A 72089-nucleotide genomic window follows, 5' to 3' on the forward strand; every position below is an offset into this window, starting at 1 on the left:
CACTATCGTTGCATAAAATGGCTGCCGATCAGGTATTGATATTGATGAAATGAAGAAAAAAAAGTTTGTTTTCAGCAGTAGTTGGCTCAGGGCAGGCTTAAAAAAATTGTGCACTGCACCCACAAAACACTTTTTCTGTAGATCGCTGAGTACATAAACCAGTTCTTGATAAGATCACTCCCTGATCTCTCCCTCACAGCAGCTGCAGCCTCTCCCTACACTAATCCGAGCAGAGTGACGGGCAGTGATATGTGACTCCAGCTTAAAGGGCTTCTGTCAGCCCACTAAACCGTTTTTTTTTTTTTGGTTTACTAATAATCCCTATACTGCGAGCTCTGCATACATAAGTTAAATAATAATTTTGGTTCAGTAGAATTTGATAAAAAGCTATTTTTATAATATGTAAATTACCTTGCTACCAGCAAGTAGGGCGGCTACTTGCTGGTAGCAGCCGCATCCTCCGATCCTAATGACGCCCCCTCCGCATTGTGATTGACAGGGCCAGGGAACGGAATCGTTCTCTGCTGGCCCTGCCTGTTTTCATTCAATATCTGGCGCCTGCGCCGCGGCCGTACCTATCTTCAATCTGCGCAGGCGCACTGAGAGGCGGCCGCTCGCTCCTCAATGCGCCTGCGCCGGGTGTAGATGTGACGTCATCGGCGCAGGCGCATTAAGGATGGAGCGGCCGAGTGAGTGTCCGCCTCTCAGTGCGCCTGCGCAGATTGAAGATAGGTACGACCGCGGCGCAGGCGCCAGATATTGAATGCTAACAGGCAGGGCCAGCAGAGAACGATTCCGTTCCCTGGTCCTGTCAATCACAATGCGGAGGGGGCGTCATTAGGATCGGAGGATGCGGCTGCTACCAGCAAGTAGCCGCCCTACTTGCTGGTAGCAAGGTAATTTACATATTATAAAAATAGCTTTTTATCAAATTCTACTGAACCAAAATTATTATTTAACTTATGTATGCAGAGCTCGCAGTATAGGGATTATTAGTAAACAAAAAAAACAGAAACGGTTTCGTGGGCTGACAGAAGCCCTTTAAATAGAGGCTGGGTCACATGCTGCAGTTGGCCAATCACAGCCATGCCAATAGTAGGCATGGCTGTGATGGCCTTTTGGGGCAAGTAGTATGACGCTTGTTGATTGGCTGCTTTGCAGCCTTTCAAAAAGCGCTATAAAAAGCGCCGAACACCGAACCCGAACTTTTACGTAAATGTTCGGGTTCGGGTCCGGGTGCCGAAAAACCTAAAGTTCGGTACGAACCCAAACTTTACAGTTCGGGTTCGCTCAACTCTAATCATGATGTGACATATGACCACGATGTGAACATTTGTGTGTTTATATACATACAGTATATACATGGGTACTACAACAATGTGAATATTATTTTTTAGAAACAACCCTGTCATTTAATTTTCATATATTTTTTTTGTTCTTATATCAATATTAATCTCTATATACAACATAATTGACCAGTTTTAACATTAAGTATGCTCATTTAGCGCTAGTTTCTACATTAGAATTTCTAAAAGTGTAATATTGAATATTCAAGTTGAATATATGCTTTATGCAGCGTTTGGGAGCCTTGGCAAAGAGACACGTGACCGCAGACATAGCGATCATGTGGGGTATCACGTGACCCGACTGCTGTTGTAAAGTTCCCCGCCTCCAGCGTCCTTATCACCAGGCAACAGGACACATGACCGAAGGAAGTCACATGACAGTCACCAGTCATGTGACAGCCTACAGACATCGGATCACATGACCAGAATCAGTCACATGACGGCCTCTGATTGTCAGCCTCCAGGCAACGGGTCACATGACCAGAATTAGACACATGACAGCCACCAGTCACGTGTGTGGCCTCTGATTGGCCGGATCATTGTGTTCTATTTTTAGTAACTATAGAGCTAGTCACATGTTCAGGAGTAGCGCGATCATGTGACTCTGTATACCTTGAGTTTACTTATTATATAAATAATGTGTTAAGCATCATTAATAACAAAATGCATCTTTGAGCTCTAAAAACGACCATTGTAACAACACATTTATTTTTGTTTATATATGAATATGCCTTTCAGGTGTTGATTCTGTATGCTAACGATACAGAACCTGTGGGTGGTCCCATAAGGCTGAAACAACCAACAGATGAGTTTTTTTGGCGGTTTCTTACTGTTTATAAACCCCAATCTGTACTACATGTATTATCATTTATACTAACCTGATGAAGGGGACCAAAGCCTCCCCGAAATGCATAGTTTTTATTTTATGCACATTTTAATGAAATAAAGACGACCTTACTAAATTCAAGACTTTCTATATCGGGTTTTTAAGTGCCAGATCAGGAACTTTGTCTTTCCCCATACTGGTATTAGGCCAGGTTAATTAATAATATATTCCAATGCTGGCCTGTAGGTGGCAGCACTGCGTTGAAATATACTGAATCCTATATTCTGTAATGGATAAATGTCCAATACAGAATACAAGTGGTAATCTAATGATTGCATGTTCTACTCACCTAGGGTGGCTTAAAAAAAGTTTTTAAAAAAATAAAAAATAAGTAAAAAAAAGTTTTTAAAATATAAATATTTACTATAAAAATTCCTTCAAATGAAAAAATAAATAAATAAACATCATGGGCATTGCCACATCAGAAAGCGCCTGTCTTATTACAATATACATGTTGTTATCCCAGAAGGCAAATGGCCTAGTGGAAGCAAAAAAGCAATAATGGGGTTCAGCATTTTTTCATTACTTCTCCTCTCCCATAAAAAGTTTGAAAAGGTGATCACAAAGTCATGCACACTCCAAAATGATATCAATAAAAACTTAATTATCATCCCACAAAAAATGAGCGCTCATATAGCTCTATAGACAAAGTTATGGGGGTTAGTATATTTTGATTAACAAAAAAAAATTCCGCAAGTTTTTTTTTTCAGTTATTAAATATAAAAAATATATATATAAATGTACTAACCCAGAGAATAAAGGGCACAGGTTGGTGTTACCACATAGAGAGTGCTATAAAATCAAAACCAATAATATCTCTTTAGGTTCCTCTGAGCAATCACTCAGAATTCACTTATAACAAGGGGATGGTCTTATTTGCCAAAATCATAAATATGTAAATTAGCCTCATTGACTTTGAATTTAAATAAAGAGTAGGAAGTCCACTGAGCAGACTCAGCACACACATATCCTGAGAAGAGGTCCTCTGTAACGCCTCACCAGACATGAAGACTCTCCTGTGGTTATTCAGCGCTTTATTGTCACTCCAATGTGGGTCTTATTGTAGTATCAGTAGGACAATCTCTTTCTGAAGATTTTGAGATTTAACTTTTATTTCTGTATATTTACAGTGGCCACATCACAGATTTCAATGGTGGAGTCTGGTACTGGGATTGTGAAGCCATCAGAGACTCTGGACATGACCTGTAAAGTGACCGGGGCCTCCCTCACTGACAGCACTAACATGCATTGTGTAGCGTGGGTCCGACAACCTGAAGGGAAAGGACTGGACTGGTTGGGTTTAATATGTTATGAGAATAGCAAATATTATGCCCAGTCTCTTCAGGGACGTCTAACTCTAACAAGAGACACAAATAAAGGAGAAGTTTATCTTCAACTCACTGGAGTGAAACCTGAAGAATCTGGGAAATATTATTGTGCTAGATACACAGTGTAACAGATGGACTGAGGACATGTACAGAAACTGATTTTTAGAAATTAACAAAATTGTGTAATGAAATGTTTGTTTATTACCTTCTGTCCTGTTTACATTTAACCCTTTGGATACCGGAGTTTTTTAGTTTTTGCGTTTTCATTTCTCTTCCCTGTCTTCCTGGAGCCATAACTTTTTTTTATTTTTCCGTTCACATATCCATATTAGGGCTTGTTTTTTGTGGAACAAGTTGCCTTTTCTAATGCCACCATTTAATATGGCATAGAATGCAGCGGGAAAAAATTTGAAATAGGGTGGAATTGGAAAAAAACAAAACACAATTTCTTCACAGTTTTACGGGTTTTGTCCCTATGGCATTCCCTTTGTGACAAAACAGACCTGTGCCCTTTATTCTCTGGGGAAGTATGATTACAATGATACCACATGTATATGGGTTATGTCTAAATACTGTAAAAATAAATTAAAACTTTGAAATAAAATACTTTTTTTTTTTTACATCACCATATTCTGATCCCCATAACGTTTTTATAGTTATGTCTACTGAGCTGTGTAAGGGCTAATTTTTTTGTGAGATGATCTGTGGTTTTTATTGACACTATTTTGGAGTGTGTGTTACTTTTTGATCAAATTTTATTAAATTTTTGGGGGTAAGAGAAGCGGCTATTTTGATACTTTTTCCTGTTGCGCGATTTGCCATATTGAAATAATATGTGCGATCTTTAGAGGCCATGATCACACTTGATCACGGCATCTAAAGGCTGTAATGACTGCAATCAGCATTATTGCCAGTCGCTGTAATTAGCCGTGGGCCTCTGCTGTTTGAAACATGTCACCTGCTGCACACACGAGCGGGAGCAGTGGCATAACTAGAGTGTTATGGGCCCCAGTGCAAACTTTGGATCGGGCATCGGGCTCCCCCCATTTTTACAAAGAAGCAGCAGATTTTCTTACTAAGGGCTCTTTCCATGCGGCTAGTCCGCTGCGTGAATGAGGGCCAAGCCCCATTCTGTACAGCAGAGTCACGGAGCAGTAACATGATTGATAATGCTCTCTGCCTCTCTGTGACCTTTTTAATACAAAATCAGTGAGATAAAGTTGTCACCATGATTTTGTAGCAAAACGATCATAGAGAGGCAAAGAGCATTATCAATTATGTCACTGCTCTGTGTCTCTGCTGTACGGAACGGGGCTTGGCACTCAGTCACACAGTGGATTATCCACACGGGATCCGCTCGTGTTAAAGAGCCCTAAGCCCAATGCATGGCTACACTCACCCAGTCCTAATAAAATCTGGTCCTACCTCATCCAGGGTGTCGCTGGTGTCAGCGTGATGTCCGCTGGACCCAGAACAAGGTCCCTGTGGTGTTAGAGAAAAAAAAGAATAATCACATAAGGAAGGGATGGTGACTGCCCCTATGAAACTACCAGCAGGGGGCGCTGTGCTGGCCTGTAAGACTGAGCCATGCCAATGTATAGCAGGGTAATCTAGGACATTTCCCCTAAGTGCTACCACACAGTACTAATGCCCACATTGTGGCCCCTCACAGTACTAATGCCCACCTTGTGGCCTTTCACAGTAATTAAGCCCACCTTGGGGTCCCTTCACAAAAGTTATGTCCTTCTTGTGGCCCCTCACAGCAGTTATGCCCACCTTTGTTCCTGTCACAGTAGTTATGCCCATATATGTGCCCCTCACAGTAGTTATGCCAAATATGTACCCCCTAACAGTAGATATGCCAAATATGTGCCCCCTCACTGTATTTATGCCAGATATGTGCCCCCTCACAGTAGTTATGCCCAGATATGTGGCCCTCACAGTGGATATGCCCAGATATGTGCGCGCTCACAGTGGTTATGTCCAGATATGTGCCCGCTCACAGTAGTTATGCCCAGATATGTGCCCCTCACAGTGGATATGGCCATATATGTGCCCCCTCACAGAAGTTATGCCAGATTATGTGCCCCTCACAGTAGTTATGACCAGACATGTGCACCCCTACAGTGGTTATGCCAGATTATGTGAACCCCCTCACAGTAGTTATGCCAGATTATGTGCCCTCTCATAGTTATGCCTTTATATGTGCCCCCTCACAGTAGTTATGCCAGATATGTGCCTCCCTACAGTGGTTATGCCAGATTATGTGCCCCTCACATTAGATATGCCCACATACAGTACAGACCAAAAGTTTGGACACACCTTCTCATTCAAAGAGTTTTCTTTATTTTCATGACTATGAAAATTGTAGATTCACACTGAAGGCATCAAAACTATGAATTAACACATGTGTAATTATATACATAACAAACAAGTGTGAAACAACTGAAAATATGTCATATTCTAGGTTCTTCAAAGTAGCCACCTTTTGCTTTGATTACTGCTTTGCACACTCTTGGCATTCTCTTGATGAGCTTCAAGAGGTAGTCCCCTGAAATGGTTTTCACTTCACAGGTGTGCCCTGTCAGGTTTAATAAGTGGGATTTCTTGCCTTATGAATGGGGTCGGGACCATCAGTGGCGTTGAGGAGAAGTCAGGTGGATACACAGCTGATAGTCCTACTGAATAGACTGTTAGAATTCTTATTATGGCAAGAAAAAAGCAGCTAAGTAAAGAAAAACGAGTGGCCATCATTACTTTAAGAAATGAAGGTCAGTCAGCCGAAAAATTGGGAAAACTTTGAAAGTAAGGGCTACTTGACCATGAAGGAGAGTGATGGGGTGCTGCGCCAGATGACCTGGCCTCCACAGTCACTGGACCTGAACCCAATCGAGATGGTTTGGGGTGAGCTGGACTGCAGAGTGAAGGCAAAAGGGCCAACAAGTGCTAAGCATCTCTGGGAACTCCTTCAAGACTGTTGGAAGACCATTTCAGGGGACTACATCTTGAAGCTCATCAAGAGAATGCCAAGAGTGTGCAAAGCAGTAATCAAAGCAAAAGGTGGCTACTTTGAAGAACCTAGAATATGACATATTTTCAGTTGTTTCACACTTGTTTGTTATGTATATAATTCCACATGTGTTAATTCATAGTTTTGATGCCTTCATAGTCATGAAAATAAAGAAAACTCTTTGAATGAGAAGGTGTGTCCAAACTTTTGGTCTGTACTGTATGTGCCCCTCACAGTGGTTATGCCAGATTATGTGCCCCCCCTCACAGTAGTTGATATATGCGCCCCCTCATAGTTATGCCTTTATATGTGCCCCCTCACAGTAGTTATGGCAGATTAGGTGCCCCCTCAGTAGAGATGCCCACTTTTGTGCCCATCAACCCCCCCCCCTTCCCCTTTGCCCCCAGTCTGCAGTGTTAGGAAAAGAAAAAAAAAACACATACTTACCCTCTTCCCTGATGTTGCGCTGCCACACTCACATCACACTTCTGGCTGTACTGAAGGCAGTTTCCCAGGCCTTCAGAGCTCCTCCCACAACCAGCAGCGCGATGTGCGGCCAGCAGAGGGAGCGCTAGAGCTCCTGCTTCACTGATGATCTGGAGACAGCCCGACAAGAACTGTGACAAGAACAAGTGACAAGAACTGCCGGGCCGAGTGTATGTGAGTGAATGCACGCCTCCCCCCTCTTCCTTCTTCCCCCCTCTGCGCAAACCTCCCCCACCTTGCCTCATATTAAACATGTAATGGAGCGCCCTGACGGGGCCCGGCATTGTCACTGTACTTCATGCTGGGGCCCGTCACAGCGCTTCATTATATGTTACTACAGCGGGCCACCTCCCCCTGCCGGGCCCAGTCGCAGCCGCACCCCCTGCGACCGCGATCGTTACGCCCCAGAGCGGGAGCCATGTTTACGCATTGCTACAGCGCCGTACATGTACGGGTTGGTAGCGAAAGGGTTAAAGGAGTTTTCTGAAACCTAAAAATAATTTCGAAGCATTGTTTAAACATAAACACACCACTCACCTGGTCAGGAATGATATGTGACAGCAATTCCTTGCTGCTCCTGCACATGTCACAGCAGAAAGTTTCAGCAGTGTTATGTCTGGAGATAGCATGTTACACTGCCGGTCGGTCTGGCAGGGAACAGAGGTACAGGGGGTAAGCCCCGGTTCTGGGAATGGGACACTTTGACTAGGTGAACCAGGTTTTTTTGGGGGTTTTTTCTGAGCCTATTCCCAGCTATATCAAATTTTTTTAGGTCTGGTACAAACCATTTGAGAAACAAGTGGGCACAGATCATGGAGGAATATATAAAGGTAGTTGCTTTATTGCTTTGCTTTTATTCTTTGAATTTTTGTAACATCTAATGTTGATCTGTAATTATTAATAATCATTATTCTAATTTGTGTATATGATTTTATTGTAAAATATGGTATAAAACCAATGATTACATTGATCACACATGCACCATACCTGGTGATATATTAAAACATATGTATAATATAAAAATAATGTAACCTTTTGCTCCCTATCTGTAACCCAACGTATAAAAGTGCCGGGTTACATCGTGATTTGCCAGTGGCCAGTGCCGCTACAGATCGCTGTGACTGTGCTGTCACAGGGAGAACTCCCGAAGTCAGCAGGAGCGGTCAGGCTGTGATAGAGCATGCAGCACCCTGCTACAATGATCTTTCAAAGTGTTAAATGTAAAAGCCGGCAAAGAGCACCACCTGCTGGTTCCAAAATTAACTGTCAGCCTGCTGGCTGTGAATCAACCCCTTTCTGCCCTGACTGTGGCAGGAATAGGTTAATTCACAAAAAATTTAAAAGTAAAATATAAATAAATATGATATAAAATGTTTAAAAATTTATAGCAATAGTTACTAGTATTAGCAATAGTATAAAAGACTACGTACACACCCATGCAAACTCCTTTTTCGTTCATAAAGAAATAAAAAATAAAAATATGTATTATATTTATATAAATTTATTATTGTTAGCAATAGCTATGAGGCAACAGGTCACATGACCGAAGGTAGTCACATGACAGTCACCAGTCATGTGACAGCCTACAGACAACAGTTCACATGACCAGAATCAGTCACATGACAGCCTCTGATTGGCAGCCTCCAGGCAACGGGTCACATTACCAGAATTAGACACATGACAGCCCCCAGTCACGTGTGTGGCCTCTGATTGGCCGGATCATTGTGTTCTATTTTTAGTTACTATACAGCTAGTCACATGTTTGTGAGTAGCGCGATTATGTGACTCAGTATACCTTGAGTTTACTCATTATATAAATAATGTGTTAAGCATCATTAATAACAAAATGCATCTATGAGCTCTAAAAACGACCATTGTAACAACAGCAGCACTGCACTGTCTGAGTGTGAGCTCCAGGGAGACAGTCACCCTACCTCCCACCTCTGCAGCTGAGAGAAGTTTATTTTAAACTCCATTTTTTCAATCCCTGTCAGCACAGGAGTGAGAGGGGTCGTGGCCTAACCAGATCTGGGCGTGGCTTAGCGGGACCTAGAAGTTGATTTTTAACTTAATTTTTTCAATCTCTGTCTGCTGAGTGGGAAGGGGTGTGGCCTAACCAGATCGGGGGCATGTCCTTTTGAACAGCTCACTCTAAGACAGCAGCACTGTGCTGTCTGAGTGTAAGCTGCAGGGAGAAAGTCACCCTCCCTCCCACCTCTGCAGCTGACAGAAGTTGATTTTTTACCTTCATTTTTTCAATCCCCGTCAGCTCAGGAGTGGAATGGGCGTGGCCTAACTAATTCAAGGGCATGGCTTAGTGGGACCTAGGAGAATGGTTTTAAGTTCATCTTTTGAGGGTGGACACATTGTGGCAGGGGGCGTGTCTGGGCTCCTTCCTGCAAGAGTGACGCCCCTGTGGGCACTTACTGGCTCATTTGCATATCAAATAAACTGGATTTTCAGAGGATGAAAACATCTATTGCTGGAACAAAGGCACATCTTGAAATAAGGTACTAAGTGCTATTAGGCCATGGCTTTACTTCAATAGCGATTATCCTGGTGACAGATTTCCTTTAAAGGGAACCTGTCACCTCAAAAACGCATATAAAACTGCCAGCATTACACTATAGTAGCCCCCAGTCTGTTCATAATTATATGTTTGATCCGGTAGTCTGATTCTCAATAGCTTAAAAAAACTATATTTTAAGCGCCATCAGCGCTATCTTGCCGGTGAGCTTCAAGGCAAGGGGGCAGCGGCTTTCTTGCTTCAAGTCAAGGTAAGCACGACCACTAACCGTCCCCTCTCTTGTTTGATTGACAGCCAGAAGTCTTGCGCATACGAGGTGCGCTCCTTGGTAAGGCGCAATCTCGTCTCCGGCTGCCGCTGTTAGCCGGCTTTCAGCGGCGCACCGCACATACATGAGACTTCTGCGATCCAGGCCGCACTTCAGGCAGTCAATCAAACAAGAGAGGGGACGGTTAGGGGGCGTGCTTACCTTGACTCAGTGACGTAGCGCCAATGGAGGCAGACCATGCAGCTGCTATTGGGCTCAAGGGGGAAGGGGGCCTGGCAGTAGAGTAAAGGTTTCGCCCCTAATTACACCATCTGGGCTTGCATCTCGAGTCCCTATTACTGGATGGGGCCCGCCTTATGGCTTCCGGGTACCCTTCCTGCCGGTCCTAATGAGTGTTCTTTCTTCTCTACTCTCTGCTGGGTTGGCCAATGAGCATAAGCAGTGCTAGCAGAGCCTGCTGTTTGTTGGCTGGCCTAGCACCCAGCAATAACATTTTAGTTACTTGAATTTATCTGCGAGCATGGGGCAAATAACTGAGGCAGTAGCTGTGCTCTAATGATGACGCACTCTAGCCTAGGCCATCCAGGCACCAGACAGCTCCTCCACAAGTAAGTGCAGAGCCTGCACTTGATCTTTAGCTAAATGTATCCCCTGCTCTACATCAGCCCCTCATTTCAAACTGCGGGCCAGTGAGTGATGACTTCACCGTGACCCGTGACACTACAAGGACTAACAGCCCTGGTCTGCTTGCTGAAGTCTCTACTGCCATCTGACAGTCCTTAAAATTCTGCACCATTTCCTATATTTCATGACGTGTGCCCCCTTGAATGCAAAGTCTTTTGTGCTGTCCACACAGCGGTCCTGTCCATAAGATGGCCGCTGATGTCACCAGGCAAATCACCTCCATATGATGTCTCCTCCATTCAAACGTACAGCACCTGCACTAAACTTTCAACAGTACAAGTGCAGATGGCTGGTGCAGTGTAGTTGAATGGAGGAGACCTCACATGCAGGCGATTTGCTTGATCACATGACCCTCCATCAGCAGCCACTTTATGGACAAGACCTCTGTGTGGACAGCACAAAAGACTTGGCAAACAAGGGGGCATGCCTTAATAAATATCGAAAATGGTGCAGAATTTCAACAAAGACTATATTAGTAAGTGCCGTATAATCATCTTACATACATATTGGTCAACAGTAATCAGAAAGTGGGCAACCCCTTTAACCCCTTCCCGACTGCAATCCGTTTATATACGTGCTATTTGCACATGCCCCGTGCAGCTACCACGTGTATAGACGTCATGGCAGCTCTTTATTCCAAGTGCTGCAAAACGCTTGGTTTAAAGCTTCTGTCCCTGCCCTGCTACTGTCACGGACAGTATACTGTGCAGTAATGCCGGCAAGGGTCCAATCAGAGTGGTCCCTTGCCGGCAATCGATCCGATTGGTTAGTCTGTGCAGACTAATCAATCGGATCGCGGCAGTGAAAAAAATTGCCTGTTCCATGCTCTGATCTGCGCTCTGCAGATCAGAGCCTGAAATCAGGTAGTGTCCTTGTGCCCCCCGATCTGTGCCCCCTTCCTGTGCGCCTCCAAGCCCCCCTTGTCCCCGCCTGCCCCTGATGCAGTTCCCCCCGTCCACATCCATATTGATGAAGCTTGCCCCTGATGCGGTCCGCCCTCTCCCCGCCCCATACATTCATCCTCCCCCCATTTGTGCCGCCTCAATGCAGGCCGTACCTTCCCCCTCCCCCTTTCCAGCGCTGCCCCTAGCCCTCTGCCCCAGACCCGTTGCGGTCCCCCTGCTGTGTTAAATGGCGGCGGCTCTATTCCTGAGCCGCCGCCATCAGCAGCGAGTGTCAGCTCTATGCTGACACTCTGCTGTAACCCCTTAGATGCAGCGGTAGCGGCATCCATGGGGTTAATAGAGGGAGGGGGCTCCCTCTCTCAACCATCGGGGCTGCCGCACTGTGATGGCAGCGCCCGATGGTTGCCATGGCATTCGGACGCTTTGCAAAGCCGTCCGCTGTTGCCACCTACAGGACATCTGATAGTATTCCTTCACTGTGCAATGGCAAGCTATTCTCTCAGATTGTTCCTTGAAACTCATGGAACTGATAGTACAGCATGAACAGGACGCTTTATCCAGTCTCAGAGAAGAAATTAAAAAAGCTCAAGACTTACTATCAGTACATTCCAGCATGCCAGTTTTTGTCGACCTCGACAACCAACTCAAGGACAATCTTAATAAAGTGGAAGAGGACTTAATGCTGTTCAAACAGAATAAGTTCAACAGGGACCTGTTGGATTACAACAATGATGCAGTATACACATGGGCAGAGATCCGTGGGAATACGCCTCGCTCTATCTTGCGAAGATCCCGCTCCAGGCACAGACGAATGTCTAAAGTCTCTTTTAGTTCAGCTTAACGGGATTCAGTGAAATCTTCACCTGAATATGAGAATCCACCTGATGACAAACAGGGCAGCTCAGAGCATTTTCCACGACCAACTGGCCAGCATGGCAGACAGTCAAAAAACGAAGGGCAGGCAAGCGGCACAGGAAAACATTGCTGCTACCCGTCCCGCCAGAAGAAATAAAAGTGGACATTCAGATTCTCAACCAGGGCCGGACTGGGACAAAAAATAGGCCCGGGCATTTTTGACTGAGCAGCCCAATCACATGACCCCCAACAGGCCCCACCCCCTTGCAGTCTAGGGGCGGAGTTAAAACAGGAAGCACAATTGAGAGGCAGGGCCCGCCACCAGTAAGATAGGAAGGCTTCGGTCAACACACAAGCTTCTTTGGGGGTCCCCAGGTGACATTAGGGGGTCTTAGTACGATCCGGCCACCTAATCCAGCAGAAAATGCAAGGAATCGACTGGACACAAAGCACAGCATGCAGCGGTTTATATCCTGCTGATTCTCTGCATTTTTCCCAGATTGTGGCCGGATCTCTGTCGTACCCCATTATAGTTAATGAGGCCGGCGGGCATTCTGTCTGCATCCAGCAGTGCCGGATCCAGTGAATTCTCAGCTGGAACAGCCTGCCAGAATCACTAACGCAGATGTGAAGGTAGCCTAATACAGCGCCCCATACCTCTTATATCCAGTGACGTCTCCTCTGATGTAGATGTTCTCTTTCTTCATCTTCTCCATTCAGACCAGACCGCCATGATAATTTCTTTCAGCCATCTCACGTCTCTGCAGAGTTTGGCAGACATCTTAGTTTCCGACTTTTCCATCATCCTCCAATTCACATCCCATCATGCACCCCCAATACTGAGAAGCTGTGCTCCCCAAAACTATACTGCAAAAAGAACTGTGCTAAGCTGATGCTGTGCCAGGGTGCCCCCAAAGTAATGGTGCTCCCAAAGTCCCAACAATAGTAATTATTTCTTTGCCAGAGTGCATTTAGTAATAGTGCTCCTACAGTGCCCCCAACAGTAATTGAATCCCACAAGTAATAATGCTCCCATAGTCCCACCATAATGCCCCGATAGTAATAATTCTCTTTATAATGTGTGACAGTAGAACCCCCCCTCCCCTTATAATGTGCACCAGTACAAAAAATGCCCCGTTGTGTGGCAGTAAAAAAAAGAAATACCTCCTCTTAGTGCCCCCAGTAGAGCCAATGTCCCCAGAGAGCCCTCATGTGTTCCAATGACCCGTACTGTGTGCCACTACAAAAGACACTTAGTGCCACCAGTTGAGCTTAGGTGCCCATAGTGACCTTACAATTTGTGCCAGTATAAAATACTCCCATATAGTCCCCCCAGAAGATGCCCCCATAGTGCTCCTTCCCCGTCTCCATAATGCCCTCCATAATGTTGCACTATAAAATGCCCCTATAGACTGCCCCACATAGATACCCCCATAATGCTCTTTTCCTCCCTTCCCCATAGTGGCATCAAAATGGGTGCCAGTATTAAATGCCCCTATATAATGCCCTCATAGTGCTCTTGTCCCCCACTTCTTTATAGTGCCCACCTATAATGCGTGCCAGTATACAGGGCCCCCAGTAGATGCCCCCATAGTGCAGTCATACATGCACTCTCCACGTACATGGACACAGTCATACACGCACTCTCCACATACATGGACGCAGTCATACACGCACTCTCCACAAAAATGGACGCAGTCAGACACGCACTCTCCACATACATGGACGCAGTCATACACGCACTCTCTACATACATGGACGCAATCATACACGCACTCTCCACATACATGGACGCAGTCATACACACACTCTCCACATACATGGAGGCAGTCATACACGCACTCTCCACATACATGGAGGCAGTCATACATGCACTCTCCACATACATGGACGCAGTCATACACGCACTCTCTACATACATGGATGCAATCATACACGCACTCTCCACATACATGGACGCAGTCATACACACACTCTCCACATACATGGACGCAGTCATACACGCACTCTCCACATACATGGACGCAGTCATAGACGCACTCTCCACATACATGGAAGCAGTCATACACACACTCTCCACATACATGGACGCAGTCATACACGCACTCTCCACATACATGGACGCAGTCATACACGCACTCTCCACATACATGGACGCAGTCATACACGCACTCTCCACATACATGGACGCAGTCATACACGCACTCTCTACATACATGGACACAGTCATACACGCACTCTCCAGATACATGGACGCAGTCATACACGCACTCTCCACATACATGGACGCAGTCATAGACGCACTCTCCACATACATGGAAGCAGTCATACACACACTCTCCACATACATGGACGCAGTCATACACGCACTCTCCACATACATGGACGCAGTCATACACGCACTCTCCACATACATGGACGCAGTCATACACGCACTCTCCACATACATGGACGCAGTCATACACGCACTCTCTACATACATGGACACAGTCATACACGCACTCTCCAGATACATGGACGCAGTCATACACGCACTCTCCACAAAAATGGACGCAGTCATACATGCACTCTCCACATATATGGACGCAGTCATACACGCACTCTCCAGATACATGGACGCAGTCATACACGCACTCTCCACATACATGGACGCAGTCATACACGCACTCTCCACATACATGGACGCAGTCATACACGCACTCTCCACATACATGAACGCAGTCATACACGTACTCTCTACATACATGAACGCAGTCTCCACATACATGGATGCAGTCATACACACTCTCTCCACATACATGGATGCACTCTCCACATACATGGACGCAGTCATACACACACTCTCCACATACATGGATGCACTTTCCACATACATGGACGCAGTCATACACACACTCTCCACATACATGGATGCACTCTCCACATACATAGACGCAGTCATACACGCACTCTCCACATACATGGACGCAGTCATACACGCACTATCCACATACATGGACGCAGTCATACACACACTCTCCACATACATGGATGCACTCTCCACATACATAGACGCAGTCATACACGCAATCTCCACATACATGGACGCACTCATACATGCGCTCACCATATACATAGATGCACTCATACACATACTCTCCACATACATGGATGCACTCATGCACACAGTCACCACATACATGGACGCACACATATACAATACATATATATATATAGACACCCAGCTTTCCTGCTGTGCCTCTCCCCCATACTCTAATGCCTCTGCACTTGTGCCATGCAGGATAGCAGGGAAGCTGGATGACATTTCATGATATAATTCACCCAGCTTTCCTACTGTACTGCAGGTCACATGTGCAGAGTCTGGGAAAGCTGAATATAACCCCAGTTCCCCTGCTACTCACATCACTGGTGCAGTTGTGACAATCCAACTGATGTTCAGCATGGTGGGCAGGAAAGTTCAGGCTGCAAGAATCGTGGGTATAAAAGGGGGCGGGGCTATTATAGCTCCGCCCACATCAGGCCGTCCTGATGCTGGTCACCACTGTCCATGATAAGAACTAAGGAGGGGAGAGGCGGAGCAATGTCACTGATGTCAGGAGGTCAGTGACAGAGTGCAAGTGGTGCAGGAGAAGTCAGCTGCTCTGAAAGAGGCCGGGGTGACGAAGTACAGTGACTGCTCTCGGCCCCGAAGCAGCTGCTTCCCTGATAGTTACTGGGAAGCGCTCATCTCCACCTCCTGCCCAGCTGATTGTGTTCAGCCCGGCCCACCAGGCGGCCCGGCCCACCGGGCAAATGCCCGTCTGCCCTATGGCCAGTCCGGCCCTGTTCTCAACATGTCGGCGTCTATTCTATCATCTGATCAGGTCGGTGTTTTGAAGAAGGGCTTATCATTCTCCCCCACCCATCACTTTGACCTGTATCTTACCATCTTGGACGTTAACAGATTTGCCCGCAATCTCACCCTGAAAAAGCATTTTCAGGATGAACTGATGAATGACGACCCCGATCTGACTGCTACACCCTCTCTGTTATTAACATCTAAATCAAATGTATATAAAGGGTTAATGAATGTACCTTCTGTTGTTACAGTTGCATATGATACACCTAATGATCTGGAGAGTGGGACTTGCAGTGTACCTGTAAGCCGTGTACCGGGGTGGGCTCCCCAGAATACAATGAAGTCACAGACAAGGAAAGCGACACTGACACCAGCTTACTATGCAAGAACAGAAACTTTACTTAGACGAGTTATAACATAAGAACAATACAAACATGCATAGAAAACGCTATATCCCCGGACCCACAGTCAATGTCCCTGCCCACTGGACAGGCCTAGCCGATGGCGGACACAGCAGAGCCTGCAAGTCGTTCTGTGCCGCTACAGAGGACACCCCTAGCCGATGGCAAAGGCAGCAGAGCCTGCAAGTCAATAACTGCGCTGCAGTCCAGTACAGTACAGCCTAGCAAAACGATCTAATCCTAACTAACTACCTAATGCTAGGCCTAGGCTAGTCTCTGTATCTTCAGGCGCCACACAATGTAACAATCAGTAACCAGGTGTACTGACCTGTGTCCGTTCTGGGGCCGAGGATGCAGCCTACCAGGGATGGCCACCAACCTCTTAGCAACCGTGCGGCCTTGCTTGATGATGAGGCCTTCTGTCCACACACTGAACTGGTCTTCCTGGGACAACCTCTCTTTCAGAAGAGCTGGATTCAGTCAGGGTATAACAGCTACTCTCCTTCTTCTGAGTATCCATTAACTGCCAGACATCTGCAAGCCAGGATGGAATCGGATTCAGTCCCTCACAGCACAATCCTTCCACCACCATGCCAGATCAACACACTTCCTGGTTCACTCACAGGCAGCAGAATGAGTCATCAGCATGAGTCATCATCTGTTTTGCATATTCAAATCTCAGAGTGTGCTGGCTGTAGCTGCAAAACAGTTGCCTCTAGTGCCTGGAATGCCAAATGACAGTTTAAGTACATACATTATGCAGAAATAGCTATTTCACAATCTCACATGCCACCCCACTAGAAGTTGTCGCCCTCGGCAACTCTCCCCATACAAACTCATCCTGAGCATAGCGCTGTGGAGGCACACCAGCATTGGGCCCCGCTGACCTTCTCAGATTGGGGGGTTTCAGAATAACTGGGGACATTAGGCATATTTGACAAGAGAGGAGCTATTGATTGCTCAGCATTGCATCTTCGTGGCAAACCTGCCACGGCCGGAACCTCTGTGGACACTTGAGCAGGGACGACCCACCATTCCTCCTCTTCCTCGTCTGAGGGACTTTCCTCCATATGCTGAGCATGAGGAGGCACCCCCGCTACGCACACCGGCTCATCAAAATTGCAACGTCTTAACATATTACGGTGTAAGTTCCGTGAGGGTCCCCCTGTCCCTACTGGCTCTACCTCATAGACCAGAATAGCGGGGTCTACCCTTCTCTTCACCGTGTATGGAACTGCCTCCCACCGTCCATCCAACTTTCCTGACGGCCGTTTGGCTTTGACCATCACCCGATCACCAGGGACTTACCCATCTTTCTGCACTGGTCTTGGGTTAGGGTGCACCACCTGTCCCAGGCGCTCCCCCACAACCTTGTGTACCGATCTCAGTCGGCGGCAGTGCTCCTGCACCCATGCGGTGGTACTTCTCGGTGGGGGCTCTATTGGGTTAGGCATGAGCATATGTGGAGAGTATCCGGTGGTACTGTGTACTCTGTTATTATAGGCCCACATCAACTCAGGTAGGTATGCGGGCCACTGGGCTTTTTGACTGTCTTCCAGAGTCCGCAGCATCTGAAGCAAGGTGCGATTGAAGCGTTCGCACGCCCCGTTTCCTTGTGGGTGATATGGAGTGGTTCGGGAGCGTTTAATCCAATACAGTTGGTACAGTTCATTCATTAGAGTACCCTGAAAGCATGTTCCCTGGTCAGAAGATATCCTCCGTGGACACCCGAACACCTGTATAAAGTGTTTACAGACCGCTTCGGCGGCCGACTCTGCGGTTTGGTATCTGGTGGGCACAGCCACCGCATACTTGGTAAAGTGATCTGTCATAACTAGACAGTACGAGTGTCCCGAGGTAGAATATTCGATCTGTACATAATCGACCACCAGAAGTTCTAGGGGCGCTGAGGTGCGGATGGTCTGCACAGGAGCCCGCTGTTCAGTACTCTTACTCAACCCACAGGATTGACACTTAAGACATGGCGCAGCCACCATGTCGGCCAGATCTGGACAGTACACCAGCCGTTGGAGCCACTTGAATGTTTTGTCGCTCCCGAAATGAGCTCCCTTTTCATGAGCTTCTCTGGCGGCCTCCGGTCCCAACGACATGGGAATGACAATCTGTTGCCGGTACTGCAGCCCTGACTGTAAGTATATGATCCGGCACATATTACTGGGTAATTGTCAACTTGTCCCACTGCCTTAACAACTTCTGACCCTCTGGGGTCAGGAGGGCTCGTTTTTCTGGCCGAGGCCAGATCTTGCTCCGAACCCATTCTTTCACCTTCCACAAATCCCGGCAGCTATCCTGGACTCTCTCCCAATCAGTCTATGATTTCCCCAGACGCCACCCCACTTGAATGTGCCACAAACCCGGGAACAGAGGTAAGCGACCAAGGTCAGGAGTTTCATTATCCTCTAACTCCTCATCGGCTCTCTGAGTCGACTGTCCTACTGGACTCGAGAGAGTGCATCGGCGTTGCCGTTCTCCCTACCGGACCAGAACTTGATGCGGTATTGGTACTTAGAGAGGCGGGCCAACCCTCTTTGCTCGAGTACGCTGAGCTTGGCATTCTCCAGGTGTGCCAACGGGTTGTTGTCCGTCATCACGGTCACTTTTGCACCAGTCAGGTATTCTGCAAACCTTTCGGTCATGGCCCACACCAGTGCCAGTAGTTTCAGTTTAAAGGAGCTATAGTTATCAGGGTTGCGTTCTGACTATCTTAGGGACCGGCTCCCATAGGCGATGACTCTCTCCCGTCCATCCTGGACTTGGGACAAGACGGCCCCCAGACCATGTAGGCTTCCATCAGTATACAGCAGGAATGGGGTATCAAACCGTGTGTAAGCCAGGATCGGGGCATTGGTCAGCGCCTCTTTCACCGCTTCAAAGGCCTCTTGTTGCCGGGGCCCCCAGTTGACGGGGCGTTTCTTCGGGCCCCAAGCCGTGCCTCTTAGCAACTCGTTTAACGGGCCCACCAGATGAGCGAATTTGGGCATAAACCTCCTGTAGTAGCCGGCCAGTCCCACGAACGCCCGTACCTCCCGTAACGTACTTGGCCGGGGCCACTTCTGAACGGCCTCCACCTTGCTGAGGGCCGGTTTTACCCCCTCCTGGGTGACCACATGTCCTAAGTACTCTATCTGCTGTCGGAACAGCTGGCATTTCTTTGGCTTGATCTTGAGCCCATGGTCTCGTAGCCGTCCCAAGACTTGTCGCAGCTTCTCGAGGTGATCTTCAAAGAAGGGCCCGAACACTACTATGTCATCCAGGTATATCAATACTGATTCGAAGTTGAGGTCCCCCAGACAGTGTTCCATCAATCGCTGGAATGTCCCCGGAGCATTGGAGAGGCCGAAGGGCATCCAGTTGAACTCGTAGAGTCCCATAGAGTAGAATGAAGGCCGTCTTGGCTTTGTCCTTCTTGGCCACCGGCACCTGCCAGTACCCACTAGCCAAGTCAAGAGTTGAGAAGAACTTAGCTTGGCTTAGGGCTGATAATGACTCTTCAATCTGCGGAAGGGGGTAGGCATCCCGGACGGTCTGAGCATTCAGCTTCCGATAATCCACGCAGAACCGGAGACTCCCATCTTTCTTCCGCACCAAGACTACCGGAGCAGCCCACAGACTTTGACTTTCCTGGATTACCCGTTTCTCCAACATGCTGGCCATCATATCTTTCACCTCCTGATACATCTTAGGTGAGATTTGCCGGTAGCGTTCCCTGATCGGCGCAGCATCGCCGGTTGGGATTTCATGCTCGATGGCAGTAGCACACCCAAAGTCCTCATCATGTCTTGAGAAGGCCTCCTGAAATTCCCAGAGGGTGTCTTCCAGCAGCTTTTGTTCCCCCTGGGTCAGGGTTCTGCAGTCCATCCCCATACGGGCCATGATCACTCGACCATTCCACTCTGCTGTCGGGGGTTTACCTTGAATGGACCTCCACAGCATAGGTCCAGGCTGATCTCTTATCCGGCTGCATCGCCGAGTGATACCCCCTTCGGACACATAAACTTTGGCCAGCAGGGTGTTTGCAGGGACGGTTAACTCGCAGTCCTCAACATTTCAGCAGCGTATAGGCACACATCCGTCTTTCACAACGGCAAGGGCCTGGGCTACCAGTGGGCGAATCTGCGTTTCTTCTTGATAAGCGGGCTCGATCAGGACCTCCAGTCCATTCAGTCGTCGTCCAGCCCCCACTGGCAGCATCAATATTCGCTCCTGTCGAGGTGGGATCTTCAACGGAGTCCTCCGGAGCACCTTCACGTCTCCAATGGCCCGTCCGGACAGGTTACTCTTTTGCAGGCTACAGCTCCTCACCATTTGTTGTAAGACCTTCTGGGTAGGCCGGTGTGCGGTGGCCCGTTGCCAGTACTTCGGCCCTTCCTTGGCATAGAGTTGATGATCTAGGTCTCTCAGTATATTCATGCCCAGGGTCACGTCCATTCCTTTCCGGGACGAATGGTCCACCAGCACGACCCCTTTCTTGCCGATGTCTTGCCCAAACAGTCGGACCCGCATCCAGACTATCCCTCGAACATTCATCTCTCTATTATCGGCAGCCATCAGCCTGATGACGCTCCCATCTTTGGGCTCCATCATATGCCTGAAGTGCGTCTCAAAGAACTCCAAAGGCATTAGAGTGCACTCTGACCCTGTATCAACTAGGCAGCAAACCTTTCGGCCTTCCACCTCGGCTTCTAATACGGGGCTGCTGGCATACAGATCACGTTCTTCACGCAGAGGGCTTAACCTCTGGTGCACCGCCGCAGGACGCCCAGCTACTGCAGCGTTCGGAAGTTTAACGTCGGCTCTGACGCTACCTGTTCTGGGCACTCTCTAGCCATATGGCCGTATTTTCGGCAAACCCAACAGAGGGGCCCTCTTCTGCCCGGCCCCCTCACCGGGGTTGTTCCGGGTGGAGTGAAACGAGGTTCTACCTTCATCTGGGACACTTCCACCCGCAGGGCCTGGACCACATCCTTTAAGGATTCTGATTCTAAATAAACGCTGTAGAATGTCATATCGGCCATTGTTCGGGTCATCTCTTGTAATTTATCTTGTAGGAATTTATTGGAGAGCCCCACTATGAACTGATCTCGTAGAAACCGTTCCACCTCCCGGAAGGTGCCCATAGCCTCAGGGTCTCATCGTTATATCTCATTCAGTGTCTCCTGTAGAGCATTGGAATATTGCATCAGGGTCTCGCCCTCTCGCTGGGGTCGGTTAAAGAAGTGAATCCGTAACTGTACCACTTTGGCTCGCCCCCCCCCATGGGCTCTCTCTAGCAGGGACAATATCTTCTCTAGGGTATCTCTCTCAGAGTCAGGCCATACCATCACTGTCCGCCTGACGTCGCCCTCTAGGGCTCCCAATGCAACCTCGGCCCGCAGTTCGGGGGTCAGGTTACACATTTAAACCGCACTTCGCACCCTTTCAGTCCAGTCCTGCAATGTCACGTTGTTACCGTCATACTTTGGCAGATGACGCAGCAGTGACCCTACAGGGATGTATCCTACTGGGGTAGCCATATTGTTGGGGACAAGCTGAACTTGCGCCTGTGCACCCTGGGCTGGGTCCTGATCCGGCACCACTGGCGCCGGGGGACGATCTCCCGCCGCGTTCCCGTCCATAACGGTCGCTGTATCCTGCCAACTACGCCAAGTTGTAAGCCGTGTACCGGGGTGGGCTCCCCAGAATACAGCGAAGTCACAGACAAGGAAAGCGACACTGACACCAGCATACTATGCAAGAACAGAAACTTTACTTAGACGAGTAATAACATAAGAACAATACAAACATGCATAGAAAACGCTATATCCCCGGACCCACAGTCAATGTCCCTGCCCACTGGACACAGTGTCTCTGCCCACTAGCCGATGGCGGACACAGCAGAGCCTGCAAAAATACTATAGTTCTTAGAACATTCAGACACTAAAACATAATTATTTTATTTCAAATATGCTATTATTGTGTTAAAGTGAAATAAATAAAAAAAAGTGTACATATTAGGTATCGCCGCATCCGTAATAACCTACTTGAGAAAAATATCACATGACCTAACCCCTCAGGTGAACACCGTAAAAAGAAAATATAAATAAGTGGCAAGAAAGAAATTTTTGTCACCTTACATCACAAAAAGTGCAACAGCAAGCGATCAAGAAGGCTTATGACCCCCAAAATAGTACCAATCAAACCGTCACCTCATCCCGCAAAAAATAATACCCTATTTAAGACTTACCTTTACCCACTTAAAAGAGGCAACCTTGTCGTGGTAAGTGGGCCTCCTAATAGTGCATAGCAATTTATTTATAATAGTGCTGTATAGTGTATGTTTTATCATGCTGAAATTTAGAACAGTTGATTATATCAAAAGCATAGTAATGAGGATGTGCGATTTAGATTCTCTCTCACATATTGTATACCCTATTTAAGACAATCGCCCAAAAAATAAAAAAGCTATGGCTCTCAGACTATGGAGACACGAAAACATCATTTTTTTTAGTTTCAGAAATGCTATTATTGTGTAAAACTTAAATAAATAAGAAAAAGTATACATATTAGGTATTGTGAAGTCCATAGCGATCTGCTCTATAAAACTGTCACATGAGCTAACTCCTTAGATAAATGCTGTAAAAATAGATAAATAAAAACTGTTCCAAAACAGCCAATTTTTTGGTCAACTTGCCCCATAAAGTGTAATAATGAATGATCAAAAAATCCTATGTACCCAAAAATGGTACCAATAAAAACTTCAACACTTTCTGCAAAAAACGAGCCCCTGCACAAGACGATCGGCAGAAAAATAAAAAATATATGGCGTTCAGAAAATGGACACACAAAAACATAATTTATTTTTCAAAAATGCTTTATTATGTAAAACTGAAACAAAGAAAGTAGACATATTTGATATCATTACGTCCGGAACAACCTGCTCTATAATAATAGCACATGATCTACCCTGTCAGATAAATCTTGTAAAAAAACTAAACAAAACGGTGCCAAAACAGGCATTTTTCGGTTACCTTGCCTCACAAAAAACGTAATATAGAACAATTAAAAAATCATATGTACCCCAAAATAGTGCCAATAAAACTGGCACCTTATCCCCTAGTTTCCAAAATAGGGTCACTTTTGGGAGTTTCTACTGTATGGGTGCATCAGGGGGGCTTTAAATGGGACATGGCATCTAAAACCAATCCAGCAAAATCTGCCTTCCAAAAACCGTATAACATTCCTTTGCTTCTGCGCCCTGCCATGCGCCCTTACATCAGTTTACGACCACATGTAGGGTGTTTCTGTAAACCGTGTTTCTACAATGGGGTCATTTATGGGGGTATCAACTATGTAGGCCCCACAAAGTGACTTCAGACCTGAACTGGTCCTTAAAAAGTGGGTTTTGGAAATGTTCTTAAACATTTTAAGAATTGCTTCTAAACTTCTAAGCCTTCTAATGTCCTAAAAAAATAAAATGACATTTCCAAAATGATGCCAACATAAAGTAGACATATGGGGAATGTTAAGTAATAAATATTTTATGAGGTATCACTTTCTGTTTTAGAAGCAGAGAAATAGAAATTTAAAAAATTGTGTATTTTTTAAAATTTTTGGTAAATTTGGGATTTTTTCATAAATAAAGGTGAAATATATTGACTCAAATTTATGACTATCAAGAAGTACAATGTGTCACGAGAAAACAATCTCAGAATGGCTTGGATAAGTAAAAGTGTTCCAAAGTTATTACCACATAAACTGACGTATGTCAGATTTGTAAATTTTGACCTGGACACTGGGACATCAATGACCCTTGGTCATGAAAGGGTTAATCTCTATATACAACATAATTTACCAGTTTTAACATTAAGTATGCTCATTTAGCGCTAGTTTCTACATTACAATTTCTAAAAGTGTAATATTGAATATTCAAGTTGAATATGCTTTATGCAGCGTTTGGAGCCTAGGCAACGAGACACGTGACAGCAGACATAGCGATCATGTGGGGTATCACGTGACCCGACTGCTGTCGTAAAGTTCCCCACCTCCAGCGTCGTTATCTCCAGGCAACAGGACACATGACCGAATGTAGTCACATGACAGTCACCCGTCATGTGACAGCCTACAGACAACAAGTCACATGACCAGAATCAGTCACATGACGGCCTCTGATTGGCAACCTCCAGGCAACGGGTCACATGACCAGAATTAGACATATGACAGCCACCAGTCACGTGACGGCCTCTGATTGGCCGGATCATTGTGTTCTATTTTTAGTTACTATAGAGCTAGTCACATGTTCAGGAGTAGCGCGATCATGTGACTCAGTATACCTTGAGTTTACTCAATAATGTGTTAAGCATCATTAATAACAAAATACATATTTGAGCTCTAAAAACGACCATTGTAACAACACATTTATTTTAGTTTATATATGAATATGCCGATACAGCACCTGTGATGGTCTCATAAGGCTGAAACCACCCACAGATGAGTTTTTTGGCGGTTTCTTACTGTTTATAACCCCCATCTGTACTACATGTATTATCATTTATACTAACCAAATGAAGGGGACCAAAGCCTCCCCGAAATGCGTTGTTTTTATTTTATGCACATTTTTATGAAATAAAGAAGACCTTACTAAATTCAAGACTGTCTATATCGGGTTTTTGAACGCCAGATCAGGAACTTTGTCTTTCTCCATACTGGTAATAGGCCAGGTTAATTAATCATATATTCCAATGCTGGCCTGTAGGTGGCAGCACTGCATTGAAATATACTGAATCCTGTATTCTGTAATGGATAAATGTCCAATACAGAATACAAGTGGTAATCTAATAATTGCATGTTCTACTCACCTAGGGTGGCTTAAAAAAGTAAAAAAAAAAAAAAAAAAAGTAAAAAAAGTTTTTAAAATATAAATATTTACTATAAAAATTCCTTCAAATGAAAAAATAAATAAATAAACATCATGGGCATTGCCACATCAGAAAGCGCCTGTGCTATTACAATATACATGTTGTTATGCCAGAAGACAAATTGCGTAGTGGAAATAAAAAAGCAATATGGGGGTTCAGCATTTTTTCATTACTTCATGCACACTCCAAAATGATATCAATAAAAACTTATTTTCATCCCACAAAAAATGAGTGCTCATATAGCTCTATAGACAAAGTTATAGGGGTTAGTATATTTAGATTTTTTTTAAAAAATTCCGCAAGTTTTTTTATTTTTTTCAGTATTAAAATACAAAAAAATATATATAAATATACTAACTCAGAGAATAAAGGGCACAGGTCGGTGTTACCACATAGAGAGTGCTATATAATCAAAACCAATAATATCTCTTTAGGTTCCTCTGAGCAATCACTCAGAATTCACTTATAACAAGGGGATGGTCTTATTTGCCAAAATTATAAATATGTAAATTAGCCTCATTGACTTGGGGTTTAAATAAAGAGTAGGAAGTCCACTGAGCAGACTCAGCACACACATATCCTGAGAAGAGGTCCTCTGTAACGCCTCACCAGACATGAAGACTCTCCTGTGGTTATTCAGTGCTTTATTGTCACTGCAATGTGGGTCTTATTCTAGTATCAGTAGGACAATATCTTTCTGAAGATTTTGAGATTTAACTTTTATTTCTGTATATTTACAGTGGCCACATCACAAATTTCAATGGTGGAGTCTGGTCCTGGGATTGTGAAGCCTTCAGAGACTCTGGACATGACCTGTAAAGTGACCGGGGCGTCCCTCACTGACAGCACTAACATGTATTGTGTAAACTGGATCAGACAACCCGAAGGGAAAGGACTGGACTGGTTAGGAAGAATATGTTATGAGAATAGCAAATATTATGCCCAGTCTCTTCAGGGACGTCTAACTCTAACAAGAGACACAAATAAAGGAGAAGTTTATCTTCAACTCACTGGAGTGAAACCTGAAGAATCTGGGAAATATTATTGTGCTAGAGAGTCACAGTGTAACAGATGGACTGAGGACATGTACAGAAACTGATTTATAGAAAGTAGTAAAATTGTGTAATGAAATGTTTGTTTATTACCTTCTGTCCTAAGATCCGTGTTTACATTTAACCCTTTGGATACAGGAGGTTTTTAGTTTTTGCGTTTTCATTTCTCTTCCCTGTCTTCCTGGAGCCATAATTTTTATTTATTTTTTCCATTCACATATCCATATTAGGGCTTGTTTTTTGCGGAACAAGATGCATTTTTTAATGCCACCATTTAATATGGCATAGAATGCAGTGGGAAAAAATTCTAAATGGGCTGGAATTGGAAGGAAAAAAAACATTTTCTCCACAGTTTTACAGGTTTCGTCCCTACAGCATTCCCTTTGTGACAAAACGGACCTGTGCCTTTTATTCACTGGGGAAGTACGATTACAATTATACCACATGTATATGGGTTATGTCTAAATACTGTAAAAATAAATTAAAACTTTGAAAAAAAAGACATTTTTTTTACATCACCATATTCTGATCCCCATAACGTTTTTATAGTTATGTCTACTGAGGTGTGTAAGGCCTCATGCACACAACCATTGTTGTGTTCCGTTCCGCAAAATGGGATTCCGTTGTTCCGTGATCCGTTTCTGTTTTTGTTTCCGTGTGTCTTCCTTTATTTTTGGAGGATCACCAGACATGAAGGAAAGTAAAAAAAATCTAAGACAGGTGTGCCATGCAAATGATAGTAAAAAAACGGACGGGGAACGCGCGGACAATCTTGTGTGCCTCCGTGTTTTTTAGCGGTCCCATTGACTAAAATGGGTCTGCGAACCGTTTTCTGCAAAAAAAATAGGACAGGTTATATTTTTTTGACGGACTGGAACCACGGATCACGGACGTGGATGACAAACGGTGCATAAGCCGAGTTTTCAACGGACCCATTGAAAGTCAATGGGTCCGCAGAAAATCACAATAAAACGGAACAACGGACATGGAATAAAACAACGGTCGTGTGCATGAGGCCTAAGCGTTAATTTTTTTGTGAGACGATCTGTGGTTTTTATTAACACCATTTTGGAGTGTGTGTTACTTTTTGATCAAATTTTATTAAATTTTTGGGGGTAAGAGAAGCGATGAAAAAATGGCAAATCGGCTATTTTGATTCTTTTTCCTGTTGCGTGATTTGCCATATGGGAAAAATATGTGCGATCTTTAAAAGGCCATGATCACACATGATCACGGCATCTGAAGGCTGTAATGACTGCAATCAGCATTATTGCTAGTCGCGGTCATTAGCCGTGGGCCTCTGCTGTTTAAAACATGTCACCTGCTGCACACACGAGCGGGAGCCATGTTTACACATTGCTACAGCGCCATTCATGTACGGGGTTGGTAGCGAAAGGGTTAAAGGAGTTTTCTGAAACCTAAAAATAATTTAGGAGCATTGTTTAAACATAAACACACCACTCACCTGGTCAGGAATGATATGTGACCACAATTCCTTGCTGCTCCTGCACATGTCACCGCTGAAGCTTCCAGCAGTGTTATGCCTGGAGATAGCATGTTACACTGCCGGTCGGTCTGGCAGGGACCAGAGGTACAGGGGGTAAGCCCCGGTTCTGGGAATGGGACAATTTGACTAGGTGAACCAGTTTTTTTTTTTTTTATTAGCCTATTCCCAGCTATATCAAATTTTTTTAGGTCTGGTACAACCCATTTAAGAAACAAGTGGGCACAGATCATGGAGGAATATATGAAGGTAGTTGCTTTATTTTTAACTTTATTGCTTTGCTTTTATTCTTTGAATTTTAGTAACATCTAATGTTGATCTGCAATTATTAATAATTAGCATTATTCTAATTTGTGTATATGATTTTATTGTAAAATATGGTATAAAACCAATGATTACATTGATCACACATGCACCATACCTGGTGATATATTAAAACATTTGCATAATGTAAAAATAATGTAACCTTTTGCTCCCTATCTGTAACCCGACGTATAAAAGTGCCGTGTTACATCGTGATTTGCCAGTGGCCAGTGCCGCTACAGATCGCTGTGACTGTGCTGTCACAGGGAGAACTCCCGAAGTCAGCAGGAGCGGTCAGGCTGTGAAAGAGCATGCAGCATCCTGCTACAAGGATCTTTCAAAGTGTTAAATGTTAAAGCCGGCAAAGAGCACCACCTGCTGGTTCCAAAATTAACTGTCAGCCTGCTGGCTGTGAATCAACCCCTTTCAGTCCTGAATGTGGCAGGAATGGGTTAATTCACAAAAAAATAAAAGTAAATATAAATAAATATGATATAAAATGTTCAAAGTTATAGCAATAGTTACTAGTATTAACAATAGTATAAAAGACTACGTACACACCCATGCGAACTCCTTTTTGTTTCTAAAAAAATTTAATAAATAAAAATATATTATATTTATATATATTTATTATTGTTAGCAATAGCTATGAGGCAACAGGTCACATGACAGAAGGTAGTCACATGACAGTCACCAGTCATGTGACAGCCTACAGACAACGGGTCACATGACCAGAATCAGTCACATGACAGCCTCTGATTGGCAGCCTCTGATTGGCAGCCTCCAGGCAACGGGTCACATGACCAGAATTAGACACATGAAAGCCACCAGTCATGTGACGGCCTCTGATTGGCCGGATCATTGTGTTCTATTTTTAGTTACTATAGAGCTAGTCACATGTTCGTGAGTAGTGTGATTATGTGACTCTGTATACCTTAAGTTTACTCATTATATAAATAATGTGTTAAGCATCATTAATAACAAAATGCATCTTTGAGCTCTAAAAACGACCATTGTAACAACACATTTATTTTTATTTATAGACTAGCTGAAGGATTTCATCTATTTCATTTAATGTTTTTGTGTGTCATTAAAAGATATCAACACTATCCACTATAACAGTGACATCTACAGCACCCCGCCTCCAAAACAGTGACCTCCACAGCCCTCCACCCCTTAACACTGCCCCCCCCACAGTGCCCTGTCCCTGAAGATTGGACCTCCACAGCGGCCCACCCCTTTAACTTTGACCTTTACAGCAGCCTTCCCCTTTAACAGTGACTTTCACAGCATACCACCCCCTTGACAGTGACCTCCACAGGGGCCTGCCCCCTTAACAGTGGCCTAACCGAATCGGGGGCGTGTCCTTTTGAACAGCTCACTCTAAGACAGTAGCAGTGTGCCGTCTGAGTGTAAGCTGCAGGGAGAAAGTGACCCTCCCTTCCACCTCTGCAGCTGATAGAAGTTGATTTTCTACCTTCATTTTTTTAATCCCCGTCAGCTTAGGAGTGGGAGGGTCGTGGCCTAACTGGATCAAGGGCGTGGCTTAGTGGGACCTAGTCGAAGGGTTTTAAGTTCATCTTTTGAGGGTGGACACATTGTCGCAGGGGGCGTGTCTGGGATCCTTCCTGCAAGAGTGACGCCCTTCTGGGCACCTTACTGGCTCATTTGCATACCAAATAAACTAGATTTTCAGAGGATAAAAACATCTATTGCTGGAATAAAGGCACATCTTGAAATAAGGTACTAAGTGCTATTAGGCCATGGCTTTACTTCAATAGCGATTATCCTGGTGACAGATTTCCTTTAAAGGGAACCTGTCACCTCAAAAACGCATATAAAACTGCCAGCATTACCCCATAGTAGCCCCCAGTCTGTTCATAATTATATGTTTGATCCGGTAGTCTGATGCTCAATAGCATAAAAAAAGATATTTTAAGCGCCTTCAGCGCTATCTTGTCGGTCAGATTCAAGGCAAGGGGGCAGCGGCTTTCTTGCTTCAAGTCAAGGTAAGCACGCCCCCTAACCGCCCCCTCTCTTGTTTGATTTGACAGCCAGAAGTCTCGCGCATGCACGGTGCGCTCCTTGGTAAGGTGCAATCTCGTCTCTGGCTGACGCTGTTAGCCGGCTTTCAGCGGCGCACCGCGCATACGTGAGACTTCTGCGATCCCGGCCGCACTTCAGGCAGTCAATCAAACAAGAGAGGGGACGGTTAGGGGGTGTCCTTACCTTGACTCAGTGGCGTACAGCCAATGGAGGCAGACCATGCAGCTGCTATGGGGCTCGACGGGGGAAGGGGGCCTGGCAGTAGAGTAAAGGTTTCGCCCCTAATTACACCATCTGGGCTTCCATCTCGAGTCCCTACTACTGGATGGGGCCCGCCTTATGGCTCCCAGCTATCCTTCCTGCCGGTCCTAATGAGTGTTCTTTCTTCTCTACTCTCTGCTGGGTTGGCCAATGAGCATAAGCAGTGCTAGCAGAGCCTGCTGTTTGTTGGCTGGCCTAGCACCCAGCAATAACATTTTAGTTACTTGAATTTATCTGCGAGCATGGGGCAAATAACTGAGGCAGTAGCTGTGCTCTAATGATGACGCACTCTAGCCTAGGCCATCCAGGCACCAGACAGCTCCTCCACAAGTAAGTGCAGAGCCCGCACTTGATCTTTAGCTAAATGTATCCCCCCGCTCTACATCAGCCCCTCATTTCAAACTGCGGGCCAGTGAGTGATGACTTCACCGTGACCCGTGACACTACAAGGACTAACAGCCCTGGTCTGCTTGCTGAAGTCTCTACTGCCATCTGACAGTCCTTAAAATTCTGCACCATTTCCTATATTTCATGACGTGTGCCCCCTTGAATGCAAAGTCTTTTGTGCTGTCCACACAGCGGTCCTGTCCATAAGATGGCCGCTGATGTCACCAGGCAAATCACCTCCATATGATGTCTCCTCCATTCAAACGTACAGCACCTGCACTAAACTTTCAACAGTACAAGTGCAGATGGCTGGTGCAGTGTAGTTGACATATGACCGCAGACATAGCGATCATGTGGGGTATCACGTGACCCGACTGCTGTCGTAAAGTTCCCCACCTCCAGCGTCCTTATCTCCGGGCAACAGGACACATGACCGAAGGTAGTCACATGACAGTCACCCGTCATGTGACAGCCTACAGACAACAAGTCACATGACCAGAATCAGTCACGCGACGGCCTCTGATTGGCCGGATCATTGTGTTCTATTTTTAGTAACTATAGAGCTAGTCACTAGGGATGAGCGAACCCGAACTGTATAGTTCGGGTTCGTACCGAATTTTGGGGTGTCCGTGACACGGACCCAAACCCGAACATTTTCGTAAAAGTCCGGGTTCGGGTTCGGTGTTCGGCGCTTTCTTGGCGCTTTTTGAAAGGCTGCAAAGCAGCCAATCAACAAGCGTCATACCACTTGCCCCAAGAGGCCATCACAGCCTTGCCTACTATTGGCATGGCTGTGATTGGCCAGTGCAGAATGTGACCCAGCCTCTATATAAGCTTGGGTCACGTTGCGCTGCACGTCACTCTGCTGATTCAAGCATAGGGAGAAGTTGCAGCTGCGACGTTAGGGCGAGATTAGGCAGATTAACCCCCCCAAAAGACTTCATTCTGTGATCGATCTGCAGCTGTGGATCATTGAAGTGCTAATATCGACTTGCTCACTTTTTTGAGGCTGCCCAGAGCGTTTTTAGATCACTTTTTTTCTGGGGTGATCGGCGGCCATTTTATGACTTGTGGTGCGCCAGCACAAGCTATCACCAAGTGTATTTAACCATCAATAGTGTGGTTATTTTGTGCTATATCCTACATCAGCTGCAGGCTGAGCCTGTGTCACCCAAGTGCATTTAAACATCAACAGTCTGGTTATTTAAAAAAAAAACAGGCCTCACATTTCTATTCAACCAAATCTGTACTGTTTTAGCTGGTCAAGTTATTTGTAGTGACCGTAAAAGCAGATTTTTTGTTCTGGGTTGAAAAACTATTCCCAAATTTGCCATTTTCAAAATAACTAGTTTCTGGTATATGAGGCCTACTTGAAATCTATCCCAAAAAGGATATCTTACATTGAAGGTGCTGATAGTGTCATTCAGAAAAACCTAAGACACACGCTACCGTGCAGATAGAAGTCTAATTCTGTGATTAAACCTATACCTGTCACATAGCGCAAAAAAAAAAACAGGCCTGACATTTCTATTCAACCAAATCTGTACTGTTTTAGCTGGTCAAGTTATTTGTAGTGACCGTAAAAGCACATTTTTTGTTCTGGGTTGAAAAACTATTCCCAAATTTGCCATTCTCAAAATTGTGGTGAACGGGAACAATGAGGAAAACATCTAATAAGGGACGCGGACGTGGACATGGTCGTGGTGGTGTTAGTGGACCCTCTGGTGCTGGGAGGGGACATGGCCGTTCTGCCACAGCCACACGTCCTAGTGAACCAACTACCTCAGGTCCCAGTAGCCAGCAGAATTTACAGCGATATTTGGTGGGGCCTAATGCCGTTCTAAGGATGGTAAGGCCTGAGCAGGTACAGGCATTAGTCAATTGGGTGGCCGACAGTGGATCCAGCACGTTCACATTATCTCCCACCCAGTCTTCTGCAGAAAGCGCACAGATGGCGCATGAAAACCAAGCCCATCGGTCTGTCACATCACCCCCATGCATATCAGGGAAACTGTCTGAGCCTCAAGTTATGCAGCAGTCTCTTATGCTGTTTGAAGACTCTGCTGCCAGGGTTTCCCAAGGGCATCCACCCAGCCCTTCCCCAGGGGTGGAAGAGATAGAATGCACTAACGCACAACCACTTATTTTTCCTGATGATGAGGACATGGGAATACCACCTCAGCACGTCTCTGATGATGACGAAACACAGGTGCCAACTGCTGCGTCTTTCTGCAGTGTGCAGACTGAACAGGAGGTCAGGGATCAAGACTGGGTGGAAGACGATGCAGGGGACGATGAGGTCCTAGACCCCACATGGAATGAAGGTCGTGCCACTGACTTTCACAGTTTGGAGGAAGAGGCAGTGGTGAGACTGAGCCAACAGCGTAGCAAAAGAGGGAGCAGTGGGCAAAATCAGAACACCCGCCGCCAAGAGACTCCGCCTGCTACTGACCGCCGCCATCTGGGACCAAGCACCCCAAAGGCAGCTTCAAGGAGTTCCCTGGCATGGCACTTCTTCAAACAATGTGCTGACGACAAGACCCGAGTGGTTTGCACGCTGTGCCATCAGAGCCGGAAGCGAGGCATTAACGTTCTGAACCTTAGCACAACCTGCATGACCAGGCACCTGCATGCAAAGCATGAACTGCAGTGGAGTAAACACCTTAAAAACAAGGAAGTCACTCAGGCTCCCCCTGCTACCTCTTCTGCTGCTGCCGCCTCGGCCTCTTCTGCTGCTGCCGCCGCCTCGGCCTCTTCTGCTGCTGCTGCCGCCGCCTCGGCCTCTTCCTCTGCCTCTGGAGGTACGTTGGCACCTGCCGCCCAGCAAACATGGGATGTACCACCAACACCACCACCTGCGTCACCAAGCATCTCACCCATGTCACACGGCAGCGTTCAGCTCTCCATCTCACAAACATTTGAGAGAAAGCGTAAATTCCCACCTAGCCACCCTCGATCCCTGGCCCTGAATGCCAGCATTTATAAACTACTGGCCTATGAAATGCTGTCATTCAGGCTGGTGGACACACACAGCTTCAAACAGCTCATGTCACTTGCTGTCCCACAGTATGTTGTTCCCAGCCACCAGTACTTCTCCAAGAGAGCCGTGCCTTCCCTGCACAAACAAGTGTCCGATAAAATCAAGTGTGCACTGCGCAACGCCATCTGTGGCAAGGTCCACCTAACCACAGATACGTGGACCAGTAAGCACGGCCAGGGACGCTATATCTCCCTAACTGCACACTGGGTAAATGTAGTGGCGGCTGGGCCCCAGGCGGAGAGCTGTTTGGCGCACGTCCTTCCGCCGCCAAGGATCGCAGGGCAACATTCTTTGCCTCCTAGCTCCTCCTCCTCCTACTCAGCTTCCTCCTCCTCTTCTTCCACCTGCTCATCCAGTCAGCCACACACCTTCACCACCAACTTCAGCACAGCCCGGGGTAAACGTCAGCAGGCCATTCTGAAACTCATATGTTTGGGGGACAGGCCCCACACCGCACAGGAGTTGTGGCGGGGTATAGAACAACAGACCGACGAGTGGTTGCTGCCGGTGAGCCTCAAGCCCGGCCTGGTGGTGTGCGATAATGGGCGAAATCTCGTTGCAGCTCTGGGACTAGCCGGTTTGACGCACATCCCTTGCCTGGCGCATGTGCTGAATTTGGTGGTGCAGAAGTTCATTCGCAACTACCCCGACATGTCAGAGCTGCTGCATAAAGTGCGGGCCGTCTGTTCGCGCTTCCGGCGTTCACACCCTGCCGCTGCTCGCCTGTCTGCGCTACAGCGTAACTTCGGCCTTCCCGCTCACCGCCTCATATGCGATGTACCCACCAGGTGGAACTCCACCTTGCATATGCTGGACAGACTGTGCGAGCAGCAGCAGGCCATAGTGGAGTTTCAGCTGCAGCACGCACGGGTCAGTCGCACTGCGGATCAGACACACTTCACCACCAATGACGGGGCCTCCATGCGAGACCTGTGTGCCCTGTTGCGTTGTTTCGAGTACTCCACCAACATGGCCAGTGGCGATGACGCCGTTATCAGCGTTACAATACCACTTCTATGTCTCCTTGAGAAAACACTTAGGGCGATGATGGAAGAGGAGGTGGCCCAGGAGGAAGAGGAGGAAGAGGAGGAAGAGGGGTCATTTTTAGCACTTTCAGGCCAGTCTCTTCGAAGTGACTCAGAGGGAGGTTTTTTGCAACACCAGAGGCCAGGTACAAATGTGGCCAGACAGGGCCCACTACTGGAGGACGAGGAGGTGGAGGAGGATGATGATGAAGCATGTTCACAGCGGGGTGGCACCCAAAGCAGCTCGGGCCCATCACTGGTGCGTGGCTGGGGGGAAACTCAGGACGATGACGATACGCCTCCCACAGAGGACAGCTTGTCCTTACCTCTGGGCAGCCTGGCACACATGAGCGACTACATGCTGCAGTGCCAGCGCAACGACAGCAGAGTTGCCCACATTTTAACGTGTGCGGACTACTGGGTTGCCACCCTGCTGGATCCCTGGTACAAAGACAATGTGCCCACCTTACTTGCTACACTGGAGCGTGATAGGAAGATGCGCGAGTACAAGCGCACGTTGGTAGACGCGCTACTGAGAGCATTCCCAAATGTCACAGGGGAACCAGTGGAAGCCCAAGGCGAAGGCAGAGGAGGAGCAAGAGGTGGCCAACGCAGCTGTGTCACGGCCAGCTCCTCTGAGGGCAGGGTTAGCATGGCAGAGATGTGGAAAAGTTTTGTCAACACGCCACAGCTAACTGCACCACCACATGATACGGAACGTGTTAGCAGGAGGCAACATTTCACTAACATGGTGGAACAGTACCTGTGCACACCCCTCCACGTACTGACTGATGGTTCGGCCCCATTCAACTTCTGGGTCTCCAAATTGTCCACGTGGCCAGAGCTAGCCTTTTATGCCTTGGAGGTGCTGGCCTGCCCGGCGGCCAGCGTTTTGTCTGAACGTGTATTCAGCACGGCAGGGGGCGTCATTACAGACAAACGCAGCCGCCTGTCTACAGCCAATGTGGACAAGCTGACATTCATAAAAATGAACCAGGCATGGATCCCACAGGACCTGTCCATCCCTTGTGCAGATTAGATATTAACTACCTCCCCTTAACAATATATTATTCTACTCCAGGGCACTTCCTCATTCAATACTATTTTTAATTTCATTTTACCATTATATTGCGGGGCAACCCAAAGTTGAACGAACCTCTCCTCTGTCTGGGTGCCGGGGCCTAAATGTGTGACAGTGGCCTGTTCCAATGGTGGGTGACGTGAAGCCTGATTCTCTGCTATGACATGAAGACTTATTCTGTGCTGACATGAGGCCAGATTCTCTGTTACGCGACCTCTCTCCTCTGCCTGGGTGCCTGGGCCTAAATATGTGACAGTGGCCTGTTCCAGTGGTGGGTGACGTGAAGCCTGATTCTCTGCTATGACATGAAGACAGATTCTGCGCTGACATAAGGCCAGATTCTCTGTTACGGGACCTTTCTCCTCTGCCTGGGTGCCTGGGCCTAAATGTGTGACAGTGGCCTGTTCCAGTGGTGGGTGACGTGAAGCCTGATTCTCTGCTATGACATGAAGACAGATTCTGCGCTGACATAAGGCCAGATTCTCTGTTACGGGACCTCTCTCCTCTGCCTGGGTGCCTGGGCCTAAATGTGTGACAGTGGCCTGTTCCAGTGGTGGGTGACGTGAAGCCTGATTCTCTGCTATGACATGAAGACAGATTCTGTGCTGACATAAGGCCAGATTCTCTGTTACGGGACCTCTCTCCTCTGCCTGGGTGCCTGGGCCTAAATGTGTGACAGTGGCCTGTTCCAGTGGTGGGTGACGTGAAGCCTGATTCTCTGCTATGACATGAAGACAGATTCTGCGCTGACATAAGGCCAGATTCTCTGTTACGGGACCGCTCTCCTCTGTCTGGGTGCCGGGGCCTAAATATGTGACAGTGGCCTCTTCCAGTGGTGGGTGACATGAAGCCAGATTCTCTGCTATGGCATGAAGAGACTGATTCTCTGCTGACATGAAGCCAGATTCTTTGCTATGGCATGAAGAGACTGATTCTCTGCTGACGTGAAGCCAGATTCTGTGCTATGGGACCTCTGTCCAATTGATATTGGGTCATTTTTATTTTTTTAATTTTTATTTTAATTCATTTCCCTATCCACATTTGTTTGCAGGGGATTTACCTACATGTTGCTGCCTTTTGCAGCCCTCTAGCTCTTTCCTGGGCTGTTTTACAGCCTTTTTAGTGCCGAAAAGTTCGGGTCCCCAATTGACTTCAATAGGGTTCGGGTTCGGGACGAAGTTTGGGTCGGGTTCGGATCCCGAACCCGAACATTTACGGGAAGTTCGGCCGAACTTCTCGAACCCGAACATCCAGGTGTTCGCTCAACTCTACTAGTCACATGTTCGGGAGTAGCGCGATCATGTGACTCAGTATACCTTGAGTTTACTTATTATATAAATAATGTGTTAAGCATCATTAATAACAAAATACATCTTTGAGCTCTAAAAACGACCATTGTAACAACACATTTATTTTTGTTTATATATTAATATGCCTTTCAGGTGTTGATTCTGTATGCTAACGATACAGCACCTGTGGGTGGTCCCATAAGGCTGAAACCACCCACAGATGAGTTTTTTTGGCGGTTTCTTACTGTTTATAAACCCCCATCTGTACTACATGTATTATCATTTATGCTAACCTGATAAAGGGGACCAAAGCCTCCCCGAAATGCATTGTTTTTATTTTATGCGCATTTTAATGAAATAAAGAAGACCTTTCTAAATTCAAGACTGTCTATATCGGGTTTTTAAGTGCCAGATCAGGAACTTTGTCTTTCTCCATACTGATATTAGGCAGGGTTAATTAATAATATATTCCAATGCTGGCCTGTAGGTGGCAGCACTGTGTTGAAATATACTGAATCCTGTATTCTGTAATGGATAAATGTTTAATACAGAATACAAGTGGTAATCTAATGATTGCATGTTCTACTCACCTAGGGTGGCTTAAAAAAGTTTAAAAAAAATAAGTAAACATTTTTTTAAAAATATAAATATTTGCTATAACAATTCCTTCAAATAATAAAAAATAAAAATAAACATCATGGGCATTGCCACATCAGAAAGCGCCTGTGCTATTACAATATACATGTTGTTATCCCAGAAGGCAAATGGCCTAGTGGAAACAAAAAAGCAATATGGGGTTCAGCATTTTTTCATTACTTCTCCTGCCGCAAAAAAAGGTTGAAAAGGTGATCACAAAGTCATGCACACTCCAAAATGATATCAATAAAAACTTCTTATCATCCCACAAAAAGTTTGCGCTCATATAGCTCTATAGAAAAAGTTATGGGGGTTAGTATATTTTGATTACATATTTTTCCCCTCAAGTTTTTTTTATTTTTTTCAGTATTAAAATACAAAAAAATATATATATAAATGTACTAAACCAGAGAATAAAGGGCACAGGTCGGTGTTACCACATAGAGAGTGCTATAAAAACAAAACCAATAATATCTCTTTAGGTTCCTCTGAGTAATCACTCAGAATTCACTTATAACAAGTGGATGGTCTTATTTGCCAAAATCATAAATATGTAAATTAGCCTCATTGACTTTGAATTTAAGTAAAGAGTAGGAAGTCCACTGAGCAGACTCAGCACACACATATCCTGAGAAGAGGTCCTCTGTAACACCTCACCAGACATGAAGACTCTCCTGTGGTTATTCAGCGCTTTATTGTCACTGCAATGTGGGTCTTATTCTAGTATCATTAGGACAATATCTTTCTGAAGATTTTGATATTTAACTTTTATTTCTGTATATTTACAGTGGCCACATCACAAATTTCAATGGTGGAGTCTGGTCCTGGGATTGTGAAGCCTTCAGAGACTCTGGACATGACCTGTAAAGTGACCGGGGCCTCCCTCACTGACAGCACTAACATGTATTGTGTACACTGGGTCAGACAACCTGAAGGGAAAGGACTGGACTGGTTGGGGATAATATGTTATGACAATAGCAAAGTTTATGCCCAGTCTCTTCAGGGACGTCTAACTCTAACAAGAGACACAAATAAAGGAGAAGTTTATCTTAAACTCACTGGAGTAAAATCTGAAGAATCTGGGAAATATTATTGTGCTAGACACACAGTGTAACAGATGGACTGAGGACGTGTACAGAAACAGATTTTTAGAAAGTAGGAAAATTGTGTAATGAAATGTTTGTTTATTACCTTCTGTCCTGTTTACATTTAACCCTCTGGATACCGGAGGTTTTTAGTTTTTGCATTTTCATTTCTCTTCCCTGTCTTCCTGGAGCCATAACTTTTTTTTTTATTTCTCCGTTCACATATCCATATTAGGGCTTGTTTTTTGTGGAACAAGTTGCATTTTCTAATGCCACCATTTAATATGGCGTAGAATGCAGTGGGGAAAATTCGAAATGGGGTGGAATTGGAAAAAAAACACAATTTCTCCACAGTTTTACGGATTTCGTCCCTATGGCATTCTTTTTGTGACAAAACGGACCTGTGCCCTTAATTCACTGGGGAAGTACGATTACAATGATACCACATGTATATGGGTTATGTCTAAATACTGTAAAAATAAATTAAAACTTTGAAAAAAAAGAAATTTTTTTTTACATCACCATATTCTGATCCCCATAACGTTTTTATAGTTATGTCTACTGAGCTGTGCAAGGGCTCATTTTTTTGTGAGATGATCTGTGGTTTCTATTTGCACCATTTTGGAGTGTGTCTTTTTGATCAAATTTTATTACATTTTTGGGGGTAAGAGAAGCGATGAAAAAATGGCAAATCGGCTATTTTGATTCTTTTTCCTGTTGCGTGATTTGCCATATGGAAAAAATATGTGCGATCTTTAGAGGCCATGATCACACATGATCACGGCATCTAAAGGCTGTAATGACTGCAATCAGCATTATTGCTAGTCGCGGTCATTAGCCGTGGGCCTCTGATGTTTGAAACATGTCACCTGCTGCACACACGAGCGGGAGCCATGTTTACACATTGCTACAGCCATGTATATGATTTTATTTTAAAATATGGTATAAAACCAATGATTACATTGATTACACATGCACCATACCTGGTGATATATTAAAACATATGCATAATGTAAAAATAATGTAACCTTTTGCTCCCTATCTGTAACCCAACGTATAAAAGTGCCGTGTTACATCGTGATTTGCCAGTGGCCAGTGCCGCTACAGATCGCTGTGACTGTGCTGTCACAGGGAGAACTCCCGAAGTCAGCAGGAGCGGTCAGGGTGTGAAAGAGCATGCAGCATCCTGCTACAAGGATCTTTCAAAGTGTTAAATGTAAAAGCCGGCAAAGAGCACCACCTGCTGGTTGCAAAATTAACTGTCAGCCTGCTGGCTGTGAATCAACCCCTTTCTGCCCTGACTGTGGCAAGAATGGGTTAATTCACAAAAAAATAAAAAGTAAAATATAAATAAATATGATATAAAATGTTTAAAAAGTTATAGCAATAGTTACTAGTATTAGCAATAGTATAAAAGACTACGTACACACCCATGCAAACTCCTTTTTCGTTCATAAAAAAAAAAAAGTATTATATTTATATATATTTATTAGTGTTAGCAATAGCTATGAAGCAACAGGTCACATGACCGAAGGTAGTCACATGACAGTCACCAGTCATGTGACAGCCTACAGACAACGGGTCACATGACCAGAATCAGTCACATGACAGCCTCTGATTGGCAGCCTCCAGGCAACGGGTCACATGACCAGAATTAGACACATGAAAGCCACCAGTCATGTGACGGCCTCTGATTGGCCGGATCATTGTGTTCTATTTTTAGTTACTATAGAGCTAGTCACATGTTTGTGAGTAGCGCGATTATGAGACTCAGTATACCTTAAGTTTACTCTGTGTCGTTAAAAGATATCAACACTATCCATTATAACAGTGACATCTACAGCACCCCGCCTCCAAAACAGTGACCTCCACAGCCCTCCACCACTTAACACTGCCCCGTCCCTGAAAATTGGCCCTCCACAGCAGCCCACCCCCTTAACTTTGACCTTTACAGCAGCCTTCCCCTTTAACAGTGACTTTCACAGCATACCACCCCCTTGACAGTGACCTTCACAGGGGCCTGCCCGCTTAACAGTGGCCTTTACTGGATCGGGGGTGTGTCCTTTTAAACAGCTCACTCTAAGACAGCAGCACGATACTGTCTAAAAGTGAGCTCCAGGGAGAAAGTCACCCTCCCTCCCACCTCTGCAGCTGACAAAAGTTTAAAATAAACTTCATTTTGGGGGGCGGAGCTAGCGCCGAACAGAGATGGTCGCGTAGTTCACTGCTCTCTTGAGAGGATCGTGTACAACACAAGCTATCATTAGCAATTTTGGGTGAGAATGGTCAAAATCGGTAACCCGAAGCAAGGGGATCACTCCACCACCTCCAAAGGCCAAATACCGCCTGGTGAAATGGAGAAATTTCTTAAAAAGGCTGCAGCAACGGTAGCTCAGAGAGAAACCAAGATGGCGCCGACTCCACAGCCTAAACCACAGAAACGCGCTCCAGTCCTCTCTGAGGGGGAAAGCGAAGCCGAGGATCCACAGGTCAGTTTTGACCTTCCCCTAACCAGGAAATATCTGGACCGGGCCCTGAGCAGGGTTATGGAGCCCATCCTTACAGAAATCACGGCGTTTAGACAGGAGGTGAGACATATCGGAGACCGGGTGGAGGCCTTGGAAGTACACCAGGCAGAGTCCCTAAATCACCACACTGCAGTGTCAGATGCCCTAAGTAGATGTTCTACGTACCTGAATGGGCTCCACAGCGCGATCGAGGACCAGGAAAACAGAGGGCGCCGCAACAACTTGAGGTTCCGTGGGATCCCAGAGGCGGTTTTACCGGGAGACATACCAGCGGCTGTTGTAGCTATCTGTGGTTCATTACTGGGGCCCGACTTCCCTCAAGAAGTAGTCATCGAACGGGCGCACAGGGCCCTGCGCCCGAAACCCAAACCATCTGACCCACCCAGGGATGTAATCTGTAAATTCCTGAACTTTCCGGTCAAATCTGCCATACTAGAAGCAGCACGTAACAACACAGATTTATCCTATGAGGACTCCAAACTTGAAATCTATCAAGATCTGGCCCCCACCACTCTGAAGAAACGGAGAGCACTAAAGCCTCTGACCGACTGGCTTCGTTCAAATAAAATCATATATCGCTGGTCCTTTCCTTTTGGACTTTCGTTCACCTGTGCAGGAAAAAAAGTTTTTATTTCAGCTTTTACAGATCTACTAGCCACTTATGATATCTTGAACATTGACCCATTACCAATTGAAAACTGGGAGCTATACCAGGATCTAAGCGACCTCCCAGATCTTCCTAAAATAATCCCCTTTGAGGCTCCACGTACCCCGAAATCATCCAGATCCAGGAAAAGAGGGCTGCAGTTTACTCCTAGAAGCCTTTCCCGGGATCACCAGTCCAACCAGTAGTATTTCTCTCAACACAAATGAGAATATTGTTTTACCGTTTTCCTTTATCTTTTAGAGTAGGTTTATGCATGTTTTCTTTTTTCCACAAACCTCCTATTACTGGTAACACCGCTAATGTATATATACCTGCTCTGCCGTCAGTATAGATCCATTCTCCCTGATACTTCACTAGATTTCTAAGTGTTGTACGACCTCTCTTATGGTCACAAGACCACACTCCCCCTCTATGTATGTAGCACTTGCTACCATGATTATTTCATTGCTGTCTTTTTTGTCATTTTTATTATGTTCTGTTCTATTTCTTTACCCTGTTATTTCCCTAAGGTACGAGACACTCCATTATGTAACAAGCAATCTTTACTGCATCTTGATCCTGCTTGCACAACTAGAGAAGAGAACACAAGACACCCTTTTGCCATCCTGGAGGAGACATCACCAGCCTAGAGGTAACTCTACCCGCAACACACTACATGGCTGACCTACATATTGCTTCTTACAATGTCAAGGGCTTTCACTCCCCTTCCAAAAGGAGTCAGGTCTTTGCCATTCTGAGAAAAGCCAAGGCTGGGGTGGTGTTCCTCCAGGAGACGCATTTTCGCTTCAACCGTTACCCAAACATGCAGTTCTCATATTACTCAGACTGGTATCACTGTGGAGGCAATTCCTCATCATCTAGTGGGATTAGTATAGGGTTCCATAAAAATATCCCATTTAAGCTCACTGACCAAATTTTAGACCCAGAGGGAAGATATATGCTAATTAAAGGTTTCATAGGCCAACAAGTTTACTCCTTTATTAATATATATGGTCCCAATTCCAATCAGTCCCAATGGATAGCAAGCTTAGTCCCGATTATCAACCCTTTTAAAGAAGGGATTGTGATAATGGGAGGAGATTTAAATGTTGCCCTGTTCCCAGAACTTGACATTTCTACACACAAGTCAACCCATTCTGGCAAATCTCTTAAATTTGTTAGGAAAACCCTTTGGGATCTCCACTTGATTGACTCCTGGCGCTCTCTCCATCCCAACACCCTTGACTATACCTTTTACTCTTCAGCACACGGCACTTATCACCGTCTGGACTACTTTTTCCTTTCCAAGGAACATCTCCATCTATGTAGCACAGCCTCGATAGGTTCCATCCACTTGTCTGATCACTCCCCCATATTTATTAAGATACTAGCACCCACAAAAAATACTACATGTTTTACTTGGCGATTAAATGAGACCTTATTAGGTTCCCCAGACTTAGTAAACCAGGTCTCCAAACATATAGCGGACTACTTTTCATTGAATGAATGCACTGACATCTCTGTTAACACCCTTTGGGACGCCCATAAACCGGTTATCAGGGGCCACTTTATCAATATTGGGTCCTATAGGAAAAAATTACAAGAGAAGGACATAGATGAAACCCTTAAAAAAATACAGAGTCTTGAGTCGGGTCACAAATCTTCCCCCACAGATTCCCAGTTAAGAGAACTCTCTGAACACAGAGCGAAACTCAAATTCCTCCTATCTTCCAAAACAGCCAAATACTTCATGAGTATGCAACATAAGTTTTTTGCCCACGGAGACAAAGCCACTAAATTTCTAATGAGTAGAATCAAGGGTAGGAGGTCCTCTAATTATGTACACCAGCTATCGTCTCCTGACGGTAAACCAATCTTTTCAACTGCCCAGATTGCTGCCCAATTCCGGGAATTCTATAACAACCTATATAATCTTTCCCCCCCAGATCCTACTGATGAGAGAAAGTCTGCTATAGGAAGTTTCTTAACATCATCTAAAGTACCTCACCTTTCCCTTGAGCAGAAAACAAAACTAGAAACCCCTTTCACTATCTTGGAACTCAAAAACGCCATGTCACAAATGCCCGCAGGAAAAAGTCCAGGTCCAGACGGACTCACACTCTCATATTATAAATCCTTCCAAAACCTTCTCCTCCCACATCTCTTAAGAGTTTGCAATCAGTCCTTACTAGGCAACCCACTATCCAGAGACATGACGGAAGCACATATCTCCCTTATACCAAAAGAAGGGAAAGATCCTAAACAATGCTCCAACTACAGGCCCATATCCCTCCTAAACATAGACCTCAAGCTCCTAGCCAAGATGTTAGCCAATAGGCTAGCTGTCCTCCTTCCCCACCTTATACACGGAGATCAGGTTGGCTTCATCCGGGCTAGAGAAGGCAAAGACAACACCTCCAGAGTGATCAATGTTATCAGCCATGCCAAAAGACTTTCCTCCCCCTTGCTTCTCCTTAGTACCGACGCGGAGAAAGCATTCGATAGAGTAAATTGGCATTATCTAAAATGCACTCTGCTTGGGTTTGGCCTTCCTGACCCCTTCTTACGGGCAACTTTTGCCATGTATGAACAAGCGTCATCTAGAGTACAAGTAAACGGAAGCTTATCTGCCCCTTTCTCGATAAGTAATGGGACAAGACAAGGTTGCCCCCTCTCACCTCTCCTATTTATCCTGGCATTAGAGCCACTTCTTGCTAACATCCGGCGAGATGAGGAGATTTCAGGTCTATGTTTGGGAGGCAGGGAACAAAAAGTAGCAGCATTTGCGGATGACGTCCTTATGATGACAACCAACCCTAAAACTTCCCTTCTTCGGATCCAAACCCACCTAAATAATTTTAGCTTAGTCTCAGACTTCAAGATTAATGCTGGCAAATCCTTGGTCCTATGTATGGGAATTGCTCAATCTACAATGAGCCAGTTGATGATAGACTCACCCTTTAACTGGTCTTCACCTACTATTACATACTTAGGGGTCAAACTCAGTCCCAACATTCACGACCTTTTTTCACTAAACTATATCCCCCTTAGAAAATCTATATTTGAAGCCATTGATAAATTAGCTCAATCCAATCCAACTCTCTCTTGGTTCGGTCGCAAGAACCTCCTTGTGTCACTAATCCTCCCTAGACTAACTTACCTTCAACAGGTTCTACCTATACCAGTCCCCAAGCATTACTATGCGCAAATTACCAAAAAGTTTAGAACTTTCATTTGGAACAGCAAAAAGGCGAGACTATCGTATTCCCTACTCACAAGGCCTAGACATGAGGGTGGGATTGGAATGCCAAATCCTGATACTTATGGTAAAGCTATCCTTCTTACTCGAGTGGTGGCCTGGTTGAGACCCCCCCCCACATTCTCTGACAACGGAAATTGAAATAGATATCTTAAAGAAACCTCCTAGGGCCCTGCTTCTTGGTTCTCAAGAGGTTTTTCCAGGACAATATTCCCAATATCCAATAATAAAAGCCACATTAGAGGCCTGGAAATGGTTCTCGTCCTCACACTGCTCCGTCCCATTTCCCTCTCCCCTACTGACAGTTAAGGACATTGTTGATACAGCTCCTTCACTCATAAGATCTGCGACCTCCCAAGGGCTTAGGTCCTCCCCACTACACATCAACACCTTGGCACTCCCCTCTGGAGAGTGGATGGACCATCAAACAACAAACGTCCTCTTAAACCCCCATCCATGCGACGTTTTTACTATCATATATCTTAGAAACTATCTGAAACAGCACATAAATATAGGAGATTTATATCGCCCTATGGTGTGGTTCGAATCGTTTATCTGCCTCCACTCCGCCCCTAGGAAACTCATATCGCTGATTCATAGCAAACTCCGCTCACCCCCTATGCTTGCTAAACCATCATTTGTTGGTAGTTGGGAAAGAGACCTTAACATTGTGATCCCTTTCAATAATCTACCTGGTCTCCTGGGCTCTCCCCATGACGCCTCCCGCTGCGTACGTTTACAGGAAAATAACTACAAGATTCTCACTAGATGGTACAATACTCCGGATAAAACATCATTGTACTCTGAATCAGCTTCAGACGTCTGCTGGAGGTGCCTTGAGGAGAAGGGAACTTTTTTCCATATATGGTGGACCTGCCCCCCCATCCATAGATGGTGGACAGAGATTTTTGCTCTTGCTAATGAGATCTGCGGGACCTCTTTTCCAACCTCCCCACAACTAGCACTCTTATCCATCCCTCCTATTGAATATGCGGTAAAACCGTCATACGTATTTGCTCAGATGCTATTGGCAGCGCGCCTGTTACTTCCTAAACACTGGCTACAACCTCACGTTCCAACCTTGGAAGACTGGACCCAAAAAATGGATCAAATCCATAGGTTTGAGGAGCTTTCATCATGGGAGATGCGATCTCACGGAATCTTTCTTAAAAAGTGGCTCCCTTGGTCAGTTTTCAGAAACCCCCATAAGCAAACTGGTCTCTCATCTAAGGACTCCTGATTATTGACATAGGTGTTTAATCTCTGCCTTAACTGCCCACCTTCCAGACAGTCTCCTACTTTAACAGTTACTGGATTAGATTCATATTTAGTGGGTCTGTCTTGCAATACATAAAGAACACACCCTCCCACCTACTGAAGACACTGCCCTGATTGGATATAGTAACCGTCATATGTCTACATGATTGTCCTACCTCGCTCATTGATGTATTGTTCCAACTTAATGGCATACTCTTCTCCCCCTCATAACGCCACTACATCTGACTATGTAATGTTCAAAATGTATAGAATGAGCAGCTTGATCGAATGTAATATCTCTTGTCAGAAAGTATTGTACTAACTTTAGTATCTGGATGGACCTACGTGTCTCAATCTTGGTACCTTGTTATCCCCTGTTATTGTTAGAAAAACCAATAAAAATATAAATAAAAAAAATAAAAAAAATAAATAAATAAACTTCATTTTTTCAATTCCTGTCGGCAGAGGAGTGAGTGGGGGCGTGGCCTAACCAGATCAGGGCATGGCTTAGCGGGAACTAGAAGTTGATTTTTAACCTTCATTTTTTCAATCCTCAGGAGGATTGACTTCAATGGGGTTCGGGGTCAAGTTCGGGTCAAGTTCGGGTCCCGAACTCGAACTTTTTTCTCAAGTTCGGCCGAACCCGTCGAACCCGAACATCCAGGTGTCCGCTCAACTCTGCCAACCACTCCTCGGTCTATTGTTCAATGCCCATCCACAGCTCCTGCGCGGTATAAGGTTTGTCCCCCAAACAGATAAGTTTTAAAACTGCCTGCTGTCGTTTACCCCTGGCTGTGCTGAAGTTGGTGGTGAAGGTATTACGCTGACCGGATGAGAAGCCGGTAGAGGATGAGGAAGCGGAGTAGGAGGAGGAAGCAACAGGCGGCAAACTGAAGCACCCTGCAATCCTCGGTGGTGGAAGGACATGCGCCAAACTTCTATCTGCCTCAGGCCCAGCCGCCACTACATTTACCTCAGCTCAGGAGTGGGGGGGGTCATAGCCTAACTGGATCAAAGGCGTGGCTTAGTGGGACCTGGGGGCATGGTTTTAAGTTCATCTTTTTAGGGTGGACACATTGTGGCAGGGGGCATGTCTGGGCTCCTTCCTGCAAGAGTGATGCCCCTGTGGGCACTAACTGGCTCATTTGCATACCAAATAAACTGGATTTGAGAGGACAAAAACATCTATTGCTGGAACAAAGGCACATCTTGAAATAAGGTACTAAGTGCTATTAGGCCATGGCTTTACTTCAATAGCGATTATCCTGGTGACAGATTTCCTTGAGGCCTCATGCACACGACCGTATTTTTTCACGGTCCGCAAAAGGGGTTCCGTTGGTCCGTGATCCGTGACCGTTTTTTCGTCCGTGGGTCTTCCTTGATTTTTGGAGGATCCACGGACATGAAAAAAAAGTCGTTTTGGTGTCAACGGATCCGTCCTGACTTACAATGCAAGTCAATGGTGCCGGATCCGTTTGACGTTGACACAATATGGTGCAATTTCAAACGGATCCGTCCCCTATTGACTTTCAATGTAAAGTCAGGAGTTAATATACCATAGGATCGGAGTTTTCTCCAATCCGATGGTATATTTTAACTTGAAGCATCCCCATCACCATGGGAACGCCTCTATGTTAGAATATACCATCGGATTTGAGTTACATCGTGAAACTCAGATCCGATAGTATATTCTAACACAGAGGCGTTCCCATAGTGATGGGGACGCTTCTAGTTAGAATATACTACGAACTGTGTACATGACTGCCCCCTGCTGCCTGGCAGCACCCGATCTTTTACAGGGGGCTGTGATCAGCACAATTAACCCTTCAGACCCCCCTCCCTCCCCAGTTTGAATATCATTGGTGGCCAGTGTGCGCCGCCCCCCCCTCTATTGTAATATCATTGGTGGCCAGTGTGTGGCCTCCGTCGGCCCCCCTCCCTCCCTTTATTGTAATATCATTGGTGGCCAGCGTGCGCCCCCCCCCTCTATTGTATTATCATTGGTGGCCAGTGTGCGGCCTCCCCCGGCCTCCCCTCCCTCCCTCTATTGTAATATCATTAGTGGCCAGTGTGCGGCCTCTGTCGGCTCCCCCTCCCTCCCTTTATTGTAATATCATTGGTGGCCAGTGTGCAGCCTCCGTCGCCCCCCCCTCCCTCTATTGTAATATCATTGGTGGCCAGTGTGCGCCCCCCCCTTGCCCGATCATTGGTGGCAGCGGAGAGTTCCGATCGGAGTCCCAGTTTAATCGCTGGGGCTCCGATCGGTAACCATGGCAACCAGGACGCTACTGCAGGCCTGGTTGCCATGGTTACTTAGCAATATTACAATATTGGAAGCATCATACTTACCTGCTGCGCTGTCTGTGACCGGCCGAGAGCTCCTCCTACTGGTAAGAGACAGGTCTGTGCGGCGCATTGCTTAATGATCTGTCACTTACCAGTAGGAGGAGTTCCCGGCCGGTCACAGACAGCGCAGCAGGTAAGTATGATGCTTCTAATATTGTAATATTGCTAAGTAACCATGGCAACCAGGCCTGCAGTAGCGTCCTGGTTGGCATGGTTACCGATCGGAGCCCCAGAGCGATTAAACTGGGACTCCGATCGGAATCTCCGCTGCCACCAATGATCGGGGGGGGGGGGGGGGGAGAGGGGAGGCCGCACACTGGCCACCAATGATATTAATACAATAGAGGGGGGGCCGGGGGGGCGCACACTGGCCACCAATGATATTACAATAGAGGGAGGGGGGGCCGCACGCTGGCCACCAATGATATTACAATAAAGGGAGGGAGGGGGGGCCGACGGAGGCCGCACACTGGCCACCAATGATATTACAATAGAGGGAGGGGGGCCGGGGGGGCCGCACTGCCACCAATGAAATTAAAACTGGGGAGGGAGGGGGGTCTGCCCCCTAATGCCTGGCAGCCCCTGATCTCTTATAAGGGGCTATGAAATGCACAATTAACCCCTCAGGTGCAGCACCTGAGGGGTTAATTGTGCGGATTACAGCCCCCTGTAAGAGATCGGGTGCTGCCAGGCAGCAGGGGGCAGTCATGTACACAATTCGTAGTATATTCTAACTAGAAGCGTCCCCACCACTATGGGAACGCCTCTGTGTTAGAATATACTGTCGGATATGAGTTTTCACTAAGTGAAAACTCATCTCTGAAAAAGCTTTTATGCAGACGGATCTTCGGATCCGTCTGTATGAAAGTAACCTACGGCCACGGATCATGGACGCGGATGCCAATCTTGTGTGCATCCGTGTTCTTTCACGGACCCATTGACTTGAATGGGTCTGTGAACCGTTGTCCGTCAAAAAAATAGGACAGGTCTTATTTTTTTGACGGACAGGAAACACGGATCACGGATGCGGCTGCAAAACGGTGCATTTTCCGATTTTTCCACGGACCCATTGAAAGTCAATGGGTCCGCGAAAAAAAAACGGAAAACGGCACAACGGCCACGGATGCACACAACGGTCGTGTGCATGAGGCCTTAAAGGGAACCTGTCACCTCAAAAACGCATATAAAACTGCCAGCATTACCCTATAGTAGCCCCCAGTCTATTTATAATCATATGTTTGATTCGGTAGTCTGATGCTCAATAGCTTAAAAAAGCGATATTTTAAGCGCCATCAGCGCTATCTTGCCAGTCAGATTAAAGGCAAGGGGGCAGCGGCTTCCTTGCTTCAAGTCAACTGCATGGTCTGCCTCCATTGGCGCTACGTCACTGAGTCAAGATAAGCACGCCCCCTAACCATCCCCTCTCTTGTTTGATTGACAGCCAGAAGTCTCGCGCATGCACGGTGCGCTCCTTGGTAAGGCGCAATCTCGTCTCTGGCTGCCGCTGTTAGCTGGCTTTCAGCGACGCACCGCGCATACGTGAGACTTCTGCGATCCCAGCCGCACTTCAGGCAGTCAATCAAACAAGAGAGGGGACGGTTAGGGGGCGTGCTTATCTTGACTCAGTGACGTAGCGCCAATGGAGGCAGACCATGCAGCTGCTATTGGGCTCAAGGGGGAAGGGGGCCCGGTTGTAGAGTAAAGGCTCTGCCCTCTAATTATACCATCTGGGCTTGCATCTCGAGTCCCTATTACTGGATGGGGCCTGCCTTATGGCTCCCAGCTACCCTGCCTGCAGGTCCTAATGAGTGTTCTTTCTTCTCTACTCTCTGCTGGGTTGGCCAATGAGCATAAGCAGTGCTAGCAGAGCCTGCTGTTTGTTGGCTGGCCTAGCACCCAGCAGAGAAATTTTAGTTACCTGCATTTATCTGCGAGCATGGGGCAAATAACTGAGGCAGTAGCTGTGCTCTAATGATGATGCACTCTAGCCTAGGCCATCCAGGCACCAGGCAGCTCCTCCACAAGTAAGTGCAGAGCCTGCACTTGATCTTTAGCTAAATGTATCGCCCGCTCTTCATCAGCCCCTCATTTTAAACTGCGGGCCAGTGAGTGATGACTTCACCATGACCCGTGACACTACAAGGAGTAACAGCCCTGGTCTGCTTGCTGAAGTCTCTACTGCCATCTGACAGTCCTTAGCTGATCAGGTTATCCCCTGCTATTCAAGGTTATCCAGCATGTATGCTTGCAAATACTTTGTAGACAATAGGTACAGTATATATATATATATATATATATATATACACTCACCTAAAGAATTATTAGGAACACCATACTAATACGGTGTTGGACCCCCTTTTGCCTTCAGAACTGCCTTAATTCTACGTGGCATTGATTCAACAAGGTGCTGATAGCATTCTTTAAAAATGTTGGCCCATATTGATAGGATAGCATCTTGCAGTTGATGGAGATTTAAGGGATGCACATCCAGGGCACGAAGCTCCCGTTCCACCACATCCCAAAGATGCTCTATTGGGTTGAGATCTGGTGACTGTGGGGGCCATTTTTTGTACAGTGAACTCATTTTCATGTTCAAGAAACCAATTTGAAATGATTCGAGCTTTGTGACATGGTGCATTATCCTGCTGGAAGTAGCCATCAGAGGATGGATACATGTTCTCATTCTGTTTACGCCAAATTCGGACTCTACCATTTAAATGTCTCAACAGAAATAGAGACTCATCAGACCAGGCAACATTTTTCCAGTCTTCAACAGTCTAATTTTGGTGAGCTCGTGCAAATTGTAGCCTCTTTTTCCTATTTGTAGTGGAGATGAGTGGTACCCGGTGGGATCTTCTGCTGTTGTAGCCCATCCCCCTCAAGGTTGTGCGTGTTGTGGCTTCACAAATGCTTTGCTGCATACCTCGGTTGTAACGAGTGGTTATTTCAGTCAACGTTGCTCTTCTATCAGCTTGAATCAGTCGGCCCATTCTCCTCTAGCATCCACAAGGCATTTTTGCCCACAGGACTGCGGCATACTGGATGTTTTTCCCTTTTCACACCATTCTTTGTAAACCCTAGAAATGGTTGTGCATGAAAATCCCAGTAACTGAGCAGATTGTGAAATACTCAGACCGGCCCATCTGGCACCAACAACCATGCCACGCTCAAAATTGCTTAAATCACCTTTCTTTCCCATTCTGACATTCAGTTTGGAGTTCAGGAGATTGTCTTGACCAGGACCACACCCCTAAATGCATTGAAGCAACTGCCATGTGGTTGGTTGACTAGATAATTGCATTAATGAGAAATAGAACAGGTGTTCCTAATAATTCTTTAGGTGAGTGTATATATATATACTGCATATACATCTGTGTCTATTTTTTGGCCAAGGCAGGAGAAGTAGCCATGGCATAAGACAACCTCTTTAACAGTGTGTGTATATACTTTATATATCTATATATATTTATATAAGCTTGGGTCAGTTGGTCTGCGTTCAGGTCAGGATTCTTCGCTGTAACAGAAGCAAAAACCTGTCCATAAAATGCAGTAAACTTATTTCTGGTACCATATTTATGTACTACATTTGATTTTACTACATGACAGGAGGCTTCATATTTTGCATTAAACTCTCTTTACTTACTCCACATAGCAGTAAAGAAACAGTTAAAACAGTAACCAATCAAAATGCAATGGGAGGTATCGTATGCTCAGCCGTGAAACTCCTCCTCCTCTTTCTTTACTGATCCATCAAGCAGACAGGTCAGAGTTTTCGGCTCTTCCCTTATAAGGTTTTGGGATACGTACTTTCCATTTTGGGGCTTTGTTTTCTACCCTTATGGTAGTGTTTAATGTCTACTACCCTATTTGGGGGGGTTTGTGTCTCCGGTGAAGTATTTTTTCCTCAGCAGGTCTCCCGTTCCTGTTTGGCCTTCCCCCCCCCGTCACCTTTACCTCACGCCTTTTTGGCGGTGTTGGTGGTCGGTCTTTTCCCTTCCCTGGGGTAACGTTCACCCCGTCTGCGCATCGCTTCGCGGGTTTTCGCCGCGCTACCTCTGCTGCCGCTCGCGGGATCTTCTCTCCTGCTGGCGTCTGCGGCGGCCGTCGCGATCGCGTCTCGCGAGATCTGTGGCCGCCATCTTGGATATCCGGGATTCCATTTGCGCCGCGCTCGGCTCTGTGGTAAGTTCCTGACAACCCTGTCCTTTTACTTTTGCGTTTGCGCTCCGTGTCAGAGCCCTCACTGTGTCTCTCTCCTCCTTCACAGCTCGGACCGGATAAGCCTGTCAGGCGATCAGGCAGGGGTCTCCAGTTCAGTGGCCGTTTGTCCAGGCCTCATCACTGCAGGGTCGTTCCCTGGGCTTCGGGGTGTCGCCCCTATCTTGCTGCTGCTGCAGAGGTGTGAGACATACATCCTCTTTCCCTGGGTGCTGCCCAGCGGCTGAAATCCCAATACACCCTGCTGGGGTTATAGGTACTGCTGGTACCATCTCTATATATATTTATACTGTCCTGGCCGCCCTGCCCTGTGCCAAGTGTGCTGTTGGGCAATGGACCAGAACGCTGCACAGCTTCAGGCCATGATTAATGAGGCAGTTGCTGCCTCGATGGAGAAGGCTTTCTCCAGGATTATGACGGCGGCTGGTGGGCCAGATGACCCCACTGAGGTCCAGCACCAGGACTACGATTCCGAGGCTTCGGAGTCACAGGCTCGTGCCGACACTCGGCCACTAAAACGCCACTGGAAAGGCGAGAAGGGCTCCGCCAACCCGGACAGGGGCAAGGTCCCCGCCAAGCGCGACAAACCGACTCCTCCCGCTCCCTCGCCTGGACACCACTACTCCTCGGACGAAGAGGATAAGCTATCTCCCTCCATGAATATTCTGGACTCGTGGCAGGCCGCGGACTCCGACGCTCCGGAGGAAGCCTGGGGCTCGGATGACGGCGCATTCTCCGGTGACCGAGGGGGCACCTTTCTCGAAACCGCCCAGCTACCCGACGACCCGCTGGAGGATGGGGAAACCATCCTGGACCCCTCCGGCCAACGTCTCTTCGACCCGAGAAACATCCGCCACCCACGTTCAGGGGACTGGACGCCTCTGGATCACCTCGCAAAGTTTATGCACCTATGGCTACGCAAGCCTATGGACAAAACGGTTCGCAACCGTTTGCGCTCTGAGTGCCCTCGCCCTTCGCTACCCGACTTCGTGGCGCAAACTCCGGAGTTCGACCAGATCATGACCACCTTTATGTCTAGGGGTGGTCGTGACCCCCGCAAAGGGGTTGAGAGGGCATTCCATGGCGTACAGGATAAGTTGCTGGACTCCATCGGACCACTTTCCCGTATCTTGTACTTGGCGGATGATGCCCTAGCGCGATCGGAGGAGTTCGACGCTAATATGGTTCGTGAATGGGCTCACGACATTAGAGAATGGGCACAACGGTGCTTCTGTTTTGTGGGCAACGCCAACGTAGCCCTCTCTTCTGAGAGGAGGAAGGCAGCATTACTCCGTCCGGACGGAAAATTGGTGGAATTGGGCACCAAAGCACTAGGGCCACTGGCACAGGGTAAGCTCTTCGGTGAGACTTTTCTGAAGGAGCTCAACAGGCATGTGAATGTCTTTACGTCGCTTAACAAAGTGCAGACCTCCATGAAGCGGGTCTTCCGAGGCAACCCCCAAAGGGGTGTTTTTGGCAGGGCTGGCCGCCACAGGGGCCGAGCAGCCAGCCGATTATGGCCTTCTGGCCCCAGTTCTCAGAGACCTCAACCGTTCTACCCAGAAGCGGGCTATAGACAGCCTTTCTCCTTCACAAGAGGTGCCGACAGAGGTCGTGGATCACGTGCCTGGGGCAGGGCTCGCTTCAACTCCACCGGTAAGTCGTCACGTGGTGCAGGTACCCCTTCTCACTCATACAGCAGGTCGTATTTCCCTTTGTTTTCAGAACTGGGCAGCTATATCGTCGGACGCATGGATCCTCCAGACGGTGCGGGGCTACGTCATAGATTTCGAGGACCTTCCGGACCAGTCGATCCAGCCGCACCCTTTCGTCTGCTCCGCAGAGGACGGCAGGTTGATCGAGAACGAGCAACTAGAGCTCCACTCCAAAGGTGCGGTGGAGCCCGCGCACGATCAGGGGGGCTTTTTCAGCAACATTTTCCTGGTGAAGAAGAAGACCGGGGATTTCCGACCAGTCATAAATTTAAGAAGGCTCAACGCCTACGTTCGGTACAGGCACTTCAAGATGGAGGGCATACACCTTCTGAGGGACCTCCTTCGAGACGGAGATTGGTTCACGAGACTGGACCTCAAGGACGCGTACTTGTCGGTTCCGGTCCATTCGACCTGCCGGCGTTTCCTCAGATTCCTGTGGCAAGGCCTTCCGTGGCAGTTCACGTGCCTCCCTTTCGGCCTCAGTTCAGCCCCGTGGTGTTTCACCAAGTTGCTGAAGCCTGTGGTCACACATCTTCGTGCTCGAGGGATTCGTTGCATTATATACCTGGACGACCTGCTTCTGTTTTGCGACGACAGGTCCGGACTGACTCGGCACACACGCTTTACCGTGGATTTCCTGACCTCACTGGGGTTCGTGGTGAACTTCCTGAAGTCGGAATTGTCCCCGACTCAGACCGTGCAGTGTCTGGGTTTCGAAATAGACTCCAGGTCCAGCACGCTACGCTTACCAGCGACAAAGATCGCGGCTATCAAGAAGGAACTACGCAGAGTCATCCGCTGCTTCTCCATCCCGCTCCGTACTCTGGCTCGGATTGTAGGTCTACTGTCCGCTTCCATTCAGGCCATATTCCCGGGACCGCTCCACTACAGAGCGATGCAAAGTCTGAAGACCTCTTTCTCCACCGGAATCCTTCCTACGATCAATCGATCACGATAACGGAAGAGGTCAGGGAGGAATTCAGATGGTGGCTCGACAGCATGGAGGCTTGGAACGGCCGAGCCATCTTCGGGAGCTCTCCCGACGTCGTTTTGGAGTCGGACGCCAGCCTTTGGGGCTGGGGCGCGACGGACGGAGGCAGGTCAACAGGAGGCACCTGGACCTCTCAGGAGAGTCTTCTCCACATCAACTGCCTGGAACTGCTGGCGGGGTCTTTCGCTATCCGCAGTCTGGCGAAGGACAGGTCACACTGCTGTATTCTCCTGCGGATGGACAACGTCTCGGCGGTCCGCTATATCAACCGCCTTGGCGGAGCCCGGTCCCGACTACTATCGGAGGCGACGAAGGAGATCTTCGATTTCTGCCTTCCCCGCAATATTTCGCTCATGGCGGAATATCTTCCGGGGGAAACGAATCTGACGGCGGACTGGTTCTCGCGTCACTGGAGAGACAGCAGCGACTGGAGACTGGATCCTCAGGTCTTCCAACGGCTCTCGGTCAGGAGGGGCCCTTTCCGACTGGACCTGTTCGCTTCCCGCAACAACAGGCAGACTCCGGCCTACTTCAGCTGGCTGCCGGATCCGGAGAGTTTAGTGGCGGACGCGTTTCTCCAACAGTGGCCAGCCGAGGGAGTGTACGCTTTTCCCCCTTTCACCATGATTGCACGGACAATTCAATACCTGAGGAATCAACGCATTTCTCTCCTGCTCGTCGCTCCACTTTGGCGGGGTCAACCGTGGTTCCCGGACCTCCTGGCGCTCTCCTACATCGATCCGTTGCTCCTACCGTCTTTCCCGATGCTCCTCACGGACCCGAAAGGGAATCCGCACCCCCTGGTACTCGAGGGCCGTCTCCTTCTGGTGGCTTGGGCTCTTTCCGGGGAGCCTGGCAGACCAGCGACTTATCGCAGGCGGCTAGGGACCTCATATGGGACTCCTGGGCACCTGGAACTAGAAGATGTTACTTATCAGCTTGGGATTCCTGATCCTCTTGGTGCAGTGAACGGGACTTCGATCCATTTACGGCACCTGTGACCGCCATATTGAATTTTCTGTCCCATTTGTTCTCTTTGGGTCGCTCCTATCGTTCTCTCAACGTGGTGCGTTCCGCTATTTCGGCGGCTCACGTTCCCTCTCTGGGGATCCCAATTGGGAGGGATCCACTGGTTTGCCGTCTACTTCGTGGTATACGGTTGCAGAGACCACCGGGTCCCAGATATTCTCGTCTCTGGGATGTGGATTTAGTCCTTCAGTTTCTGAGAGATTGGCCGTCTAATACCTACCTCTCTCTGAGGCAGCTGTCGGCCAAGTTGACTCTGTTGCTTTGCCTCGTTTCCTTCCGTCGGGTTTCGGACGTACGGGCTTTCGACGTCGACGCTTTTTCGGTCTCTCCGGAGGGAGTTACCTTTCGGGTGTCTAGACGTACCAAGTCTGACTCTACGTCGGTTTTTTATCCTTTCTTTGCCTCTGAACCGCAACTTTGTGTCGTTTCTACCCTCAGTCGGTACGTAGAGGTCACGTCCGCGCTTCGGGTCACTGCCTCAGGACAACTTTTGGTGTCCTACGTTAGGCCTCACGTTCCCGTCTCGACTACTACACTCGCCAGATGGATACGGTGGCTTCTGTCTCTGGCGGGGGTGGACCCCTGTTTTGGGGCACATTCGGTTCGTGGGGCGGCTGCTTCATCGGCCTTCTCGGCGGGCGCTTCTCTAACGGACATCCTTCATTCAGCGGACTGGTCGAGGGAGTCTACCTTCCGGACGTTCTACTTCCGCCCGAGCACGGGGGCGGCTATGTGTCTTGTGAATCAGCGTTAAAAATGCAAAATATGAAGCCTCCTGTCATGTAGTAAAATTGAAGATTATGCTAACGTTAGTGTACTTATAATCTTGATTTTAGTAATGACAGGAGGCGAGTATTTTCCCACCTCTTTCCCACCCTTGGTAAGTGCTTGTGGGTAAGTATATGGTTTCCTTCACTTTCGGGTTGGAGGTTCGGCTGTATTGCATTTTAGCAGGCAAGATTCATTTAACTGTGATGTCATTTGCTGTCGTGATGTGTGGGTCGTTCCTGCAAGCAGGTTCAGATTCGGTTCCTAACCCGTTTCACGTTGTTTTTCAGTGTAAATCCTCGGGGTTACCGGCTCGGATTCAGGGAGTTTCTTCGTGTGGATCGGCCTTCGTCTCCTGGAGATCTCGGTGCGGGCAAAGGGCTTTTTGATACCGGTTACAGTATATATATATATATATATATACACTCACCTAAAGAATTATTAGGAACACCATACTAATACGGTGTTGGACCCCCTTTTGCCTTCAGAACTGCCTTAATTCTACGTGGCATTGATTCAACAAGGTGCTGATAGCATTCTTTAAAAATGTTGGCCCATATTGATAGGATAGCATCTTGCAGTTGATGGAGATTTAAGGGATGCACATCCAGGGCACGAAGCTCCCGTTCCACCACATCCCAAAGATGCTCTATTGGGTTGAGATCTGGTGACTGTGGGGGCCATTTTTTGTACAGTGAACTCATTTTCATGTTCAAGAAACCAATTTGAAATGATTCGAGCTTTGTGACATGGTGCATTATCCTGCTGGAAGTAGCCATCAGAGGATGGATACATGTTCTCATTCTGTTTACGCCAAATTCGGACTCTACCATTTAAATGTCTCAACAGAAATAGAGACTCATCAGACCAGGCAACATTTTTCCAGTCTTCAACAGTCTAATTTTGGTGAGCTCGTGCAAATTGTAGCCTCTTTTTCCTATTTGTAGTGGAGATGAGTGGTACCCGGTGGGATCTTCTGCTGTTGTAGCCCATCCCCCTCAAGGTTGTGCGTGTTGTGGCTTCACAAATGCTTTGCTGCATACCTCGGTTGTAACGAGTGGTTATTTCAGTCAACGTTGCTCTTCTATCAGCTTGAATCAGTCGGCCCATTCTCCTCTGACCTCTAGCATCCACAAGGCATTTTTGCCCACAGGACTGCGGCATACTGGATGTTTTTCCCTTTTCACACCATTCTTTGTAAACCCTAGAAATGGTTGTGCGTGAAAATCCCAGTAACTGAGCAGATTGTGAAATACTCAGACCGGCCCATCTGGCACCAACAACCATGCCACGCTCAAAATTGCTTAAATCACCTTTCTTTCCCATTCTGACATTCAGTTTGGAGTTCAGGAGATTGTCTTGACCAGGACCACACCCCTAAATGCATTGAAGCAACTGCCATGTGGTTGGTTGACTAGATAATTGCATTAATGAGAAATAGAACAGGTGTTCCTAATAATTCTTTAGGTGAGTGTATATATATATACTGCATATACATCTGTGTCTATTTTTTGGCCAAGGCAGGAGAAGTAGCCATGGCATAAGACAACCTCTTTAACAGTGTGTGTATATACTTTATATATCTATATATATTTATATAAGCTTGGGTCAGTTGGTCTGCGTTCAGGTCAGGATTCTTCGCTGTAACAGAAGCAAAAACCTGTCCATAAAATGCAGTAAACTTATTTCTGGTACCATATTTATGTACTACATTTGATTTTACTACATGACAGGAGGCTTCATATTTTGCATTAAACTCTCTTTACTTACTCCACATAGCAGTAAAGAAACAGTTAAAACAGTAACCAATCAAAATGCAATGGGAGGTATCGTATGCTCAGCCGTGAAACTCCTCCTCCTCTTTCTTTACTGATCCATCAAGCAGACAGGTCAGAGTTTTCGGCTCTTCCCTTATAAGGTTTTGGGATACGTACTTTCCATTTTGGGGCTTTGTTTTCTACCCTTATGGTAGTGTTTAATGTCTACTACCCTATTTGGGGGGGTTTGTGTCTCCGGTGAAGTATTTTTTCCTCAGCAGGTCTCCCGTTCCTGTTTGGCCTTCCCCCCCCGTCACCTTTACCTCACGCCTTTTTGGCGGTGTTGGTGGTCGGTCTTTTCCCTTCCCTGGGGTAACGTTCACCCCGTCTGCGCATCGCTTCGCAGGTTTTCGCCGCGCTACCTCTGCTGCCGCTCGCGGGATCTTCTCTCCTGCTGGCGTCTGCGGCGGCCGTCGCGATCGCGTCTCGCGAGATCTGTGGCCGCCATCTTGGATATCCGGGATTCCATTTGCGCCGCGCTCGGCTCTGTGGTAAGTTCCTGACAACCCTGTCCTTTTACTTTTGCGTTTGCGCTCCGTGTCAGAGCCCTCACTGTGTCTCTCTCCTCCTTCACAGCTCGGACCGGATAAGCCTGTCAGGCGATCAGGCAGGGGTCTCCAGTTCAGTGGCCGTTTGTCCAGGCCTCATCACTGCAGGGTCGTTCCCTGGGCTTCGGGGTGTCGCCCCTATCTTGCTGCTGCTGCAGAGGTGTGAGACATACATCCTCTTTCCCTGGGTGCTGCCCAGCGGCTGAAATCCCAATACACCCTGCTGGGGTTATAGGTACTGCTGGTACCATCTCTATATATATTTATACTGTCCTGGCCGCCCTGCCCTGTGCCAAGTGTGCTGTTGGGCAATGGACCAGAACGCTGCACAGCTTCAGGCCATGATTAATGAGGCAGTTGCTGCCTCGATGGAGAAGGCTTTCTCCAGGATTATGACGGCGGCTGGTGGGCCAGATGACCCCACTGAGGTCCAGCACCAGGACTACGATTCCGAGGCTTCGGAGTCACAGGCTCGTGCCGACACTCGGCCACTAAAACGCCACTGGAAAGGCGAGAAGGGCTCCGCCAACCCGGACAGGGGCAAGGTCCCCGCCAAGCGCGACAAACCGACTCCTCCCGCTCCCTCGCCTGGACACCACTACTCCTCGGACGAAGAGGATAAGCTATCTCCCTCCATGAATATTCTGGACTCGTGGCAGGCCGCGGACTCCGACGCTCCGGAGGAAGCCTGGGGCTCGGATGACGGCGCATTCTCCGGTGACCGAGGGGGCACCTTTCTCGAAACCGCCCAGCTACCCGACGACCCGCTGGAGGATGGGGAAACCATCCTGGACCCCTCCGGCCAACGTCTCTTCGACCCGAGAAACATCCGCCACCCACGTTCAGGGGACTGGACGCCTCTGGATCACCTCGCAAAGTTTATGCACCTATGGCTACGCAAGCCTATGGACAAAACGGTTCGCAACCGTTTGCGCTCTGAGTGCCCTCGCCCTTCGCTACCCGACTTCGTGGCGCAAACTCCGGAGTTCGACCAGATCATGACCACCTTTATGTCTAGGGGTGGTCGTGACCCCCGCAAAGGGGTTGAGACGGCATTCCATGGCGTACAGGATAAGTTGCTGGACTCCATCGGACCACTTTCCCGTATCTTGTACTTGGCGGATGATGCCCTAGCGCGATCGGAGGAGTTCGACGCTAATATGGTTCGTGAATGGGCTCACGACATTAGAGAATGGGCACAACGGTGCTTCTGTTTTGTGGGCAACGCCAACGTAGCCCTCTCTTCTGAGAGGAGGAAGGCAGCATTACTCCGTCTGGACGGAAAATTGGTGGAATTGGGCACCAAAGCACTAGGGCCACTGGCACAGGGTAAGCTCTTCGGTGAGACTTTTCTGAAGGAGCTCAACAGGCATGTGAATGTCTTTACGTCGCTTAACAAAGCGCAGACCTCCATGAAGCGGGTCTTCCGAGGCAACCCCCCAAAGGGGTGTTTTTGGCAGGGCTGGCCGCCACAGGGGCCGAGCAGCCTATCGTTCTCTCAACGTGGTGCGTTCCGCTATTTCGGCGGCTCACGTTCCCTCTCTGGGGATCCCAATTGGGAGGGACCCACTGGTTTGCCGTCTACTTCGTGGTATACGGTTGCAGAGACCACCGGGTCCCAGATATTCTCGTCTCTGGGATGTGGATTTAGTCCTTCAGTTTCTGAGAGATTGGCCGTCTAATACCTACCTCTCTCTGAGGCAGCTGTCGGCCAAGTTGACTCTGTTTCTTTGCCTCGTTTCCTTCCGTCGGGTTTCGGACGTACGGGCTTGCGACGTCGACGCTTTTTCGGTCTCTCCGGAGGGAGTTACCTTTCGGGTGTCTAGACGTACCAAGTCTGACTCTACGTCGGTTTTTTATCCTTTCTTTGCCTCTGAACCGCAACTTTGTGTCGTTTCTACCCTCAGTCGGTACGTAGAGGTCACGTCCGCGCTTCGGGTCACTGCCTCAGGACAACTTTTGGTGTCCTACGTTAGGCCTCACGTTCCCGTCTCGACTACTACACTCGCCAGATGGATACGGTGGCTTCTGTCTCTGGCGGGGGTGGACCCCTGTTTTGGGGCACATTCGGTTCGTGGGGCGGCTGCTTCATCGGCCTTCTCGGCGGGCGCTTCTCTAACGGACATCCTTCATTCAGCGGACTGGTCGAGGGAGTCTACCTTCCGGACGTTCTACTTCCGCCCGAGCACGGGGGCGGCTATGTGTCTTGTGAATCAGCGTTAAAAATGCAAAATATGAAGCCTCCTGTCATGTAGTAAAATTGAAGATTATGCTAACGTTAGTGTACTTATAATCTTGATTTTAGTAATGACAGGAGGCGAGTATTTTCCCACCTCTTTCCCACCCTTGGTAAGTGCTTGTGGGTAAGTATATGGTTTCCTTCACTTTTGGGTTGGAGGTTCGGCTGTATTGCGTTTTAGCAGGCAAGATTCATTTAACTGTGATGTCATTTGCTGTCGTGATGTGTGGGTCGTTCCTGCAAGCAGGTTCAGATTCGGTTCCTAACCCGTTTCACGTTGTTTTTCAGTGTAAATCCTCGGGGTTACCGGCTCGGATTCAGGGAGTTTCTTCGTGTGGATCGGCCTTCGTCTCCTGGAGATCTCGGTGCGGGCAAAGGGCTTTTTGATACCGGTTACAGTTCACTCCGGATTTTCCTTCATACCGTGCAGCTCCAGGACAAGGAATCGCTCAGTGGTTCGTGGTTTGAGGGACATTGACTTATGTTTGACCAGTTTTTCTGATGTCGCGTACGAAAGAGGAGGAGGAGTTTCACGGCTGAGCATACGATACCTCCCATTGCATTTTGATTGGTTACTGTTTTAACTGTTTCTTTACTGCTATGTGGAGTAAGTAAAGAGAGTTTAATGCAAAATACTCGCCTCCTGTCATTACTAAAATCAAGATTATAAGTACACTAACGTTAGCATAATCTTCAATTCTCATACCATATCTTTGTAGATAAAATGGTGCTGTTATGGCATATTTTCAGTAACATTGGTTCTGTAACCATAGCTATACATTAAAGGGTTTGACCATCTTTTTAAAATGATGGCCTATCCTGAGGACAGACCAGCATCACTTTCTAGTCCACAGCAGTCTCACCGATAATATGTTCTGTAGAACCTCCAGTGCCAGAAGTAGGTGTCTAAACGACACCTCTCTAGTGTATAGTGGACAGAGCTCGTTATAGTACAGTGGGTGGATTGAGCTGTGTAGTTCCTGTACCTTTCGTTAGAATAGTTCCTGTGCCGACTTCTGGCACCCGAGCTCCTGCAGAACAGCTGATCAGTGGGAATGCCAGACTCCCACCAATGAGATCAAGAAGGCCTGTCCTATAGGGACACCTAACTTTATCCCCAGATAGTCCAGAGAGTCATCCAACGATAGTATCCGGATCCGGGACCCACCGCCGGGGACATTTCGATTTAGCGGGAGAGGTGAGGACTTAGCCCAATTGATTGAATAACCAGACAATTGACTAAACTCCTCTATCACCTGCATAACATAGGGGACAGCATTCCAGCCCTGATCCAAAAAAAGTATAACATCATCGGCATAGAGCCTGATTTTGTCACTCTCTCCCGCTACCCCGAACCCCCGAATCTGACCATCCAAGCGAATCCTACACGCCAGCGGCTCCAGAAATAACGCAAATAATAAGGGGGAGAGGGGACATCCCTGTCTCGTGCCACGTTGAAGCTCAATAGAGGAATTAACCCCATCAATATTAACTCGGGCAATTGGTTGAGTGTATAACAATTGAGTCATTGCAATAAAAGCATTCCCCAATCGAAAATGTGCCATGGTCCGCCATGAATTAAATCTTTCCCCGGTAATGGACAAAGTAAAGGGGAAAATTAGAGCCTGGCAAAAATTGCTAATATCTCAATCTGATTGACTGGCACTAGTAAAAATGATCATACTACCTCTGGTCTTATATCCGATCTGCGCCTCCCCCATCTGGATAGAGGACGCTTTTTTTTATAGATTGGAAGCTTTAATAAATTATCTAATTTGGGGGAGGAAGAGGGTCCGAATAAACCAGAGGTATTTATGGCTGGCTGAGTCAGAAGGGGGACAGTCACTCCCTTTTTTTCAAGGGTACTTTTTTTCTGCGCAGGTACAAAGATGTTGTTATTCTGGAGAGAATGCACTAGGGCAGTATTTAACTAGGGTAACAGGTAGGTCAATTGAGAATATTTTTATGTATTTAGAAACGGCACAATTTGGTGCTTTGGACACTAGATGTTTAATCCCTAGAACTCTACAGAGGGTCTGGGATACATTGAAAACAATGTCACATGCTTTTCATTTCACCCCGTTGTGGGACAATCGGAATTTACTGGAATTTTTGAAAATAACTGATTACACTTATTGGAGTTGTAGGGGTATTATTAGAGTGGCACATTTGTTTGTTGCAGATCGCTTTAAAGTTTTAGGGGACTTTAATTTCACAAACACTTTTTTAGACCGATTTATGTACGCACGTTTAAAACATGCACACAAAGCCACACTTAATAAAACATACATGATAAGTCAACATTCTTTCTTTGATTATTGCTTCCTTCACTTAGGGAAAAAGATTAAAATGGCACAGATTTATTCGAAAATGCGAGAATCACTGCCCACTGTGTTCCCTTTTAAAAGTATACATAAATGGGAGCAGAAACTGAAAACCTCCCCCCTCCCCTGGCCACAGATCTTTAAAAACATCAAAAGGGTAGTATCTGCATTCAGCTATAGATTGATTCAGTTTAAGATCTTACACAGGTTATACTATACACCGCAAATGCAGGCTAAGTTCGCTAACAACAGAGGTCGTGAATTTTTCTGTCAAAAGTGCGGTAGCCCCAATGTTGGATACACTAATCTTTTATGGGAATGTAGTGTGATAAAGCGCTTTTGGGAACAGATATTTACAGCATTGCAGGGGGATTTTCCCCAATCATGTGCACCGGATATGATCTCCGTAATTCTGGGTGTCTTTATACCAGAAAATCCTAACTCTCCTACACATCAATTGAGCTGGCTGAAGGGCTGCCTGATCGCTAAGGCTTTGATAGTTAAGAGATGGGGATCCCCCATTTCTCCGGTATTTGAGGAGTGGAGACGGATTATGTCCCAAATAAAGATCTATGAGGAGGTTGAGAGGTGGAGAAGGTTGGGCATGTGACTCTTTTCTGTTTTGTAGAGGCGAGATGGACTGACTATGTCGGTTTGACGGGCGGACCATCAGGACGGGTACGGGGGGGGGGGGGTATGGGGTTCGGGCTACCAGCAACCGCAACTAAGGGAAGGGGGGGGGAATGGATGGGCTCAAAGGTATTAGGTTTGAGTCTATAGAGATGGTTTTAAGGGTATTGTTTGTAATGATGCTGAAACTATAGTAATATGTTTTTTATATGTGTATAAGCCTTTTTTGGTATCTTTTTGTTTCCGGCTCTGTTGAAAAGTTTTTGTAATCACCATTGAAGAAAATAAAATATTTAATAATAAAAAAAAAAAAAAGATGGCCTGTCCTCGGGATGGGCTATCCTTGCAAAAATCTCGACAACCCTTTCAATCGTCAGATCATTTAAAGGGCTTCTGTCAGCCCACTAAACCGTTTTTTTTTTTTTTGCTTAATAATAACCCCTACACTGCGATTTATCCATACATAAGTAAAATAAGAATTTTGGTTCAGTAGAATTTGCTAAAACCCTATTTTTATAATATGTAAATTACCTTGCTACCAGCAATTAGGGCGGCTACTTGCTGGTAGCAGCCGCATCCTCCGATGGTAATGACGCCCCCTCTGCTTGTTGATTGACAGGGCCAGCGGACGGGATCTTTCTCCGCTGGCCCTGCCTGTTTTCATTCAATATCTGGCGCCTGCGCCGCGGCCGTACCTATCTTCAATCGGCGCAGGTGCACTGAGAGGCGGCCACTCACTCGGCCGCTTCATCCTCAATGCGCCTGAGGATGAAGCGGCCGAGTGAGTGGCCGCCTCTCAGTGCGCCTGCGCCGATTGAAGATAGGTACGGCCGCGGCGCAGGCGCCAGATATTGAATGAAAACAGGCAGGGCCAGCGGAGAAAGATCCCGTCCGCTGGCCCTGTCAATCAACAAGCAGAGGGGGCGTCATTACCATCGGAGGATGCGGCTGCTACCAGCAAGTAGCCGCCCTACTTGCTGGTAGCAAGGTAATTTACATATTATAAAAATAGGGTTTTAGCAAATTCTACTGAACCAAAATTCTTATTTTGCTTTTTATGTGTGGATAAATCACAGTGTAGGGGTTATTATTAAGCAAAACAAAAAAAAAACGGTTTAGTGGGCTGACAGAAGCCCTTTAAGATCTTTACACTGGTAGGGGGGCACATTTTTTATATATACAGGTAGTGAGAGGGGCTAGAAACATATTAACAATGTTTCTGTTTGTAAAATTGGGGCATATTAGCCCCAATATGTGCTAATATGGGCGGGGTTTGTGTTAGCCCCATCTATTTTCAGCCCGAAATATTGCGACTTTTCCGGGACTGTCTTTGAATATCAGGGACAATCCCAGCAAATTTAGGACAGTTGGCAACTATTTAAGCATTGGGGCCCCATTTAGATTCTTGCTATGGGGCCCAATGATTTCTATGTACGCCCCTGCCTTGAATTGAAGCAAGGAAGCCGCTGCCCCCTTGACTTGAAGCTGACCGGCAAGATAGCGCTGATGGCGCTTAACATATCGTTTTTTTAAGCTATTGAGCATCAGACTACCGGATCAAACATATGATTATAAACAGACTGAGGGCTACCATAGGGTAATGCTGGCAGTTTTATATGCGTTTTTGAGGTGACAGGTTCCCTTTAAAGCTCACCTATAGCAGTGAAGAAAAATGGCTGTTGTTAGGGAAACCTGGAGTAAAACTGTGATGTGAAAGCTAATGGCCTGCGAGCTTCTATTGGCTGATGAGGGTCACGTGACCAAGCTTCTATTGGCTAATGCATTTTTTGGGAATATCTCAGGAAGGGTACGTCCTAGAGAGCTGAGATCTGGTCTAAAACCTTCCCGGAGACCTGATGTAACTGTGTGCCAAATTTCGGGATTGTGTAGTGTCCCACTAGGTAGGGGTGGGCACTACACAAGGGTCAATTGGGTCACGTGTTACTCCTACTCCTAAGGGACAGTGATATTATATTTAGCCATGTACTTTAATGTATTTTCTATGTGCTTTTACATGTGTTGTTTCCCCTGTGACATGCATTAACAGGCCTATTGGGGTGTAGTGTAGCATCCTAGACACTAGAGGGAGATAGGGAGCCCCTAGTATAAATGTTCAGGCCCAGACAGGGAGGAGTCAGTCTGCAGTCAGGAGTCTGTGGAGACAGAAGTGAGAGGGCATCTTAGCCAGAGATATGCTGAGGGCCTCCTCCTGACATGCAGCTAGATAGTCCAGGCTTCTAGTTGCCACCAGGAGGCTAATGAAGGATCATAGCCTGCCTGAAGTATTATTGAACCTATGATAGCACAAGAAGAAGCCCCCCCAGCAGAAGATATGTGCCTCCTGGGAGAAACCTGCAGTTACCCTCAAACCAAGCAGTGTCATTTCATCAAGCTAAGATAAGTAAGCTAATGGGCAGAGGAACTATAAAGTAAGAGCAAGGGTCAATACGGGAGGAAGATTAATTACCAAGGATAAAAGCCAGCATTTAGGCATCCGGGCCTTGGGATAGAAACCAGACAGGAGTTCTAAAGAAGTGTACACTATTTCTGAGGAGAAGGTACAACCTGATTCTGAGTGTGTTGTTGATTACCCTCCAAGTATCTTGCGAGATTATACCTGCCAGTATTTGAAATAAGCCTGCTTGTGAAGCATATTATATAAGGGACTGCATTACCATCTTGTTGTACAAAGTTGGACTGTTTCTCAGTAAAGCAACGTTTGGTTCACTATACCACCTGTATACCTCACTTCTTACTACTGGAAACCGGTGTGCCACCGTTACAGGCGCTGGCGTCACGATTCTTATAGGGACCTTGCCCCAGGCATTTAAAACAGCTGCAACATCCAGGGCACCTCATCCACCATCAGGCCTGGTCCCTACATACAGAGTGTGCCCCAGAGGAACTTTGTGTCAGCCTCTCCTTCACTGTCGCATGCCTGCCCAGGGTTCTCCTATGAACAGTGAGTAACCCTCTATTGCCCATAACCGTGACCTCACTTCGCAATACCCTGCAGGTCTGGCGTGCGGCAATTGTAAATGCGACGGTGCGGATTCTTTTAGAGGACATACACACACACACATACACTCAGTTTTTTATATTAGATGAATATGCCTTTCAGGTGTTGATTCTGTATGCTAACGATACAGCACCTGTGGGTGGTCCCATAAGGCTGAAACCACCCACAAATGAGGTTTTTTGGCGGTTTCTTACTGTTTATAAACCCCCATCTGTACTTCATTTATGCTAACCTGATGAAGGGGACCAAAGCCTACGCAAAATGCGTTGTTTTTATTTTATGCGCATTTTAATGAAATAAAGAAGACCTTTCTACATTCAAGACTGTCTATATCGGGTTTTTAAGTGCCAGATCAGGAACTTTGTCTTTCTCCATACTGGTAATAGGCCAGGTTAATTAATAATATAAAACAAGTATACTGTGGCTCACCCAAATCCAAAGTATGGTTAAGGTGCTCTGTTTTTTGATGATTCACCTAATCATCTCAGTAGGAAAACAGTTTAGAAATGTAAAAACAGACACTCACCATCTAACAGTTAAAATGTAATTTTCTATTTATTACAATAAAATTTCACAAAGAATAAGATAATATTTACCCCTACAATGTTCTACGATAATAAATATTCCTATAATATTCTGCGATAATAAAATTCTGCGATAATAAAATTCAGCGATTATTTGGATCTCGAATTTCAACTCTTTGCATTCAAAAGAATATGAACTGTGCAGTGGTGAAAAAACAATATATCAAATATTCAATAAAGTGTCCCTTGGTGCTTGAACATAATAGAAATCGAAATTAATCGAATAAATCTTCATGTACAATTGATAATATATACCTTAACCTATTATAAATGATACAATAATTGTAAAAAGGAATTGTGATTATTACATTTCTTCCCAAATAGTTGTCACTGATGTTATGTGGCAGTATAGGAAGTTGCTTGTGTGGCAATATAAAAGTTATTTGCAAGTTTGAAATATAGAACTCGATATCAGCAGATAAATTCAATCGCTTGGGAAGTCCGGTATCGAAAATAAGGCTGGCGTCTGGGGCGTCCCCCACAAACAGCCTCTTAACTGTTCCCTCCGTTCACTGCTCTCCTGGGCTGAGTCTCTTTATAAGTGTCACGTACTTCTGCGATATTTAAGGTCTTTCGGTATGTCGCTTGTTAGTTCCCGGCGCTCAAACTTTCCGGCATAGACCTCGATGTCTCACATAAGAGATGTTTGCAGTCTTCGCCGAAGGATAGCAGCTGTAGCGTGACGTCAGCTCAAATCAGGTGCTGGTTTGACTCTGGTTAAAGTGCAGAGTGATCCTAAAGGACCCAGTATCCTATATAGAGTCTCAATCAGAATATAAAGTATAGTCACTTTGTGGTGGTCTTAGGTGGGTAGTTGTAGATCCAAGCACGGCCAGACGCGTTTCGAGGTGACAACCTCTTCCTCAGTGGCCTTATTTCCTACTGCAACTACCCCCTTCTTATATAGTCAGTGACTTTAAAATCCACCTAAGACATGGTCTGGATTTAAATGATTTTCATCCAATCACCTAAAACTTATTCCTCACCTGTTGTGGTGAGATTTTTACTCCATAAGGAGGGGTTTTGTTCCTTGTTTAAAGGGCTATTTTTTCACAATTATATAGAGGTTCAAAATCCATATCCTTTGTGTTTATAATGCGTTTTCCATTTAAAAAAAGTATATATATAGGACCTGTTCTTGAACTAAGTGCCGTATATACATTTAAATCCATAAGTCGTGCATATACAATATACTAGAGGTGGGACGAATCCAATTTTTTTCGAATCCGAATCCGAAAAGGTTCTCGAATATATCGAATCTTTCGAATCTCGAATCCTACGAATCCTGTACATAATTGTGTGAAAGCACGGTGTAAGAAACAAAGTCAGACCGCGTCAGTTTGTCTGAACCTCCACCTCCCAGTCACGGTCGCACCCTATATGACCGCGATGACCCCTGCTCCTATCACTACAGAACATACAGGGTAATACAGCGCCACATACCTCTTACATCCAGTGACGTCTCCTTTGATGTAGATGTTCTCTTTCCTCATCTTCTCCTTTCAGACCTTCAGACCAGACACAATTTTTCGGCAATTTTTCGTCTCTGCAGTTTGACAAAAAGAAAATGGCACTGTTATAGGATGGGGGGTCTGTGGATGGCACTGTTATAGGATGGGGGATCTGTGGATGCCAGGGGGAGAGGTGAGAGGCACTATGATACTGGCACATTATGGGGGAGATGGCACTATGATACTGGCACATTATGGGGGGAGATGGCACTATGATACTGGCACATTATGGGGGGAGATGGCACTATAATACTGGCACATTGGGGGGGAGATGGCACTATGATACCGGCACATGGGGGGAGGAGAGAGGCACTCCACACTTGATACTGGCACATGATTAGGGGGACACTTACTGGCACATTATTGGGTGGCACTGTGGGGCCACTTCTTATTGGCACATTATTGGGGGGCACTATGGGGGTATTTTATATGGGGGGCTCTGTGTGGTACTAGTATTATCAGGGGTATTATCTGTTTCTGCAGTATAGTATTGGGGAGCACAGCGGAACAGTATTGGGGGTGTTAGGATGATTTGTCCAGAAGATGGGAGGATGATGGAAAAGTAGTAAACTAAGATTTTTTTTTTGTCAAACTACAGAGACGAAAAAATTGCCGAAAAATTGTGTCTGGTCTGAAGGTCTGAAAGGAGAAGATGAGGAAAGAGAACATATACATCAAAGGAGACGTCACTGGATGTAAGAGGTATGTGGCGCTGTATTACCCTGTATGTTCTGTAGTGATAGGAGCAGGGGTCATAGCAGGGGTCATCGCGGTCATATAGGGTGCGACCGTGACTGGGAGGTGGAGGTTCAGACAAACTGACGCGGTCTGACTTTGTTTCTTACACCGTGCGTTCACACAATTATGTACAGGATTCGTAGGATTCGAGATTCGAAAGATTCGATATATTCGAGAACCTTTTCGGATTCGGATTAAAAAAAAATTGGATTCGTCCCACCTCTAGTATATTGTATATGCACGACTTATGGATTTAAATGTATATACGGCACTTAGTTCAAGAACAGGTCCTATATATATACTTTTTTTAAATGGAAAACGCATTATAAACACAAAGGATATGGATTTTGAACCTCTATATAATTGTGAAAAAATAGCCCTTTAAACAAGGAACAAAACCCCTCCTTGTGGAGTAAAAATCTCACCTCAACAGGTGAGGAATACATTTTAGGTGATTGGAAGAAAATCATTGAAATCCAGACCATGTCTTAGGTGGGTTTTAAAGTCACTGACTATATAAGAAGGGGGTAGTTGCAGTAGGAAATAAGGCCACTGAGGAAGAGGTTGTCACCTCGAAACGCGTCTGGCCGTGCTTGGATCTACAACTACCCACCTAAGACCACCACAAAGTGACTATACTTTATATTCTGATTGAGACTCTATATAGGATACTGGGTCCTTTAGGATCACTCTGCAGTTTAACCAGAATCAAACCAGCACCTGATTTGAGCTGACGTCACGCTACAGCTGCTATCCTTCGGCGA

The 72089-nt window shown here is 46.6% G+C and overlaps 1 long non-coding RNA gene across 1 annotated transcript; it reads left to right on the forward strand.

Moving 5' to 3' along the window:
* Positions 1 to 3193: 3193 nt before the first annotated feature.
* Positions 3194 to 26488, forward strand: LOC120989013. Its single transcript, XR_005776213.1, has 2 exons — positions 3194 to 3282; positions 26190 to 26488. It is a non-coding gene; the product is annotated as an uncharacterized LOC120989013 (long non-coding RNA).
* Positions 26489 to 72089: the final 45601 nt, after the last annotated feature.

The sequence above is a fragment of the Bufo bufo genome, chromosome 2 (assembly GCF_905171765.1).
Source record: "Bufo bufo chromosome 2, aBufBuf1.1, whole genome shotgun sequence".
NCBI classification, from domain to species: Eukaryota; Metazoa; Chordata; class Amphibia; order Anura; family Bufonidae; genus Bufo; species Bufo bufo.